This window comes from Sinohyriopsis cumingii, chromosome 16 (assembly GCF_028554795.1).
Source record: "Sinohyriopsis cumingii isolate HCF-2022 chromosome 16, ASM2855479v2, whole genome shotgun sequence".
In the NCBI taxonomy this organism is placed as follows: Eukaryota; Metazoa; Mollusca; class Bivalvia; order Unionida; family Unionidae; genus Sinohyriopsis; species Sinohyriopsis cumingii.
Window position 1 is genome coordinate 81,213,899 of NC_142976.1, and position 72,089 is coordinate 81,285,987.

Sequence of the window (72,089 nt, forward strand, 5' to 3'; positions counted from 1 at the left end):
TTTCGTATTATTTCAACGGCAGTAAATAGTCCAATGAATGCATTTGCGTCATTGTGGTACAGGTTCTCATTAATCGTATGTTGTAATCGTTTTATAAAAAAATACTCGCGGGCCAGGGTAAAACGCCCCCGTTTCGACTGTTCGTTAATAATCTCATAATCGGATAATATTTTTTCACTGTCGAGACCATCAGATAATTCAATTCCTTGATTTTTTAATTTTGAAATCTCAGTTAATATATTATTGATGTCTTCGATATTCATTATTCTTATAAAACATCTTATTTCTAATATCAAAAATTTTAATAAAATTATTGGGGCCATTTTTGACCCCGTTTTTTGTATGGACAGTACAATGCCGTAGATCTCCACTCGAGTGTTGTGGCAGATTGCAGGCATACATGGACAGTACAATGCCGTAGATCTCCACTCGAGTGTTGTGGCAGATTGCAGGCATACATGGACAGTACAATGCCGTAGATCTCCACTCGAGTGTTGTGGCAGATTGCAGGCATATACATATACTTAATTAAGGACATTCACATCTTGGAACCCCAAAGCATACATCTCCGGGAGGGAGGCCTAGGGTGACAAACGTCATCGTAGACCGCCCAGAAGATATGCTTGGGGGACATCACTACATGTACTTAATTAAGGATGAATATATTTATAATGAAATGATTGATGGATGATGGGGGAGGCACAAGACAGCACAAACATAAAACGGCGGGGCGGAACTCTACGGCCAATTCAACCAATCAAAAGCAACCCAATTAAATTAACCCGGTTGCATGATTGTAAACAAAAGACAACCACACGCCCGGGTCAAGAGCGTGGGTTAGTTTTGATTAGTTGAATTGGCTTTCGAAAGCCCCAGGCTTATAACGAGTCATCTTATATATAAAGTGACTAATACAGCGGCGTCAGTCACAAGGTGTGTGTTAATTTGAATTCCCTTGAATCGTTTGAATCCTTAAATACTTATTAATGGTGTTTCACGGCATTTAAATGAAACCAAATACTCAAATAAAACATTAAAAAAAAGAATACAGCTGTTAGATAATAGCGTGTATTTCATTAGTTTTCATCGTAAAATGATTAATAAATCGCAACATTAATTGGACTTCAAGCAACGCAACATTAATTAGACTTCAAGGGACGTAACTCTTGTCATGCGACGCTATCACAAAACGAGTTATCTCCCTTTGATGTTATATATGAAAATCGAATTCTATGACCCGTCTTTTTTGAGATCGCTGTTTGATATATTCGTTCTGCAACAAATTGTATTGAGGCGATACAAATGTCAAAATATTTTCCTGCCTCATTCATCGACTGAAATATTTTTTCCTCGTGAGTTGTTGTATCAAATGACTTTACGGGTTTTGCTTTCTTTGAGTATTTACCAGTTTGGCCTTTTTTACTATTTTCACTCTGAGAGATGGCTTGCAGATTACACAGTCTATTATTTTGATAATTAGAATCAATGTGATCAATAACGAGACTATCTTTGATCAATCCGTGGAAACATTCATAGATGATTCTGTGACAGAGATATTTTTTCCCTCCAGCAGTAAACATTAAATACCCGTGATTGTTTTTCCATCCAACCGGCTTCTTCAGTCTACGATTTCTAACAATACCGTCGCGAGATGCCTCGTAATTGACGAGCAGGGGATGCGGCTGAAATTCTTGGTCCATTTGTATAATAATACTACTTGTCTAATTTATTATTTGGTTTAATTATGAATCTTTCAACGTAGTCTTGGGGGGTTTTGATGACGAAGTCGGCGGTGGGGTTGATGACGGCGTTTTTAATTCGCTTGTCATAATAGCGTTTTAGTTCCCTGTATCGCTTTCCGCCACAATTGATACACAACTGTGATTTTCCTCTTACACCGACGTGGCAAACCAAGCACGGGAGGGGGCCAAGAGAACCATTACGAACGCTTTGTAAATGATACCCGCAGAATTCACCTCTACATGATTTATTGCACGGGGTTGTCGACCCAATCATCAACCATTTGCAGTGATTCATTATACTATATTCTTTCATTTAAATACTTGTTTTAATTATATGGATGAGTTCGAGAGATTGGCAGCAATTAAACCCCGGAAAAATATTAGGTTTAATCTCGATAGAGTCCTCAAGGACACACCAAAAGCGTTAATAAACGATAAAACCCTGTTGAGTAAAATACGCGATTGTATCAATGAATTCAAGCGTGATGGCGCATCTCACAGTTGGTCAACATTTCGAATTGATGGCATTGTTGATGCTACCATGAACGACAACCGCGCAGCAATGATAATATCACAACTTGACGGTAAAAGGTATTTCTTCAGAGTAAAATTCATTGTCCGGGTGGAATCAGGCGATTGGATCATGCGTGATAAATTTGAACCAGTTCTCAGCGACAAGAAAACAGTCACTGTCAGCCGCGACTCCAAGCCGGGGTTGTTAACCGGAATTGACAAACCATACTATGAACGAGCGTATCCTGAAACAGCAGTTGTTTATGGAATATACCCGTTAAATAAGAAACCTGATATCGGAAAACTGAAACCGATGAAACAGTCAACTGGGATAAATTGTGTAGCAGAACGAATAATAGAGCATTTTACAAATGCATGTCGAGGAAACAAATTGACTGATTTACGACGTAGCAAAATCAACCAGTGGGAACTAACCGTAAAAGAGCGTGGAGCAACCATCAGCGACATAGCGAGATTAGAAACATCGCTGAGATTTCCAATAACCGTTACAACGATAACCGGTGAAGTATTATACGAATCGAAGTATAAATCGAAGGGAGCCCCAATCAAAATTATTGATCATAACGAACACGCATGGACGCCCGTGATCACAATATTTCCACGGGATAGAACAGTAAAGTATATACCCGAAGAATTCCTGGGAGAACAATTCTCCAAGGACGGTTTTCTCGCGGAGAGGAAACTATTTGATGCTATTGCCTACTTGTGTAAAAACGACCCTGTATCAATGTGGTTACTTCGCAGCGCTGAAAACGATGCGGATACCTTTGATCAGTTTGTAAGACCAAACGGTGAATTATATCGCACTGAAGCATTTCACAACAGGATGAAAAAAACCGCCATAGAATTTGAGGAGCATGATGAACAACTGCTAACAAATTGTTTTACGATTCCATCGGTTGTAGCTCATGTTGCAGCAAGGAAAAATGCGTGGAGACCAACGCGCAGGGAATTTCTACCGGATGTACAATCCAGTTGTTTGGAATACTATCACGGTGGACTATGGAACACTGAATACAACCGCGACGCTATGATCTCGGTTGATATGGTTGCCTGTTATCCAGCGAGTTTTCTCGGGTATGGATCCGCCGCTGAGTACTTTAGACGATTTGGACACCCCAGTCATGAAATGACTCGTGTTGCTATTAATGGACCACTGCCTGATTTTGATTTAACCGGATTCGCTCGCATAGTATCATTTGAATTCGCGGCAGGACTCCATCGCTGTTGCTATATTTGGATCGGTAAACACATGGCTGAAAAGAGATGGCTGCCAATAGCGCTGCTACGGTATATGATTGATTGTAGCATGCTAGTTTCGTTGATTGTCAGTGACGCGATTATATCATACCGGGCACAGACTGAAGTCTGGTTACCAGAACCGGAGCGTCTAGATAGCATAATTGACGAGTCCAGAAAAAACATTGATGCCGACGAGGAATATATCATCGAATGGTCCAGGAGGATATTTAACCAACGAAACCGCGAGGCAAAAGATCTCGGTAGAAGAATAATTGGTAAGTTCACACAAGGTGGAAAAAACCACGACTACAAACGATATTGCTCACGGCTGATTATAGATGACGCAGAATATGATTTCGTAATCAAGGACACAGTGGCAAAAAATAGATACGTGAACTGCAAAACAGCTTTCTTGTCCAATGGAACGAGGTTGGGTACAGTTGTTACCTACAGCGATGGAGACAGCCCGGCGTATCCACATTTGAGGGCGTCTATGCTGGGATATGCCGCTATCAATTTATTCTCGATGATAAATAGATTCCCCGATACCGCGGTTAGAGTAGCCGTTGATTCGTTTTATGTTGACGTAGCGTATAAGGGAAACGTAGCCGAGTTTACTAGTCCGGACGAGAGTTGGGGTACATGGAGAATTAAAAATGAAATACGACGCGATTATTCCCCGTCAGCAGATGTCACCGTTGAGAACAACTACTTACGCGGTGATAAATTGTCAGAATGGTCTAATGCACCATCGTGTTCTGATCCAATTTGTAGACACAAGACGGTTTATTTAAGCGGCTGTGGCGGGTCAGGAAAGACGACTCGGGCAATTGAATTATTTCGAACGCGGGCAAGTATAATCGTGCTTACACCGACTCATAGACTAGCGCGAGAGATAAAACAACGAAATGTTGACGCCGTTACTTATCACAGCTTCTTTCGATACAGCGGCGGTGAGTGGACTCCTGATCGAATGGGTGAAAAATTTATTCCCGACATTATCATCTGGGATGAGATATGTACTGTTTCGTTAGATACTTTACAAATGTTTCTTGAGTGGTTGCTGCGCGCGAATACAGCGGTAATCATGTGTGGAGACCATGGCCAACCACCACCATTTGTCGGCGAGGGTCCACATGATTGGTTAAGGGGTTTTGTGGACTATTATGAAGAAACCGATACTGATTACCGAGCACTTGATGAACAACTGCGCGAGGTTAAGAAATTAATCAGATTACAGCCGGATAGAATTCAATGTGAAATAATTCGCGAGGTGATTCCGGAAACGCCGTTAAATGAATTCTGGGAAACATGGAGACCAAACGATTTGATTGTAGCGAGTAGAAAGATAGTCAGAGACACACTTCAGCGGAAGTTGTTTACGTTGCATAAGGAAAAGTTTCCAACGCGTCCAGTGCCGTTATGTTATAGACCCGCGGACACACGGCGGCAGAACATTGAAGTTGAAATTCCAGGCCGGACAGAAAAACAAATTCTCGTGCTGAATGATATCGTGCTCGTTGATATCAGCGTCGTCGAGGACGCGCTACGTGCTGATAAATCCCCGTGGACGCTAGGATACGCAACAACAATACATTCCTCGCAGGGACTAACCATCACGGACACAATTGTTTGGATAGTTGATAATCGCATCGAATGGTCGAATCTAGTCTATCTTGCAGTGTCCAGAGTACGAAGGATAAATCAGCTTCGAAGAATTGTTATTGACGAAGCCACCGACGAAGCCGGCGACAAAGTCACCATCGATGCAAGCGTCATTGATAGAAAACTCTCGGGTTACCGCCAACAGGATAAAAAAAAACAGCGGCGTTTTGATATTGATGCCGAATTAATAATCTCGCTACGACAACAACAGAATAATCACTGCGCGAGTTGCAATTGTATAATGAGTTGGCGTTATTCGGATAAAGACACTCGCCAATTTACCGTGGATAGGATCGATAACAGTCTCGGTCATGTCAAAAACAATGTGAGGTTGACCTGTCTTGAGTGTAATAGACGCAACGGCGCTAGTTAAGACCACGCGGGGGTAATTGAGTATCGTTAGGTATCACTTGTAGTTGCTCGCGTGTAAATCCGCGCTGAGGAGCAATTGAATCCAGTCTATAGATCGGTGGTCTACCAGTTGATCGTGTTATCGTTGATATGTTATGTGTGGTAACACTCCAAATAGGATCGGTAGCCCTTTTTTTACCGCCTTCAAGCTCTCCTGGTTCATATAGATATCTAACAGTGACATCGCCAAGAATCGGCTTAGAAACGCTATTTATTTTTAATTTTCCGGGTATATACTCGTATTTAATCGCGTCGCTGGGCTTCATGTTGATTACTCGGGTAATCTCGTTATTTAACGCTGCAATTACACCTGGCAACCTTTTAACCCATTCACGAGATCGTTTTTCTTGGATGAATTCCTTCGCGTATTGATATCCAAATAACCGTTCAGCGAGAGTCCGATTGAATCGTTCAACAATTGCCTGATCACGATGTAGCGCAGTATGACCTCGTCGTATCGCGACGCTATGATGTTTCAGCGTTGATAAAACAGCGCCGCGAAATTCACTACCAGGATCAACTTGTAATAGATTTGGCCAGCGCAGAGGACCTCTTCGATAAATCCGCTCAAACGCATCGGCTACTTCAGTTGCTGACTTTGTTTTCAATGGTTCCGCTTGTTTGTATCGACTCGCAACATCAACTACGGTTAGCGCGTATTTGTAACCGTTGTCATGCGGCAGAAATAGTATATCAGCCTGATGAACTTCATTAGGTACGCTGACATCAAAGCGCGAGAAGTTGATTTGTTTAGGCGGTGGTAGATAGATTTGCCATATAGCCTGTTTGGATAACCAATTAGCCGCAGTGGTCTTTGTTACCTTTGCAGCGCTTGCAAGCTTACCAATTGCGGCCTTCCCCTTCCAGTATCCTCTCGGAGAATAATAGATGGAATCCATCGTTTTTCTTGGATGATTGTTATTAATTACCAGCGCCAATCATTAATTTACCTTTCATAGCCGATTTTACCAACCATGAGGCCAATTTTTCTTTGACGGATTTATCAGGAATAGCATTTAGCGCGTGAATTAATTTTACATCCGCGATATGACGCTGTTGCAGATCGCTACTTTTGTAAGCAACATCATGAGCATGACACGCCTTATCAATAGCATTTATCGGATACTCACCTGGATTGGGCTGATCCTGAGCATCGAGTCTAATATCTAATCGTGTTCCGGGGCCACAGTAGTTATATCCTGGGAGGTGTTTTTCTCCTGGATACTTTGCCCACGGTGTTCCGGGGAGTTTTGCCAATTTGGCTGCGATGTCACCTCCTCGCTTTTTTTTAAAACATCTCCGGGTCTAATAGAAATAAATCTAAATTTCTTTGTACCGCATTGTACACACTTGCCAGTAAGGGCCGATCTGTTATTTCTTGTTGTAGCGGTTGTCATATCATTTGTGCCAGTACGCACTCTACACTTCACACAATATAGATCCATAATTTATGTATAGAGATATGAATATAATTGATTTTTCGGCGACTAAAACAAGAGAACCAGTTAAGCATGTTGCAGCGTTACCAAACTCGATCCGGATGATTATCATCGGACCATCTGGATCCGGCAAGACGCAATTGTTACTCAATTTAATAATGAGATGGATGAAGTGGGATAAGTTGTATTTGGTTGCTCCTAGCGTAGATGATCAACGATGCTACGAGGTGTTGAAAGATTTCAACGAGAATGCATCAGCGATCGCTAAAAAAAATGTTATTGAGTTTATTACGGATATCAATGATGCACCGGGTATTGATGATATTGATGGCGACGTTAACAATCTAGTCGTGTACGATGATGTTATGTTAGACAATCAAAAAAACCCAGCTAGGATATTTTCCAGAGGCAGGCATAAAAACACTGACGTGATATATGTCACTCAACGATACACTCAGATTCCAAAAGTAATCAGAGATAACTGCAATATTCTTGCTGTATTCAACGGCGTTGATACACACACGCTACGAAATATCTGGCAAACTTGGTGTGGCGGTGACATGGACTTTAATGGTTTTCGAAACTTTTTTAGTCATGCTCAGTCGACCCCACATGGATTTGTAACGATAAATTTACATGATCCTCGGACACGATATCGTATCGGACTTGACCAAATATTCGGTTAGTTGTAAATAATTTTCATTGTAAATAACCACTTAGCAGCAGAGGGGGCGATGACATCGACGCGGTCGTCGATGTGCTTACCGGACGCTGACGACACTGGGGATCGGCGCGCAGAAGGTGTTAATTAAACCAAATGACGTCACCATCGTGTAGGATGGACCGTCGTCGTTTTTTTTTTACCAGGCGCTGACGACACTAGATCGTTGAGTGCAGAAAGTATTAATTAAGCAAAATAACGATTGGACAAAATGTCCGATTCGCCCCCTCTGCTGCTAGCCCCCGTGCATAAGAATCAAACTTTAATCAATTACATAAGCAATGGTTATAATACAATACATTAGGAAGATACACTACTTCTTGGAATAAATCTTTCACCGAATTTCAAAACACAAATATATTTATAAAAATAGATGATCTGTTTTACTGATAGAATTAGTTCATCATAAGATCGAGTGAACAATTGAAGTCGTTGCCTTGCACAATTTCATAACCTGCTTATCTCTGGTTCACTCCAATTTCACTATAGCTGTTCTCCGTCCTTTTGCCTTTTCCCTTTCTTTTTCTCTCCCAGCCTTCCTACTGTCTCGCCTCCTTTCGGCCCTCAACCTTTAGTGGGTAGGTGGATATGTAAGCAAGTAGACACACAGATAGGTGGATACGTCAGTGCGTAGGTACATCTGAGGATATTTCTGGGAATACGTCTGAAGAGCTATTTTCCCCTTTGAAAACAAACAAAGAACAACCTAAATTTTCTGTCGGTTATTCTAATGGGAATAGAACATTACTCCCCTCTCGTTATCAGATCTTACTATCGGTATTGAAACAGATACCAAAGGATATTTAATCGGGCCAAGCATGGCATACCAAAACAAACCTAGTTTCATAAGATTAAGTTACTTCCTAATGGCTAATGCATCACTTCGCATTAACACGCTAGACTTAGAAGTTCCGCTCTCGTCTCAATTACACAAATGTATGAATGAAATTGCTTACCTGGCTTTACGTTATGTTCAGTGAATACACACATTCAAGTCTTTAGCATACATGAGATCACGCTGCATGGCTTAATAACGTTAAATTTCAGTCAGTATGTACTCAAGTCTTTATCATACTTGAAATTACCTGAGATCGGTGAATTCACACGAATTCTCGTAACTCATACTAACTAAAGTAATGCATGAAATTCTTATAACCTAATTCCTGTCCAAACAAGACGACAATTTCAAACAATTCGACAACCTTATATAAATAAGATTAATGTACGAATTCATATATATATATATATATATATATATATATATATATATATATATATATATATATATATATATATACAGTGAAGCCTCGTTAATCCGGACTCCGTTTATCCGGAAACCTCGCTATCCGGACATAATTCAACGGGAACGGAATTCCTAAAGGTTAATTTGCTCCGTTAATCAAGAAATTAGCGTTCCGGATCCGGAAATCAAAATTGGGGACCAAAGTGTAAAATTACATTAAAACTTGTCTCGACAATCCGGAAATAATCTGTCCAAAAATAAGAAAATTCGAAAAATCGTATGTGAAAATACAATCAGAAGAATAATACATAAAACACAGTAGTGAAGCCCTTGAGAATCTATGGCCACTATCAATGACTAAGTAGCGTGACCATATTGTAACCAGCGATTGTATAAACAGTGTCTAATTTAGCTAGTCGCCGACGGGGGTGTTAATAATTAAATAAACACACTGGGATCAAATCGTCCACGCTTTTTGACATAAGATATGGTAAATAAATTAAAAGTGTCATTAAGCCTCTTTGTTGTTTACCAATTGTACGTAACAATCACAGTTTATTGTTTGCTGTGCAAATACAGTTGACATTTTTAAGCTGTGGACAGTATAGGGTTTCAAAGAATCCAGGCAAACAAAGGTTACAGACTTCTTCAGGAAATTGACATAATAAATGTATGTACAGTACATACATGTACATGAACATAGTGTGATGTGTTCGATGTGTTAATTGTCTAAACTTCTGTTTACTGTATATGTACGTACAAGCACATGTTATACTAATGTGAAATAAACACAAATTAATAGATGTATTCATTAATTTATTTCAACCATTATTGAATATACAGTACATTACATTTAAAGCTAGCATATACATGTACACATATACGGTGTGATGATATCGTAAAATAAAAAATGTGCATGATTCAATTATCCGGAAAACTCGTTAATCCGGACATATTCGCTGGGAACGAATGTGTCCGGATTAACGAGGCTCCACTGTATGTATATATATATATATATATATATATATATATATATATATATATATATATATATATATATATATATATATATATATATATATATATATATATATATATAGACATATATATAAACTGAACACAGTTATACTTGTATCAAGAGAATTGATCTACGAATTTAACTAATAAATTCATGCAAATATTATCAAATGATTCAAGCATATCTTTATATTGGCATCAACGAATTTCATGAAATTGACGCAAATACCTTTTGTGCTAAGCGTTTCTCGCTTCTACCGCCAAAATTGTGTCCGTCGACCTTCCAGACATCCGGTCCCTTGGGCAATGTTTTACGAGAGGATTTCTTCCAAATTGACTCTCGGAGTACCCTGTACTTTACTCTTGCAGCAAAGCTTAGACTAATTAGATTTTTCGATGGGGACGGGGAGGGAAGGAATATTTACAGGTAGAAAATTTCGTATGGGAAACACGCCCCTATTTAGCGTAACCAATCAGGATGAAATATATTTTTAATCAGGCGCCAAAATTGGGATCAACTTGACCTTTCAGGTTTTCGACTAACGGTTTCTGGAAATTTTCCAATTTCGACAGTTCCATTACGAAATCGAAGTTAGAAGTGTCCCTAATAGTCCATCTCGCTGTTAAGTAAACGAATGCTTACTTCAAAAATTTCTACCACTACGACCAGTATTGCAATTTAACAAGCGCCTGTCTCCATAAGTCTAATTAATTGTTCTCTGGCCCAAACTAATGTGCTTTTCGTAGATCAACAGAAATTTGCACCCTCACAGCGGTATTGTGGCCTATATGATGCTGTAAGAGTTCTAATGATCCATTTTTCTTATGCATTATTAATAACTAATTGTAGAGGTGCTGTGGGTGGTGTGTTTGATTGGCGGATTAAAACTTCTTACAAGGTGTCCGCTTTATTCGGTTCTCGTTATCTAGGAGATGATCGCCCTAGGTGTTATTGCCAGGATCGAGTAAATATTAATAGCAAGTGTGAAACTTAGAGATGGAATAAATAGAGATCTCAGCAGACGTATATAACATAATGGTACGAGCCCCTGTACATTAAAAAGCGACAATTTAATCAATTACACAAACAACTGTGACAATACATTACATTAGAAATATACAATTCTTTTTTTAAATAAACCTTTCACCGAATTTCAGATACAAAATTCTATATAAATAGCCGATCTGTTTTAAATGATAGAATTGGTTCATCATATAATCGAATGAACAATCGAAGTCATAACCTGCTGATTTCCAGTCCACTCCATCTTCACTGTGGTTGTTCCTCTATGTCCATTCGCTTTTTCCCTTCTCCTACCTCCATACTGTCTCGCCTCCTTTCGGCCCTCGAACTTTGTGTGGGTAGGTGGATATTGAAGTACGTAGATACGTACGTAGATACGTAGATACTTGGATCAGTAGGCACGTGGATATGTCAGTGGAGCTACTTCTTTCAAAATGAACATAGAAGTGACCTAAATCTTCTGTCATATATCCTACTGGGAATAGATCATTACTCCCCTCTCGTTATGTATCATATCGTCCTATCGGAATTCAAACAGGCATCAAAGGCTATCTGGTCAAGCTACACATGGCAGACCATAAACAAACCTAGTTTCATAAGATTAATGTACTTCTTAAGGGCTAGTTAATCACTGACTCGTATTAACATCACACGAGGCATACCAGTTCCGTTCTCGTCTCAATTACACAAATGAATGAATGAAATTCATTAAATGACTTAACTACGTTATTTTCAGTAAATACCCACTCAAGTCTTTATCATACGTGATATCACACGGATTCTCGTAACTCATATAAACTAAAGTATTGCATGAAATTCTTAGATTCATATAACAATCAAGGCGACAAATTCAAACAATTCGTCAAACTTATATAACGAAGATCATTGTACGAATTCAGAGAGATTAACTCAACACAGCTTTACTCATATCAAGAGAATTGTTCTACGGATTTAAACAAATAAATTCATGCAAATATAAGCAAATAAATTCAAGCAAATCATTATATCGGTATCAACGAACTATATGAGATTGACGCAAATACCTTGTGCTTTCAAGCTTTGTTCGCTATTACCGCCAGAATTGTCCGTCGACTTTCCAGACATCCAGTCCCTTTGACAAATGTTTTGCAAGAGAATTTCTTCCAAAGTCAGTCTCTGAGTCTTTTATAGTTTAACTCTTGCAGTAAAAATGTAGACTGACTAGATTTTTCAATGGGGCAATATTAAAGACCAATAAATTTCGTCTGGGAACCACGTCCCTTATTTAGAGTAACCAATCAGGACTAAATAGATCTATGCCTTTTATAAATAGGCGCCAAAATTGCGGTCAGCCTGACTATTAGATTTCCAAACCTGACTTTGGTCAGTATCAAATCTGACATTTTCGATACAACGATCGAAGTTAACCCCTTCCTTCCAGTGTGTCTGACGATTAAATAATCGAAGGCTTAATTAAGAATCACTTCCTCTCACAATATAGACAGTAGAAATCATTGCAGTATAGAGATTTAACAAGCACTTCTCCCCATAAATCTAATTCATTGTTCTCAGGCCCAAGTTAATGTGCTCTTCATAGATCGACATAAATTTGCATCCTTACACTAATAACATTTGTTAACTGACACTCTAAAGATTACACAATAAATATTTAAACAGATTTTTTGAATCTAACTTTGTACAACTATCTTAACATGGTTGCATATCCGATATGAACAAATATCCTTATATTTTAAAATGTTTGGGATCAAAAGTTAACATTCAGTACATCATACAGGCTGACATTTTGCCTATAGTGAATCTATAAGGCACATTTCTTGCTGTGTGCACTTCAAATATACCAAAATATTATTTTCATCATGAATATGCCTATGTAAGGTAACATATTTCAATTTAGTACTTTGACAGAGTGCGGTATTGTAGCATCAGCTGATATCTGATTTCACTGAATCATTGAGCTTAATAACTGGTAACCAACGCTCATAAAAATACACTATAAATGTTCAAACAGATCATTTGAATTATGTTTGCACATTTGATCTTAACAAGTACATTGTATATGTCCCACATATGCAAATTTCCATCCTTGTTTACAAATTTTGGGGATCAGAATTTCACATTTAGTTGATGATATAGGATCTATTTGCACCTATAGTTGATATGTGTGGCCATATTTGGCTGTACTGACTTGTAATATCCAAAATTGTTATTTTCCTCATGAATAAGATTGCTTATAGTTTTATATTTTAATTTAGTACATTGTCACTTGACTTTCCTGTATGGTGGTATGTACTGATGTTTGCACCTATGATCCCTGACTGAATCTCTCTTTTTGGAGCAGTTTCCGAATCTCCTGGACTATGGAAATTCGATAGGTGGCAACCTCATTATTCTTGGAGATTTCAACTTTCACTTTGATTGTCCAGGAAACCCAAACGTATCAAAACTCAAAGATTCCATTCATGTTTTCAACCTCAAACAGTCAGTTAACCAACCCACCCATAAACATGGTCACATTTTAGACTGGATTTTTCATAGACCTGATGATAACATTATACGGTCCTCAATGGCATCCCAAGAACTTGCATCAGATCACCTCTGCATTATATGATATCTTGACATATCAGTCCCTAACCCTCCACCTTTATCTGCTATTAAGAGAAACCGCTGTATGATAAATAGAACCAAACTAACGCATGACATCCATGCAAACCAAACAACTTGCTTACCTCCTACAGCAGAACAGCTTGATAACTGCATGTGTTCATTGCTCGACAAACATGCCCCAGCTTCCAAGTGCAGAATATCAATTCAAAAGTGTTCTCCATGGTATAGCAGTGGTAGGGACCAGCTTCGCACTGCTAAAAGAGACCGCCGTAAAGCTGAGAGGCTTTGGCTTTCCACCAGACTCACTATTCATAAGCAAATATATGAAGCCGCTAAGAAGAATGTCACAGATATAGCCCATGCAGCGAAATCAGCCCACTACACTACTAAGATCATGGAAAGTTTCAGCTGCAAAGAGCTCTTCGAGATTACTAACTAATGTCAAGGAACAATCTACACCACTTCCAACTACCTTCTCTCCAGTCGACTTTCCGGACATGTTTGCATATTTCTTCCATGACAAAGTACAAACCATTAGAGACAAGCTTGACACCACAATTGCAACTGACTCATCGTCACCATACAGTTGGGATACAGAATTTGAGCGGCAACCAACAGCAGCATTTGAACCTATCTTTATGGATTTTGTACGTACAATCCTGATGAAGAGTGCACCAAAGTCATGTGAACTTGATTCAATTCCAACATCACTGCTGCTTGAGTGCTTATATCCAGTATTACCTTCACTAACGGATGTCATTAATACCTCTCTCTCTCATCAGGGGAATTCCCATCATTTTCAAAACTGCCATTGTAAAGCCTCTGCTGAAGAAACCAACACTAGACCATAACGATTTAAAGAACTACCGCCCAGTTTCTAATCTCCCATTTATATCAAAAATCTTAGAAAAGGTTGTTCTATCCCAGCTTATATCTCATCTGAATTCAAATCGTCTTTTTAGCAATGTACAATCTGCATATCGCCCTTGCTACAGTACTGAAACTACTCTTCTAAAAGTAGTTAATGACATTCTCTCTGCGTTGGATAGCGGAAAGATTACAGTCCTCACCCTCCTTGATTTGTCTGCAGCATTTGACACAATAGACCATGACATATTACTTCACCATCTCCAGCATGTATTTGGCATTCATGATACAGCCTTACTGTGGTTCAAGTCCTACTTGGTCAACAGGACACACAGTGTGTCTGTAAATGGAAACACACTCCAGCCCAGTTGATGTATGTTGTGGTGTTCCACATGGGTCTGTTCTTGTACCTGTTCTCTTCATTCTATACACTCAGCCGCTCTCAAGTGTCATAGATAATCATCCAGTGTCTCACCAATTGTACGCTGATGACACCCAAATACACAAATCTAGCCACCCAACTGAAGTTGATACTACCATCCAAGGTGTAGAGAGGTACATTTCTGATGTGAAATCATGGATGACATGTAACAAGCTGCAGATGAATGATGATAAAACTAAGGCCACTTTGATTACAGCACAAAGACTTTCTCATTCACATCCTATACCTCAAGCAATAAATATCAGAAACACCAACATTAAATTCACACAATCAGTACGAAACCTAGGCGTTACTCTGGACAGTACTCTCACATTGCACCAACATGTCATGAACATGTCTATGCAAGGCTGCATATCTTCAGCTGAGTCGTATCAGCTCCATTCGCAAATATCGTTCAGTTGATGCCACTAAAACACTTGTGTGTTCATCAGTACTTTCCAGACTGGACTGTTGTAACTCAATTCTGTCTGGTTCTTCTGAATATCTGCTCCAAAAACTTCAAAAAGTTCAAAACACAGCTGTTCGGATCATACTTAGAGTACCACGATCAGAGCACACTTCCCCGCTGCTCTGTACCCTATAATGGCTATCCATTCGATACAGAATCAAACACAAAATTTGTTCTCTATGCTACGTTTCATTGACGGACTCAAATCCAACATACCTATCCGACCTCACCCATGTGTACACACCAGCAAGATACTTACGCTCCTCTTCTGACAATCGTATACTCATTATTCCCTCTATGAAAACAAAAGTGATAGTGACAGCGTTCTTTTGCATACCAGGGCCCAGCAATGTGGAATGAATTGCCCACTGAACTTAGGCACAAAGACACAGTGATCACATTCAAGAGTGCTCTCAAAGCTCACTTATTTCGACTGCAAGAACAAACTTAAAGAATGTTTCCAACCTTAAATATTCTCAGCATGTTTATGTTTTCTAATTTCATGGTGTTTGTGTTTGTAATCGTATCATTATATGTTTTTTTTTTTATCTTATAGGTGTTGTTTAATGTTGTAAAGCGCTTAGAGCTTCTAAAGATTAGGCGCTATACAAAGTCCTCATTATTATTATTATTATTATTATTATCAAACCTCACCGTTCCAACATTGCATTAAACTTTATGATACATACTATACCTGATTAATTATTTATCCTGTAGATAGCTAAATATGCTTTTAGAAACCTTGTATATTTTAGGATGAATTTATCACTTTAATACATGCCCATTGCTTCACATTTCTGAGTGTCACTCTGTCAAGTTTACTAATTTTTCCCATGTTTGCAACCTGAATGTTATTTTGAAATAACCATATCTAACACATTTTAACTCTATTTACCTACATTTTACTGTTTTCTAGAATTAAATGAAACATGTTATATCTTTTCAGGTCTAGCCTGGTACCTGGAGCAAAGTGTTAGATTTGGATCAGTTTGGAAGCTCTCCAGTAGTATGGTGGTGACAGCAAGGTTTCATAAGGACATGTGCAGTGTATTGCCATAAGTGATAAAGATTAGTTCATATCACCACACTGATATACAGCACCTCAAAGACATGGCTTAGGTCTTCATGAGAGAGATCCACACCATTGATCAGTAAGGTATAGCCTCCCTGAAATCGTATTTTCCTATCACATTGTCGCCTTTTTGTACTTATCGACATGGAAATGGAATGCATTTTTGCTATAAAACATTTGAGTGCACTATTAGTTATACAAGCAACTGCCTAAATACCTGACAATAAATGTGGAACATAGCACCTGTCATTGTTTCTTTAGTGTGTGCACCTATATGCATATGGACAGGCATATTGCGGTTTGCTGCCAAAATCACTATGAGCTATGATGCTTCACTACCCCTGGGAAAAATGTTATCAGTTGTACAGACCCAAACTACCATTTGTTTTAAATACCATTCGCTGGTCACCTTTGCTGTCTAAAATTTATCAAACTGAATTTTATAACTTATATGGGAATTTAATTTTTCAACAAAATTTAGTTTTTAAATTTGAAATAAATTTTCCGACAGGCCTTATTGTTTATTACAATTAGGCTTTTACTGCATTGAAAAAATCATATAATTAAGGAAGATATAGCAAATGTAGTTTTGGTTTCTCAAGAACACTTGGACCACAACTTACACCCTGTGGAACACCAGCACTACACACGTTCTGACAGTTGTCTCATGTCTTATTTGCAAGAAAATTCCAAAAGACATCATGTACAAAGTTGAAATAGGTGAGGCATGCAAATATAAAAGCTTGACTAAAATTGGTCATACAATATTGGGCCTGTCAGGAATCAGGTCACAATTAATAGTTCCGGTTCAGTACCCACGAATGTAGTTCCAGCCTATGTTTAGAGCATTTGTTCCTGTCTCCTTTTGGTGGTGATACAAGAGGTAGACTTAGCCATTCTTGGTATGGATTTAAAGGCAATTGTTTATTCTTTAGAATATGAGCTTATGATGAGGTTGTCTGTGTGTGTGTTTCGGCGACAGCTTACAGTGAGTAATTAGGTCTTGGTGATGATCCGGAAGTGAAATCTGTGTTCCATTGCACGCTGGCTTGTTTAGAGTCCAGCCTTTCCAAAAAATGCAGGAGAACCTTTGACAAGAGCTTCACCGTGAAGTCATCTTTGAAGGTATTTTAGATTAACACATGATTTTTATTGATTGTCACACAGTGGAAAGTTCAGTACTGAGAAACAAATGTAGTACTGAGAAACAAATACAGAGAATGTATTGTAAAATTAATTGTGTTCTATGTTCATATGCTCTAACGGATCGACGGGTGGTCCAGCGGAAGAAGCTTTTTTTAAAAAAATTCTTGTGGCCAACTCTGGAATGAATGATCCTTTGTCTTTAACAAAAAATGTGAAATAAAATAACTGCTCCACCTGTTAGGCTACATACACATTGTAGAAATTGTATCATTTTTATTCATGGATTATTTCTGCTAGTTAGTCCAAACTGGATTAGTCTTGTATATAATGATCCTGACTCGGAGAAAAAGAAAAAGTTATTTACTCAAAACTGTCCCGTGGTTTAATGTTTAGAGCTTTTACCACGGATGTAGGAGGTCGGAGGTTCGAACCCCAACCTAGTCATACTAACGACTTTTTTAAAAAAAATGGTACTAACAGCTGCCTCGCCAGGCGCTCAGCATTAAGAGGTTAGTGTTATGACTGGTCGGCCTAGTGGCATAATAATGTGACTGGGTGGGACATCATGCTACATGTCTGTGACATGATGCCCCAGTGCTAGACATCACTATAAACTGCCACACTGCAGACATCGTAGCGATATGACTTTAAAATTGATAAAGCTACGATAAATCCACAAATCACATTCACATAGACACACACACAAACACACACACACACACACATTAGATACCATATTCACTTATTTTGGACAAGGTCAGCCACTAGATACAATGCTCACTGATTTTGTACAAGGTCAGCTACTAGATACATGTTCACTGATTTTGGACAAGGTCAGCCACTAGATACAATGCTCACTGATTTTGTACAAGGTCAGTCACTAGATGCAATGTTCACTGATTTTGGACAAGGTCAGCCACTAGATACAATGTTCACTGACTTTGGACAAGGTTAGCCACTAGATACAATATTTCATGACCCACATCATATAGTGAAGAACAAGAAGAAAAAAAAACAGAACAAAATAAATTAATGACTAACAAATAATGTAAATAAATATACATAACAAATTCTAAAATACAAGACAATGGTGTCAGCTTAATCTGAGATGCTGGCTGAAATTAACAGAAACAAGAATACTTTGTACCTTGAGTTATGTTGGTAACCAAATTACTGCATTGTTAGTCCAATAATATTGTTTGAGAAGTCCCTCATAAAGTCCATAACAGTAAATACGTTGCTGTGTGTATAAACACTTTATAAACGTCATCAGTGACAGTAATTTATGGAATTGTTTTTGTTTGCTGTTTTTTTTCTTCTTCTTTTAAATCTCTGCCACACATTTTCTAACCCGGTCCTTAACTTAATGCACAGATATAACATTACTTGAATCAGTTGTTCCTAAGCCTTTGTTGACGACATGTCAAATGATGTCGGAACAGATTTTCATTTATTTCATTACAAACGGACTTGGACACAGACGATAATTTGAAAAATTAATATATTTTTCAATGAGCTGAAAAAGAAAGAAGTAAAGAGTGTACGAGTACGATGCAGTAAAGAGTGTACAAGTACGGTGCAGTATTATCAACGGGCGCGAGATGTAACCCATGTGATCGTGGGGAAAACAGTTTGAATTTTTGATATACTGAACGTATAAAAATAGTAATTCATTATCGAACATAAATTGTTTTACACGATAAAAAGAAATTATCGCATTGTAGGTTAAGAAGAAAGCGTACTTTCTGACTAACTATACAAAGATGCTATCACTCCTCTAAGATTATGTCATCAGATGATGAGAGTGATTTTATGGAAACGTTTGAGAGAGAGAGAGAGAGAGAGAGAGAGAGAGAGAAGGGGGAGGGGTAGTGCCGCATTACCAAATAGGCAGAATAGGCACCGGCTTCGGGTCTCCGCGACAACGGATCAAAATAATATTGATAAAACGTATAAGGAGATAATTTGCGGGGGGGGGGGGGCCAGATTTCGACTGCTTAAGTGCCTCCACATGATTTAATCCGGCACTGAGGTGCGGTGGGGTGGAGAGATATATCAAACGTGTGGGAAATATATTAAGAGTTTGTTGTTGTTGTTGTTGTTGCTGTTATTGTGAAGTTTAACGCCATTTTTCAGCACAAGATAGGCTATAATTGACGGCCAGTATAACTGGATGAGGAAGAACCCTTGAAAACCCCGGGAAGAACCATCGATCTACGAGACGTTACTGGCAAGTTTTCTCACGTACCCATGTTAGATAAATCCGAGACTCGAACCCACACGGACAGAGGTGAGATGGCCGTCATGACCGATGTGTGTGATTTTTATTACAGGTGGGTTTCCTTGATCTTTTACATGCAACGTATCTGTGTTAAGGTTCTCTTGAAGTGCCTATGCAACTATTACTATTTGTATCATGCATGTGTATTTAATTTACTCATGACCTCTCTCTCTCTCTCTCTCTCTCTCTCTCTCAGATCAATTTCTTTTGTAATATGTTAAAGTTCAACGTGTCAGGTTCAAGTATGTAAAAATAAAATTGACATGTAATACTTATTGGAGAATACGATTCCTAAGATTCATTTAAAGAAAAACAACCACTTTTTCATGCCAAGCCAGACCTTTGGTTTTCTTAAATGTCTTGAAAACAGACATTTATGTTTTTTTGTAAAGTCTGCATAAAATTGTGTGGCATAAAGTACACACACACGTATACGGGGGCGACATATATATATATATATATATATATATATATATATATATATATATATATATATATATATATAAGCTAAACTGTCATGTATATAGACTTTACTGATCCATGTAATATCAATATCATGGTTCTTTAGCGGGAGAAATGGTTAATGTAAGCTTTTGTGCCTTTCATAACTGATGAAAATCTATCATCAGTAAATGTTTGACTTCATTCAGAGAGTAGAATCAGACAAAGCACCACCCGGCAGTAATCGCTTCATCTACTTTGGTTCACGAGTGTTAATACTATTGGCAGCCAGTGCACCTAGAAGTGCCAGTACAACGCCGAATCTAAATTATATATTAAGAAAAGAATATAAGTTAAAATATTTACTGTGCAGCGTACATACGATATATTAACAGAGCCTTGTCTTGATGTATAATTATTAAATTGGCAATTACCGTTTAAAAAGCAAGAAATTAACTACTATCTTGTCCCTTATATCCATGTGACGGCATACACACAGGCTATGTAAATGTCATTTGATATATACTAAAATCTGTTGTAAGTAATTCGGGTAAGGGGTCGAAAAAAGATAAAAATTAATGGTTGCTATATAATATTGTTTAGCATAGTTGTGATAGTAACTGTCACATAAATCGTTTATCACTAACACCAGTAGTCGGTAACAGGTAATAATCTACAAACCACAAGGTGTACGAAACAGCTCAAAATATTCACCAGCCTTCATGACAATTAAGTCGTGAGTAAAGTAATAGGGCTATTAAAGGAGGCGAGTTTCCGTGTTCATTCAGGATAGACCTCTCCGAAATTTAAAAATCGAGTTTCTATACACTTTTTGTTGTGATAAAAGCTGGAGACCGGACATAGATATGACATACTAATACAGGTAAATGTAAAAGCTGAAAACCAGACATAGATATGATATAATATACTAATACAGGTAAATGTAAAAGCTGAAAACCAGACATAGATATGACATACTAATGCAGGTAAATTTAAAAGCTGGAAACCAGACATAGATATATAGAATCTATGTTGGGGTTTGGACCGAGACAAGGAAATCTCAGTCAAGGGTTTATATTATTTGTCTCACCACGAGGTTTGCCCAAGTTGGGAGACATATAATATAAACCCGCGACTGGGATGTCTTTGTCTCGGTCCAAACCCCAACGTAGATTATTTTCCTCACCCAATATTTTCCTTTAAAGTAAAAAGATTTTTGCACTAATGTTCACGTGCAATGTTTACATGCGGTGCATGAATATAAATATGTTAATGAGAGATGTGGTGTGACAGTTGCGTCCGAAGTACACAGCTTATACGCGTGAGCAAAGAAAAATAACAATATTAAACGTTGCATAATAATGAGGTATTATCACATTTAATATATGGATGTTATATGAAATTGACAATAAATAATTAATATTTATTACAAGAAACTGTTTTATTTTCATCAGTTCCAATTTTGAAAAGTTATATTGTAAATAATAAAACGATATTGGCTACTCAGCTCTACTGTAGTTATACTTAGTACAATCTGTAACGAAGAGTAACATCTTTCTTTAGATTATTCATGGGTAATTAGAGTTCTGGGTCACTATCGTATATAACTAGTCTTTTCTTTGGAGGAGGCGAAACTGTGTGTGACATACTTGTGTTGTCACTAATATTGATTGTAAAATTACCCCCGTGTACAAAAGACCCTCCAAAAACGTTCTCTAGCGGATAACCATGTGCTAAACTTTCAAGTTCACGGATTCTTTGAACATTTATTTTTTTGTCCTGGAAATATGGCAAGTGCTACAGTGAAATTTGCTTATGGATTAATGTGCTGACGGATAAATGATTCCTACTGGCTGATAAGTGTATTATTTGTCATTAAATATTGTAGGTATATTTTTTATTCAACCGGGGACGCAGATTTACAAATGTATTGAGCTAGGCCTACATGTAGGATAAAATTGACCATGCTGTGTGGAACGAACAAGCATAATACCAAAAAGCTCGACATCATATACGTTTGTCTTTGTCTCTTTCGAATTGTTTTTGTTTGGTGTGTTCTCAAAGATGGATTTAACTTAAGTTACTATGTTTTTGTTATATATTTGTTGTTGTTGTTGTTGTTGTTGTTTGATTTTAGTACAACAACGTCAGGCACAGCAGACGACAACAAGGGTTTCTTTTTTTAAAAGTAGTTCTGAGCGAGTGGACACCTTGACTGAGACGATTGGTCTGAGATGACTAGACTGAGACAAGAAAAGTAAGGTTAGCAAAACAAGTAGATTACTCTGTCGCATGGGTGAGAAATAACATAACAATACAGGTAATTGTAAAAGCTGAAACCCAGACATAGATATGACATACTAATACAGGTAAATGTAAAAGCTGAAAGCCAGACATAGATATGACATACTAATACAGGTAAATGTAAAAGCTTACTCAATACTGAACATTTAGGAAATTATAGTAACACTCCTCCTTAATTAACATATACAATATATCAATTCATTTATCAAATCATTATAACATTTTCATATAATACCTTATCTTTCATGCTACTGAGATACAACATTTCTAACCAAATCCAGTGACATTCTTTACTTAGTCTGTTCATTTCTCCATATACATTGTCGATTTGCATGTAAGAAAAATCACATAAAGAGTGATTATTTGTTTTAAAATGCACTGAAATATTAGATGAGAAATGAGGATCCATACAATGTATTCTATGAAAGTGGTGATCATTCATTCTCTTAGAAACTTGTTGAAGTTCTTTGTCCTACATACCGCATGTTACATTTTTACAGGTTTCCAAATAAAATACATCAGCTGATATACAGACAGCCAGTTTTATAAAGTACAGACAATTATTTCTTGTTGAATCTACTGTAAATATTGTAATATTTGGACTTTGAGAGCACATAAGTCTTTTACATTTAGATGATGAGAAACATATTTGTATATTTTCTGTTGGTTTAGTGTTGATAAAAATGTTTGTGCAAATTCCTAGTTCTTCTATAAGCATGAATTGGCTTGTTTTTGTAAAGTACTATGATCCGTTTTTATTTGATGAGTTGAGGAGATTCGATATTTATTAGTTACAAGACCTATATTAGGTATATTTCTCCCCTGCCCGTCTTCCTCCTCCCTCTCCGATTTCCTAATCTGGTCCTCAGAGAAAGTCTTAATGCATATTTATAACAGTATTTCAAAATTTCACTCCCCAAACCTAATGTCTGTTAATCTAAATGTATCGGGCCCAGTGCCAGATTAAGGCCTTCCAGGGCACTAAGCACTGAAAACAGTATGCCTCCTCCCCTCCTTCTACAAAATGTGAAACTAAAAATAGACAATATTAAAATCTAAAAGTTGGGTTAAATACCAGCGTTGGCATCATTTTAAATCAAAATACTCAGACATACAGATTGAAATGGTCATATATAATTCATTCAGTTTTATAATCAACAATTAATTTGAATTTTGCCCCTGTTTGTCTAGTACCCTAAGCACGTGCTTGGTGTGCTTTATGGGTAATCATGCACAGATAGGAACAGATATTAATTTACCTGATTTCAAACAGACAGACATACGGTCTAATGGGACAAATAACACCTACTTTGCTCTTTAAATATGAACATCCTTTTGCATTAGTTACACAATCTTGTCCCTTTTTGTATGAAATTTATTCCCCATCATTCAACCAAACGTTACCATCTGGCACAAAGAAGTACTAATGTTGGCATGAATGGAACTATTAGATCTGGAGAATATGACAGTCAAAACAGGCGGAACAATTATTACTGAGACAATAGAAAATATCAGTTATGGCCACTAAAACGATGATTGTAACGATAATGAAGACGACTAATGACAAAAACGATAATAATGATAACTTATTATGTTTGATATATTTTTAGGCATGTCGGTAGATACCCATTTACGACTATCTCTGAGAGACTGGGCATGACAATAAGAAACAATATGCAGTTTTCTACAAGAAAACGCCCAAAGCTGTGACTTGAGGGGTGGGGTTGTAATGTTGCAGTCTCCAGAAACGGCCCTGGTGGGACATCAGCCTCCCCTCCCCGTCCCCATTTACCGAAATAATGTTCCAAACCCCTCTGGGTCGGAGCCAGGAAACGAGGAAAGAGAATTCCGCCACAAAATGTTCAGTCCGGTGCCGACTTGTCCCAAGAAGGAAGAGGAAAAAATTCAGCCTAAATTCTGTTTGAACACCGGTTCATCCCAAGAGCTAGTGGCAAGGACAGTAAGTTTTTAATCAGATAATGAGGAGCGGACAGACATGGATCAGTGTGACTTTTACCTACATAAAGCATCCAACATTCAGCTACGGAATAAATTGAAATTAATTCGGGCAAAAATAATTTGGACACGCTGCTAAATGTGCCAAGAGGAACAATTTGACGATCAAATATTTGCCTCTCGAAAAAAAAAATGAAATCTCGTTACAATTTTTAACCTGATCATATTTTAATAATAACTTTTGGTTTGCACGACTGGGTTTTCAAGTTGGGATAAATGGTTTAAAATTAAATATTTGAATTTTAAATTTTGAATCGAAACCTTTTCTGCTTTTTTTTAATTCACTGATATATTGCCAGTCGGCAATAGATTTACTCTTATATCCCTCTTGTAAGTCACATGATATAGTTATGACATTGTTGAAGGACATATATTTTAACAGATATTCAGGATTTTATATCCTCATAATCGACTGATCATGTTCCAACCTAGAACAGTGTTCAACTTGAAATCTGTCTTAAGGACTATGCTTCGAAAAAGGTCGTCTTGAGAGAAGAAAAAAATGGGGGTGGGGATGCTTTACTACGTACATAGTTTAGAATTAAACACAATGTTTAAAACCCACTGGAAGTCTTTCCTAAATGAATTTTTATATGCATAAACTAGAACATTGCATCTGGTGACAAAGCTCCACTCATAAAGTTCAGTCCAGGTCTAATGAACATTTTAATCTTATAAACTGAAACATAAAAAATGCTTAACATATAGACATGCATATTATGCATAAACATCGTCAACATAATTACTCAAAAGGTGTTCAGCAGTTAAATTCTTATCTTGTATTTGGCTAAGATGTTTTATAATCATATCGCAGAATCATGTTGTATGACCGAACTAATGAAAGCGGTTTCATCGATTACTTTTTCCTTACTCGCACAGCGTGTTGCAGTTAGTCTGGAAAATATGTAACTTGCGTATCATCTTACAGTTAGGTCATGCAACTCCTGCATCCTGTTAAAGTTAGGTCAGAAACTGCTCAGGACTGCATTGTTGTATTTTGTGTTTGTTTGTAATGTAGCTGTTATGTATATTTAATTTTTACTGTGTGTATTAAGTTTTGTCCATGGTTGCGAGTTGTAAAGAGAATGATTACATAATTAATTTTATCCATGATTTAAAGTTGTAAACAACGTGTTTATGAGGCAAGAGTTCGAAGTCAGCCATGTTTGCAGCTGTATTACGTTAAAGGTCAATTGAAAATATGTATAAATAGGGATCTGATAAACAAGTAATTAATTCCTGTTTTAGATCAGTCTGTCAGATATAATTCGAGAGCAGTTATTTATTTATAATATTCACTGGATTTACTAAAGTGCTCATTGACTATTGGACTAACACATTATTTTTGGATTATTGTAAACTCATTCGAAGACATTGTGGATTTCATCATTGTGGTACATCAGAGCATTGAAGACTATTGTCATTCATTCAAACTTTATATATTTCTGGACTTGTGACATAACATTTAGGATATAACATTTTGGATTATTTGGGATTTAAGTGTCTCTTGAATTTTCATGTTGATTTTATTGTTAGTTTCACTTCTTTCTGTGACATGTTTTAAGACCTAGAACCTTAACAGTAGCTTATAAATGCATACACTTTGTTTAAAGAATTCAATCTGCACTCGTTTATACGTCAAATACATTTGCAAACCACACAGATCCAGATCCACAGTCGTATAATGCGCCAGTTCGTCTGTGTCTGTGCATGTTGTTAGGAGTAATCAGTAGAACAAGCAACATGGACTCTGATCTACCGGCGCATTATGCGACAGCAGATCATGGTCCATGCATTTTGCAATTGAATTCGACTCTTAACCGAGCAATGCCAGTGAATAAGTAAATGCTTCCAGTTACATTTTATGTGAGTTGAGCATACACATGTCGTAGGTAATTTTTATCTAGCTCGTGCTTAGAACTAGAGAAAAGAGTACTAAATAGCATGATATGTAACACTTTATTTGTAGTAGATGACGCGCATAAATAGGTCAGAAATCGCTCAGCACTTTATTCACTCGTTGTTTCTCACAAAATGAACTTGTGCGTTAACCCAGATCAACGTTACACACCAATGACGAAATCACGAATACTCATGTACGTTAGAAACACGTATTCGTTTCGTATCTATTTCATTTGTATGTACTTATTTTTAACGAAAAAAACTATGCGCCCGAAAATGTGTATTCTACTTTGTTTAGCTATCATGGAATTAAATAATCATAAAGTTTCTTATTATCTTTGTTTAACCGTTTAATATCGTTATCATGAAACGAAAGCAAACAATTGGTCAGCTATTTCTTAAAGAATGTGTGATTCGTTTTATAGATATAATCATGTATATAACTCGAGCATGACACGTTGATCATTGTTTCCAAAAGGAAGAATAGACTATTTGATTTAAATGGGGGTGGGGTGTTCTCCTTTTCGAAATACTTCAAACACAGATATGTTCAGTGTTGCAGCCGTTTGTAATTAATGGACGAGTCAACGTGAGACATTAGAGTAACATATCATATTAGATAGATGGATACTGCGAGGTGACTAACAAGTTATTACACAAGTTAAAAATCATAGTAAGTGTCACATCTACGTGGAATAAGTCCAGGTGCTTCCATCGCAAAGTGCATAATCGTGCATTAAACAGCCCTAAGTGCACAATATAACTGCGGATGAATGACTAGTTGCATTGAACAAAAATATGTGATCTAAGAGTGTGTATTACCTTACAACTTTGCAGTATTTACTGACTTATGAAACATAAGCTACGTCAAATAGAGTATGTATAACACTGTAAAGAATCAGGAAGATCCAATGTAAGGAAATGCGTTAAAACGTAGGACGACATCTTGCGTCTAAATAAAAGAGAAGAATAAACATGGATATATGGTTTGATTTAATTAAGTAAACTTACATGATAACTATTAAAGATTAAAAGTCAAATAAGAGTTTAAGACCGAGTGACGCAGGTACACCCCATGAATAAAGGGATGCCTATATATTAAAATGTTGTTTGAAGAAATCTGGTGAAATGATGTAACATTTCACGCAGACATGGCGTTCAGACGTGAAAACAAGTACGCTTGTCTGAATATGGGAAGCAAGGAAGTGTGTGGGTAACAATGTGTTGGTGAGCATGTGTTGAATCTGATAATGATATTGCAAAATTTCAGTGTTAATTTAATTGCAACAACATGGGTGAGAAAAATATCTATGTTGGTGTTTGTACCAAGACAAGGAAATCACAGTCGCAGGGTTACATTGTTTGTTTAACCACTCCATAGAACCTCGTAAAAAGACAAATAGTGTAACCCTTCGACCGGGATTTCCTTGTCTCGGTGCAAACTCCAACATAAATTTTATTAATCTACGCGGACTTTAAAGTGCTCGGCGTTCCAGTGCAAGACCCTGCCAACAGTCCAGACAAGAGACAGACGCCAAACAACTGCTCACCAGGTCCCCTGTCGCTGTTGTTATATAATCACATGCAGTGATGTAGTAGTCGAAAGGATAGTTTTATACCGTTGTAACGAGGCTCTAGTCACTTTAATTCAGAGCATACAGTGTGAGCAATAAGAGATCACATGGAGGACTCCACAGTCTGCCGGAGATGATGTTGATTGAAGACGATAAACATGCTTTTAAGCACACCAATGGCTGCCACTTCATCGTGAAGAGACTTGCCTGAAATACCACTGCCATAGTATCGGAAAACCCGAAGGAGTATCCCTTCAAGCACACAATCTTCAGAAAAAATTAAGGTGCCTGTTGTAATTCATGATCTACGTGGTTAATATGACCACATGATTATGGAGGCCTTTGAAACAGCACTAACGTAAAAAGTTCCAAACAACACGGAGAAGTATATGAATTGACATTAGCACCGTGGCAAGAAGCTGACGTTAATCATTTGCTTTCGAAAGGGTGTCATGAAGCACATTGCGACTATCGGATGGCTCTTGAGGCAGTACTCTCTAAAGAAAATTAACTGAGCGAGTTCCATCGCGGTCTAGTGAGCAAAATATAAGGTAATTTTAATGAAAGTGTCAAGCTCATTCCAAAGCCCGAGATAAAAGAAGCGATACGTGGTTCACTCGGCAACATCTTCGTGTACACAAAACACTGAACCAAGGTTTATAAGACATTGAAATTCGACCATAGCCAATTTAGGGCCCTGTTCATAGAGCTTAACGCTGATACCATGACCAAGGCAACAAAGACGTTTGAACAAATATTTTTTTCAAGCTGATGAACCACTGAGCATTTTGGGAAGGTCCTGGCGTGAGAAAGACAAGATGCATCGCTTGTTTGGCGAGCAAGCGTTTCAGTTGTGGAAAATCTTCGACAACAACCACGTCATTGATAGTTAAAAAAAAATATCAGCAAAACGTTGAAACGCACACGCTACACGGGGAAAACAACCATTAGCCTCAGCAAACTCCTCAAGTACACTTTTACAGCCAGGTATGGAGACTAGGTCTACCGCATAAACAAAAAGATCCCAAATCCGCTTAAAATGTAACAAATATATAAAACAGTATGTCTCGTCTCTGATAAAATCGCGACGCGGTCATATGGCCATTACAAGAACGAATTCGCTGAGTCGTGCGAAGGGTTGGGACAACTGATGGTGGTAACTGAGTATCTTCAGTACAGTCTGTAATTCTCCGCAAAAGAAGTTTATGTGAAAAGCATCACTGCCCAAAAGATGTCATATTGGTAACTGTCATGGGATGTCGAGACTATCAGTCATGGTGAACACCTTGAGCGACAACGCTGAGTTGTTATCATGGTGATGGCTGCCTTTTAGTTCTCCCAGTACCGCACCATGTTAATGGAGGCCAGGCGCTGTTCTGCCGCTGCTTGCACTGATGTTGCATGCGTAGACCGAATAGAGGTAGCACGAATGGCATCAATAGGTGTTTTGATTACGAGAAAATTCCCAACCGAGGTCAAATTGTATCAAGTTGGGCCACTGTAGTGGTCCCCACTTTTAGATACGTGCCTCTGTGCTGGCTACATTTGAAGCATCCTTTGTAATCAGGGACTCAACCTACTAACAAGGCTTGTAACATTAACAACAGTCAGTGCATACTTGAATGTGTATCACCTGACTATGTCGTGCGATATAAACAAGAGGTCTGCCTGTTACACCTAGTTAGGAATTTAATAAATTATTTCAACATGGAACATTTTGTGTAGTGCCGGTTGGTAAATCTCCCACAGAGCCTGCTTCTTGAACCACACCAAGGCAACATTTTGTGAGCGGCTTCTGCCAGATGTTTAGTATCTGATACACCGATACTTCGAAATTTAAGCAACCAAGGTCGGCCAGGATTTTGTTAAACATGCTTACTGAATACCCGACTTCCAGGACGCATATTGCTGTAACGTGATAAAGGAGTTTTCTGATGTCTTGGCATAAGGCGTTGTAAACATAATTTTCTCGTGTACACTTGCTTGCGGCACGCAATACTATTCCATATGAAAAGGCTGGGCCTGTTTGTGATTGTGGCTGATGAAAACCGCAGTTTCTGTTGCGTTTTTCGTTTCTCAGGGTCGGCTGCATGTGCCATCGTAGGAGTTCCGACTTTGATCTATAGAACATGTTCCAGTGGTTTCTGTGATTGTGTGCTGTTTCTGTCGTCTAATGGTCCTACTTCGTACCGACGTTTTTCTTGGTTTCATCATATCAACACATTTGAAATCGGAGGCAACTCAACCTCGGTTTTTCAACTTAATGGCACTTCCTGCTCCGCGTTCTGCATTTGTGCAGATATCGCTAGCTTTAATATCACGCTTTTATAGAGGAGCTGTAATGTCATTGTACCCAAACATCCAAAATACACAAGACTTTCTCCCAAGAAAGATCCTAGAGGATGAAATTTCCCATAAGGTTGAGGACGAACTGAGGCGCACTCTGTACAAACAGTACGGCATGTGGTAAACGCTTTTGATGCCGCTGATGCCTGTGGGCGCAAGTGTGGCTGTTAGTGTTCTGTTGGCAGCAACTGTTTCCACCTCCTCCATCACATTTGCCCTTGAAATCAAATACTTGGGCTAAAGGCTTGTTTTCATAGGCGGAAATTTCGTTAACCCCACGGCTCTTTCTGAACGTTGAAGAGCACATAAAGTCCACGCACTCACCAAGAAAGAACTCAACACGATAAACAACCATATTTACAAGGCGCTCCACGACGATGCCGTCTGAAAGGAAGAGTTTCAGCTCATTTATGATGAAAATGACAAAGATTTGGTCATGAAAAACGAAATACGAATTGAATCATAGGCATTGATGAAGTGGCACAACATTAAAGCTGATAGCCAAGAGGAAAGCACAAACCTGCGTTCAAATTCTTCCTGGAAATTCCGCTTAGTTGTGAGCTTGAGCTGAGTTTTGTCTGCGGAAACGACTGGAACAGCGGAAGTGACTGAACAATAGGGTTGCCAAAATAACCGGGGGGGGGGGGGGACGACAATTTTTGCCTCTCATGCTCTGCCCTATAACATGGAACGAAACACGATATCTATTCTCAGCGCGTTACGAGCATATAATGCATTGTTTTTAGGTTGACGTGTGGTAACCCCCCCCCAACCCCCCAACCCCCAAATCAACAGCCCATAAATTGAAAAAGAAGCAACAAAATTACCTACTTTTTCCTTGAACTTTGTGAAACTGTCTTTGGTACTTTATCACTCTAGAGTAAATCCACAGCGTACTCAACATGTATTTTCCATCGCTTTAATTAGTGCTGCGTTATAAACAACGTCATCTCCATGTGTTATGCCAATCTTTGAGTGTGGTTTTATTCTCAGTAGTATGTCGTGTCCGTACCATGTTTATTTGTCACCAAAACCTCAGTCCAACAATCATTAACATTATACTTGAAATACTTTTGGAGGTAATGACTTGTCAATATCAAAGCAACCCGTTCATATTTATTTTACTGATGCTAAATAGGGTACGCCTCTAAATAATAACATTTTACCGATGAAAGGCGAACCAAATGTGCTGCAGATGCCTCGCATACCTCATGGTTAGAGTTAGTGATAGAAGTCAAATATACACGAGGAAAGGGAGATAATTTCAGTTGCTCTTCTGCGACTGAAAAGTTGGTGTTCCCCCTTAACCTGTAGTCCATATTACTGACAGTAAAGTAATGTTAAAATTAAATACATGAATAAAGTAAACCACGATATTATTATTTGAAACTAAACCAGAAGCCTGGGGAAAAAACATGGAGATTTCTCTTTTTGTAATTTAGTTTTAAGTAGTAGGAAAAGTGGATTTTTTACAAAACTTGAACATAAGCTGGGGGTTTTGTTCGTTCATACTGTTACAAATAAAATACATTTGTGTCATTCTTGAAAATCCTTGACAATTTATGTATTGAGGCATGTACTGGCCATGCGCAACATTTGTCACGATGAAGACAATGGCCAATTGTTTATGGTTTTCGATAACAATATAATACAATTTTTGTCTCCATTTTCAAACATTATGATGATTCCCAGATTTAACAGTCTGGAATATTTCATATTCTGTGTTCATATGTCTTTCGGTACACTCCATCTATCTCTCTGTCACTCTGTCTGTCTCTCTGTCTATCTATCTATCTATGTATATATCTATCTATCTATCTATATATATATCTATATATATATATATATATATATATATATATATATATATATATATATATATATATATATATATATATGCCTATCTATCTCTCTCTATCTACCTATCTGTTTGTCTATCTATCTATCTATCTATCTATCTATCTATCTATCTATCTATCTATCTATATATATATATATATATATATATATATATATATATATATATATATATATATACCTATCTATCACCTTCCATCTTCTAGACATAAATACGTTAATTTAATTTTCTATACTTTACTAATTAATAAATCTTGAGTTGAAATCTTTAACCACTTTCTTTGTATCGTTGCAAAGGGTTCAAGGAAAATCTACAAATTTTATAGCATAGTCTGATATTCCCTTTATGTTTCTTTTGTGAAAGAAAGTAGGTGGAAACCCATCCCCAAAAATACACTGAATAATTGTGATGAATGTGATGTGACAAGACATTAACTGACACTGATACACTAATGGAAAATGATTGTTACCTGCATTGCGAGGAGATCTAACAAGTTTACTCTTGTGCTAGTAATAAATGAAACTATATTGAAAGAATACGAAGCTTCCTGATTGCTGACAGTGATTTATCAATAATTACGACTACACACATTACAATGCATACAAACTAATATGCAGAGTCTTCGGTCTCACTATGTGGGGACTTGCACAACAAGCCACACTATGTAAGTAAATTATGCGCCCATCTGTATGTATACAATCAGTGACAACAGTACCAGGTTAAACATGTGATAAACATCGGGCCTTGCAGTGTTTCTGTATCTCGTCTCTTCCATGGGACATCACTCTGTCATCTTATATTTTTATATGTTCATATATTAAACATAAAAAGAAAAATGTTGAGATGGTAATAAAACTGACCGCTGTGTCCAGTGTTACTCTTTAGCCAAATCATATTCACCTGTAAATGACAGGAGCCTCTGCTATTAATATGGAAATTTTGTCACGTCAGAACGGTATATAGGTAATTATGTACTTCATACCTTTATGATCATAGATTTCACTCCAGGTTCCATAAAGAGGGAGAGAACAGTGATGACCCATAGGATAAATCATCTGCGCTATTACAGGAGTTTCCTCTTCAACTCTAACTCCCTGGAGACGTGTATCAGCAAACTGAGTAGTTCACTGAAACACAACCATTAGTGTCACAGGGTTGGGGGTGGGGGTTGGGGGTGGGGGTTGGGGGTTATCAGGATGAGCGAAGATTTTGAAGTCCTGCCTCTGAAATGGGAAAAGAACTTCGCCGTCCAGTTAAGACTAAAGACGTCTGCCACCCTTGCATTTTGGTCTGGAGCTGGAAGGACATAAAGCAATAGCTTCTTGTTCTACCACGTTGCAAACAAGTCTACTACAAGTCGGTCTGGCTTCCGCTCCCTTAGCCTCTAAAATGATAACGGGGATGATATAATAGCAGCTCATTTAAGGTAGTTAGTGGTCCCCATCATCCAGGACTTCGCCTATTAGCTAATGCATATTGTTCTCAGACATGTCATACTAAAGGACCTCTCACGCTGTTGGGAGACAATGACTCATCTAGGGTTAATCCCCAACCAAGATAAGTCAGTTCTGACCCATTCTCATAATTTGAGGATAAATTTCCTTACCAGTCAAAGGACGGTTAGTGTTACACTTAAAATATAATATACTTTACACCTCGCACGTAAAGTACATAAATAGAAATCTACTTTGATGGTTTCAAATGCGAATGTTGTAACGGTAAAATGCATTAAAATCAATCCAGACGCATAGTCCATGATATAAAAGCCATTCAGCCACCGCATCCAGTCAAAGTTAAGTTGTTCAAATTTGAACAGTTTTCCTACATAATCGAGACAAGAGGAGCACACAATTTGAATAGACTCATAAATAAGCAATTTCCCACTACTGGTCCGTGTTTTCACAAATATTTTTCACTCAAATACACTTGTATTGGCTTCTCTCTGGTACATAGTCATACTTTCGATGTGAAACTTACAAAGCATCCTTTGGAAGTCAGTTGCCTCCACCTTTTTCGGCCGATGTACAATACACTGATGTTACGCACTATTAGTTAGTTGGCATTATATACTAAGTGGAGCAACTCATGAGATCCAATAGATGCCGCTAGGATAAAGCTATAAAATATCTGCTCGATCTGCCAAGGTGTAGATAGAGTTAACATATCTGAACGTTTGTTAGCGAATATGCAGTTTCCTCAGCAATATATTTTGAGCCAAACATGTCTTATTTCATTTCAACCACTAAAATTAGATCAAATTTTGGCTTTGGTCAAAGCATTAATAAATGCCCATACCCAAATATTTATTGCACACATAAGTCTATTCGTCCCATTTATATGAGAATTAGCTAGGAAATTTCCATATGAATAGAACTTAATTACTGTGTATATGTAGTTTTGATGTTATTATACCTCCGTCATGATCTGAACCCAACATTACCTATCACCACTTGCTTAATCACGCTAATCGATTTACGAATCAGCGAGCGAAAGTAGACCTTTCTTTAGCCATTGTTTATATCCCCCGTTTTTATTTTTTTGACACGCTGACTGTCGCGATAATGAATTGGTTATCATAAATATGTAAAATTTGTGCAACAGTTACTCAACTTTTGATTGATAATGGTAACGGACCTGAAATGGGACGAAAAAGTAGAGGGAAATATAAATATTTACGCTAGTTTTTTTTTTTTTTACAGTGGCGTACTAAGGATAAAAATGGCGCCCGTGACGAAGACGATGTCTCTATGTTGTTTTGGCACCCCAAAATCTCTGGCGCCCGAGGAAACAGCTCAGCACTCATTTGTAATGCTTTATGATAACGTTACGTGTAAAACCGTGTACTTGTGTTTTCTGTACTTGAGATTTTGTAATCTGGTCATTAAAGTAATTAGATCAAAGCTTTTTTTGTTATTCAGAAAAACATAACACGGTGTAAAAGGCTACATTTTTTTAATAAATTGGATTTATATAATTAATTAAGTATATCTCCACAACAATACTAAAATTTTGGATGCACAAGTTTCTGTGTTCATTCTCACATCATGGAAAAACTCAGCCACCTGAAATGGACTTTAATTGACGCCATTTAGTTGAAACGTGGAGTAGGTGTAAGCAAACTATGCAGTTTTACCTAGATGTTGCATTGCAGATAAAGAAGACAAGGAAAACTTCAGTACTTTCCTATACATTATTGGTCAGGATGGTAGATACATTTACAACACACTTACATTTGAGGCCAATAAAGTCAATATTTTTAAAATCCACTTCTAAAGAAGTTGAGTACTTGTGCAATCCTAAGCTGATTATTGCGGTAAAAAGGTGCAAATTCATACAAGAATGTAACTAAACAAAATTTTACAGCCACGAACTGCAAATGTGAAAATCGACAGGATGAAAGCCTTCAAGATAAAACTGTCTATGGGACTAATTCTGAAAAGTACCAGAAATGCATTTTGCGAGATCAGCTGACACTACAAAAACAGATTCAAAATAAGCAAAATGAAGCAGAAATCTGAAGTTTATGGTGTGAAAATGAAGAAAAAAGAAAAGGAAAGCGCACACCCAAAGAAAGCAGAAAAAACAAACATGAAATCAGACTCTAGATTAGTCAACTATGGTAAATGTGGAAATGAGGTAACCTATGTGTCCAGCCATTGGAAAGCCTTGCTACAGGTGTAGAAAACAGCATCATTTTCTGATATGATGCAAGACGAAATAGGTTCATGGTATGCAAGAGCACTTAAGTGAACAGGAATAAAATCTTTTGTAGGAACTGTGACAAAGGCAAACACCGAAATCAATGACGAAGAAGTCTACATACATTACTAACTTTTCAAGGCAACGATGAAACATTTAAGACTGATGCTGGCTTGCTTAACATCATTCGAAATCACATTTTGGAGACAATACATATGGACAACTTTGAAGTAAAACGAACCGCACCTGTCTCACAAGCAACTCTGGTGAGAAACTAATTGTCGTAGGCAAATGCAAACTGAACTACACGAATTATGAACTTGATTGTTATGATCACAACAAGAAACGAATCACATATTCTTGGGTTCAGCGCATCTAAAGATTTGCACTTAATACAAGTAGTTAGCAATACTAGTAAGAATAAAGACACTCCTATCGTCAAAAACTTCCCAGTGTTTTAAAAGGTCATGGATACCTGAAACAAACGTACATCGCAATCGACAAAAAGTGTGCAAACTGACATTGATCCATCAAGGAAGGTTCCTGCAGCTTTGCGAGAACCAGTTAAAGCAACTTTGCAAGAGATGGAACTAACAAATGTAATACGGAAAGTACATGAACCAGCAGAATGGGTCATTTCATTAGTAATTGTTGAAGAAAAATAATCGGTAAGAAACTGCGAATTTGTCGAGATCCAAGAAATTTGAATCAAAATACCAAACGAGAGAATTATCAACTTCCTACAAGGACGATTGGAGCTAGGTTTTTCTCCCAACTAGATGCCAATTGTAGTTATTGACAAATACCCTGGATGAGAACAACCAGCTATTGACAACATTTAACCCCCGTTTGGTAGATATTGCTGGTCGAGAATGCCTTTTTCGTATTAAATCCGCTCAAGATGTTTTCCAAAAACACATAATGAAATCGTTAGGTATTAAACCTTACCCAGAAGACGTGAAAGCAATCACAAAAATATATTAATTGCAGATACAAACCTAGAAGCAATATGAATGGAAATAAATGTGACAATAAAATATCCAAATTACGAGAAGTGATTCAAGTTGGATGGACAAGCGATAAACATCTCGTGCCCTTCGAAATCAGAAATGTCTGAAACTGCAAAGTTGGGCTTTCAGAAATGGACGGATTAGTTCTAAAAGGAGAGAATATTTTAATATCAGATAACCTTCAGAAAGAAATTCTAACTTAATTACACAAATGTCACATGGGTATTGAGAGGACAAAGCAAAGAATAAAAGCCATTATGTATTGGCCTGGCATGAATGCACGACTTGCAGACGATTATTGAACTGTTCTACTTGCCAGGAAAAAGAAAGTCAAACAGAAAAAGAACCATTCTTGTCTACATAAGCCATTGCATGGTGGAAAATGGTCAAACAGATTTAAATTTATGTGGAATAATTACAGCTATGCATTGGTAGTAGACTACTGCTGTGGATGTTTTGAAGTTGCCAAATTAGAAAATACAAGAGCAAGCACTGTAGTCACACACACAAAGTCAATTTTTGCAAGACGTGGAATACCACAAGAAGCAAGGAGTGATAATGGCCCACAGTTATGTTGTTGTTGTTGTAGGGATTAACGCCAATTTACAGCACAAGATACGCGATACATGGCGGCCAGTATAACTGGTGGAGGAAGAACCCTGGAAAACCCCGGGAGGAACCACCGAACCAGGAGAAGCTACTGGCAAGCTTGATCACATACCCGTGTTAGCCGAGCCTGAGACTCGAACCCACACAGACAGAGGTGAGATGGCAGTGATCCGGAACGGTGAGCGCTTTAGACCATTTGGTAACTCGCCCTCACCTCACAGTTCTCCTCAAGCGAATATGGTCAGTTTGCAAAAATCTGGAGATTCAAGCACACTACTTTAAGTCCCAAGTATCCATAGACTAATGGCTTTGCATCAAAAAAGCACATTCAAACTGTCAAAGGAATTCTCAAAAAGGCAAATAGAGATGGCAAAGATCAACATTTATCTATATTGGAGTATATAAATGCACCAATTGATGATGAAAAATCTCCAGCACAAATACTGATGAAGCGAAGACTTCGATAAATCTTGTCTACAGCCAAACACACAGCTACGTCTGAAACTTATACATCAAAGAAACCTAAAACGGAAAGCGAGTAAAGAGAAATATAAATAAAAGAAACAGGTAGAACAGCTAAAAGCTTCAAAACCTGATTTCTGGAGACAAAGTAGGACTCAGAAGGCAATATTTTGGGGAACCAACTATAGGCATTAGACAAAGTAGCACTCTAAGGTCGTCTAATGCGCAGACTCAGGATGGTGCTACATACAGGAGAAACCAAATAAATCTGTTACAAAAAGAGACAATACCAGATATATACGATACATATGACTACACTTACAAGGAGGTCGCCGAACTGAAGTTATGAATGAGCCAAACCATCAGGATAGATTCGAACAAGGAGTGGACATCTAATAAAATGTGAATTAAATAATTTTCCTGAATGAAGTTGCGTCTTGTGAATATTAGAAGCTAGAAGTTATAAAGGGCATAATGCTACTTATGTTATATTACATCAGCTTATGGAATGAAAACATCTGGATGGAAGAAAAAAATAGAACTATAGATTTTAGTGGCAATGTCGATCTATCACCATGTATTTGCTTTCATGAGTGCAAGGATGATTGGGAATGTTATAAGGCTAACTCACATTTTATGTACATTTAGCATAACTTTTCTGACTCAACCAAGAGCTATTTGAAATACATATTCATGTGTGAAATAAAACTTTGTCAAGTTTGAATACGTTTACAAAATTCATAAAAGAAACAAAAAGAGAACTGACCATGTATTTTTTTTAATTATAAAAAAACCCACAAAACACCAAAACACATAGCTCGTATTTTGCGGAGTTGTGGTAATATATCGTTGAACATTCTGTTGTTAGAAATCATCTGACAAGTAAAGGTCACATAATTTTCAGCTCGAGGCTCCACACTCAGTTGTTACCTTATATGCCTTATGATAACATTAGCGTGAGAAACTTACGAGCTTGTGGTTTCTATTTTAGAGTTGCTTTCTAGCCATTGAAGTTATTTGATGAAAGCTTTTTTTGTGTTAGCTTAAAATAGCACTATTGATCTATTGAAATAAAACAGGAAGGTAATTATTATACGAACTTGAAAAATTCTCTGCTGCAGTATAATTTATGCTAATTGGTAATAGGACAATTTGATGAATATTACAAATGATTGTTAAATAAACCTATTACTGAAATTAAAACAATTATTTGCCAAATACCGAATGTTTGCTGGAGGTTGACACGTCACATGACGTGATTCGGTAGGTGGAGCGATCTCACGTTAGGTGAATATCTACTTTAACGTTCATAGTATTGTAAAGTCTACTGCAGGTTGAAACAAGAACGTGGCAGAGGTTCGTGGCGTGTTTCTAGCATTCGTCTGGTTATAATTGTAAGAGAGATATTTGTATTTTCTTTTGTTTTGCTGGGATATGTTTTTGTTCCTACTGACATCGTGTGATCAGTAAATGACGATTACCTTCAGCTGACACATTAACTGTTAGTAGGTGTACGAACCAGTTCGAAATACTTAACAGCCTCCAAAACTCCATATAACTAGCCTACAAGACAAAATACCAGCCATGAATATAACTAAGAGCCCATTGGTATTTCTGATTGTTCTGGTTTTTATTCAGCTTTTTGGTGCAGGACATGGAAATATAAAGATCGGTGCTTTTAATATGAAAGTATTTGGAGTTTCGAAAGCCAACAATCCGGAAGTTATGAACCTGTTAATAAAGGTAAAACTTAAAAGACATAATATACTCTCTCTCTCTCTCTCTCTCTCTCTCTCTCTCTCTCTCTCTCTCTTATATATATATATATATATATATATATATATATATATATATATATATATATATATATATATATATATATATATATATATATATATATATATATATATGTGTGTGTGTGTGTGTGTGTGTGTGTGTGTGTGTGTGTGTGTGTGTGTGTTCTGTACGCATGGTGATAATAATTATGTCGATGATCTGTACTCCCATCTTCCGGTCTTGAGTTAAATCTGGTTTCATATGAATAAATCGTGGCTAAACGAACAAAATGTAACTAAAGTATAAAATATAGTGTAATTTGCACCACACGCAGTGCATGTATGTATCTATGTATGTATCGCTTGTACGTATTAAAATGCGGATCTCGATCTCTCGTACACACACTCCATTTTTATCCATTTACAACTTTAATTCTGCAGCCAAACTAACGTTTCTCTTTTTCAAATCCACCCCACCCATGTTCTATCCCGACACTCATCCGCACATCAAACTCAAGTTCTCAGCGTGACGCCGTTTTTAGTAAATATATGACTATTTGATAATTACACGTATATGCTTACTCTTCAAACATCATGTTTAAGTTTCAGTTCTCTTTCAAACTGTATAAGTCGCAATCCATATAAGTGTGGTTACAACATTTTAATGTTGTATTTAATTAGATTATGAAAATAAAACATTTTAATGTTGTATTTAATTAGCCTATGAAAATAAAACATTTTAATGTTGTATTTAATTAGCCTATGAAAATAAAACATTTTCCTTGAAGGAACATTTATGTCACACAATATAAATAACCTATCGGAAAATGTCAAACTTTACAAGTTCTGATGTTTTTCAAAACCGATCACGTCTATGTAGACATTATACTTTACAAGTTCTGATGTTTTTCAAAACCGGTCACGTCTATGTAGACATTACTTATCTGGACCCCGTGAAGTTGACAATAGGGGATGTTGGGCCCATTGTAGGACGCGCTGGCTGTATATATGTCACTGTACAGATGTATTAAAGAGGTGGATATGCGTCAGAGAGAGAGAGAGAGAGAGAGAGAGAGAGTTACTGTATTATAATTACAGGAAATTCTTGTTTTATAGATCATCCTCCGATATAACATAATTTTGCTCCAAGAGATCAGAGATTCCACTGACAGAGCGATACAACGACTACTACAAGAAGTAAACAGGTATCCCTTTTTAAGTTAAAAAATGTATTTCATGTTGTTTCCCTTTTACCCTGTTTGATCCCTGTGCCCATTTATCTCTTCATTCAAACATTTATTTACTGATTTAATTCATCGATTCCATTAATCGCTCTGTTCCTTTCCTCTCTCCTTTCTTTATCCAATAAGTTTTGCTCCCTTTCTCCTAACTTTTCTTTCTTGTTTATTACTTTTTAGTATAAACATATTCGAATATCTTTCGTTAAAAATTACATTCCTACACTAATTCTATATTATATAGAATTATATAGAGTTTCAAACGAGCAAACCTTTACCTGAAAGGCAGGTAATTAACTATATGATCTAAGCAGTCCAATTTAGTCTTTGAGACATGTGAATACAGGCAAGTTTGTGTTTTCATATGAAAATTCCAATAAAACGTTCGTCACATCCGTCCGTCCATTTCTAAATCCATCCCTCCGCCATTACATCTTGTGTAAGAAATTACTTTCGCAGCACTTACTGAATGGATTCAGGTCAATTTCATTATGCTAGAATATTTTTCCATTAAAGACATAACCTTTATCAAATTAATGAGGTAAGAAATATGTTAATAATGACGATGGCGATAACTATGGTGATGAATACGGAGACGATAACGTTGATGGTGACTTTTCACTAATTTTCAGACGGGCTGGTAAACGTCCATTTACGATGAAGCTCTCTGAAAAGTTGGGCAGGACAACCAGCAAGGAGCAATACGCATTCTTCTACAGGTAAATATAAACAATCATATGATACATTAGTCTCACGGACGAGTGAGTATAACGATTTTTCAAGAAGGTGATTAGCAAAAATATAAAAACAATGTATTAAGCATAAAGCGAATTCTCTGATTCAGACATGTTCATCCACCATTATGATTATGAAAGGCAACATTTGCAACAACATATTCACACTGACAATTCGCATTTTGCTGTTCAAATGGGTAAAGTTCTAGCAACCGCGTAGACAAGACGCGCCGAATGACGACGTTGATGATAATAAATATAAACAAACTCGTCATTCTATTTCCACAGAACTACTTCAGGGATCTCCTTAAGGAGCAGCTACGTGTACAATGATAACGCCAATGACAACTTCGAGAGGGAACCCTTCGTCGTTCATTTTGAATCCACTACGACGGGTTTGTATATAACATGCATAATCTGTTTAAAATCTGTACGACAGTACTAGTTAATTACGGTTATCTCAAATACGTTTATATGACATATATACCGTTTTATTGCACTGCAACTCCATATAGTAAAAGGCATCTTTTATAATGGAAGACGCGATTAATTCGCCTACAAAGCTTTAACGATTTCAAAAAGAAATTAAGTTTGATTTTGTTAGTTTAACGTCATTTTTCAGCACATGCAAATAAAAAATGAAAAGAAAGAAAAGAAACGTATTAACTGGTTTACAATGCCATGCAAACCACGGAGAAACTTTGCCATTTGAGACAATAAGAGTATTAAGACTAGGAGAAAATGGAATAAAATAAAACCAGCAAATCCGTATAATTACGAATGTCTAGAAGAAAACTTGAAAATTACTCTTCTGAGTAACTTTTCCTAACGCGATTTACGTGTTTCACGGTATTGGTCCCACTCGGTATTGTTTCAAGTAAGTTCGGAAAATAACTTGTAAATTGATACTGTTTAGGTCAAATTGTCCAGATGAAGGCCGACAGTCTGTCTGAAAAGAGGGGAGAAAAGAAAAATAAAACAGAATTCAAACTATGTAGATGAGCTTCTTCATATACAAAATCAGATGACAAGATAAATATTTGTCAAAAAGTAGTGAACGATTTCCTATTTGTATCCCAAGAAATAATCAGATTAAGTTATAGAACTATGCAAATAAGACCCCATGTTAGTGCTTTTTAAAACGCAAATTAAAAAAAAACACAATGTTTTATAACTGATCTGATTCAATTGTTCTTCATAAAAAAAACGATTGCATTATGATAGTTTAAGTTTGGGATCTGTTATCACATCAAATATTATGTACCGATATATTTTGTGTTTCAGTTTGTTCTGACATTTAGAATAATATGAAGCGTCAACATTTAATTTTCTTTTCTTTAACGAATTTCATTATCTCTGGGTAAGATTTCATACTGTTCTCAAGTTATAGATTTTATCAAATTTCTACAGACGGATTTAGCAGCAGGGATAAATGAGATTATGGTATGACCCTACTTAAAATGCGAGTCACACCGTGTCTGTCAACAGCTTCAGAGGTGTTTCGTATATGGTCCTTTGACATCAGCTTATTTTCATGTTCTTCTAAACAACCACAAACCAATCTTAAACAAATCATGCACACCTTTCAACTTTGTACAAACGATGCTGATCCTCCATCCAATATGGCCGAGATTACTAAAATATAATTACATTCAATGACTTCTTTTCAACAGAATATGGCACAGTTTGAGCCCCCTTCCCAACAAAAAGATATTAAATTGAAAATTTGGCATGATAACTTTTCAATTTTGTGATAAATTATACCAAACTGCCATTGATATGATGACCATTACTAATATATTAACGGAATCTTTTTGAAAATCAGCACAAAAGAATTTGATCAATTTAGTTAAACAGCATTTTAGCAAGACGGTCTCTCAGTTTATTCATGTGACGTTTATTCGCTAACCTGAATAACCGTCGCAACTGAAAAATGTTCAAACTTGTTGAGGACTGTTTCTCAAGAGATGCTTAACCGGACTGATCAACCAACTTTTTCCGTGTAGTTTGTCAGCCATCTTACATGACCACCCTTAAAAACATTGTTTTCAAGCGCTAAGTCGAATTAAAACAAATCTGAAATATAGCATCCATACATTAAGACATTTAAAATTTGTGAGATTTAGGGTAGTTTGCTGTTTAATACACCCACAGTTATCAATACTAAAAAAGAAAATGCTAAAATGTTGACTGGGGCTGAGGGTGCCCGAGTGGTCAGTCAGTCACGCTTGCCTTTGCCGATTACTGCCATCTCACCTCTGTCCGTATGGGTTCGAGTCTCGGGCTCGGCCACCGTGAGTATATGAGAAAGATTGGCAGAACCTTCCCTTGGGTCGATGGTTTTTACCAGGGTTTCCCGGGTTCTTCATCCACTAGTTATTCTGTCTGCAATGCATAGCCTAACTTGCCCTGAGAAACGGTGTTAAACCTCAAAAGAACCAAAAGAAATCATAATCTGATCTCATTTGTCACGGAGCAATTTTTGGTATGACGACCTTTGAGTTTTACGTAATTGATGCTGAATTTCCATCAGTTAGGACCACCGTTACCAGACAATGTTATGGATTGATGCACATATGAAATTTTACGAATGATGTTGGTCCGCCAGCAAATATGACTGCTCTTACTGACATTAAAATCCTTTTAATGACTTCCTTCTACAAATCCATCAAACATGTTGATCAAGTTTGGCGTAGCCATCCTGACATAAAGGTCTTTATAAACAACTTGCATGTATTATCAAATGTTGTCGCTGTTTCAGAAACTTTCCAAAATCCATATACTGACAAGATAATGTAAAATTCCGTTAGTTTCTCCCTTTTTTTTAAAGAGAGGGCTTGTTAGCTCTTGCTGTTGGACAGCGGATAATTAATTGTTGTAGTCCGATGAAACGTGTTCAACAAATAAAACGTGCATTCAACATTCAAATTAATATTGCTGGGTGTGAAGTGGTTTGAGTTTTTGATTTACTGGAACACCAACATATGAAAGACTGTATAATGCATGGGCAATATGTGTTGAGTGACTTGTCAGACACACGTTATAGCAGACGATACAGGCTGATCTAGACAGAATTCAAGACTGGTACCTTCGGCTGGTCGTATCTTATGAGTGTTATTATTGTTCTTAACTTCAACGCTGTGACAAGATATGATGTCTTTGTTCAATACCTGATTTGTTGAGATACCATTGCCTCTATGTTAAGTAAATCCGAACCGTATTCTGTCCTTTTAAAATATGCCATTGAAATAGAGACTTTACTTAAAAGCACGAGGCAGGTGTATTGATCTTGAAGTGTAGAATTAGATAATATTCGGTAACAGAGAGAGAGATAGAGAGATCCATCTTTCAACTAACGTTAGAGAGTATAGCAAGTAATACAAAATAAACCATTTTAAGCAATGCTTGACGCTGTCATAATATCTCATCACCAGCAGTCAACTACCAATCGTTCCCAATGCTTACAAACGCTAATTTATGTTTACGTTGTTAACTTGACTGACTCTCGGTACACAGATAAATTCACATATATTTAGAAGACTGAAAATAATATTATTCAAAAAACAAAATCTATTCCTTCTCAATTTAATCAATCAGTACCTAAAACAGCAATTATAGTGAGTCCATTTAAAGACAGAAAATCGGCCCTAGTTCTTGTTTTCTAACGAACTATATCAGATATACACATTGCGAGCCATCATGCTATCGTTACGGTATATACTGATTGTATAATATATTCCTTGCTTGCAGTGAACTTCCGTTCGCTGTTGTGGTAAAACAAACAAGCAAACAAAAGCAAACATGGAATATAATTTACATGTATTGACTTTCATACCAGTAATGAAATAAAAAAAGTATAACTTGTTTGAACTCTGTATTGTTCTGAAACTTTCAGACGTAAAGCGTTTCGCGCTAGTAGGTATCCATGTGAAACCAGAAGATGCCGTGAATGAAATTATTGCCCTAAGTGATGTCATAAAGGAAGTGACGTCACATTTGAAAGAGACAAACATTATCATAATGGGTGACCTAAATGCAGATTGTTCTTACGTGTCCAAGTCAGCTTGGACGAGAATACCTCTACGCCAAGACCCGAAAGTCACGTGGCCTGTAGGTGAAAACATCGATACCACCACAGGTTCAACGGATTGTGCGTACGATAGGTAAGTCACGTGATCTGGGTGAAGTTTGAATATTAGTATATGCCAAAAGCTGCCAGCAGTGTGTGACATCATTAACTTCTGTTATTTAATGAATATAATAAATTTGGTACCTCATAAACAAATGTAACGTCATTTATATTACAGCAAGAAAAACGTTAATCAGTAACATCATTAAATGATCTTTAAATTATGTCACAATGTTATTTTCTCCTTTTATTACTTGTTATATCGATAATATGAGATACGAATATGAAACAATAAATTAATTACTTTGTGTAAAAAGATAAATTCATTGATGCAACTCTGTCAATAAGAGATACAATATTTCCCCATCAAGAGTGAGTATTTAGTCATACATAAACCGGGCACTCTGAATACTCTCTCTAATTCTTGGGGATAAATATCTTTTTGATGGGTAATTGTTCATCCTACATTATTTACACATAATGGTAGATCATTTTTCTTACCTCATAGTAATGTTCAGCGAAAGGCTTGGCATACATTCGTACATTTTAAACTTAAAATTGTGACGTTCATAATGCTGCAAATAAAGAACGCCCTTGAGCATTATACATTTTCAGGAAGTTCAAAAACATCGCATTAAATCTCCTCTCACCAGACGTGAACAAATGTGAGAAGCACACAAATGTTTTGTTCAGTATACATGGGGAACCTGTCTAATCTGGACATTCGTGTGACAGGGTTCCCCAGCATGTCTCATACTGAACATTTGGCTCACTATACATTTCTGGCATTTTAAGCAAGTTTCAGTTTCATTCAGATTTATCTCCCCTGGAAACAGGTGTTTGGTCAAGTTCCTCAACAACAACATTGATAAGAATAGCAATTTATTATAGATTAGAAAATCAGGCAGCGGAAAAATAATTTATATTGTCTATATAATTAGTAATACACGTACAAACTTCATTGATTTTGTCCATAACATAGTTGATACATCAACTAATTGTAATTTCAATAAAATGATCTTTTCATTACATTTGAACATTAGACGTTTGACCCTAAATTTTAGATGGCGGAAAATGATTGCAAGGGACGTAACTATGAAAACTGATGACATGATATGACATCATGTAAAAAATAATATAATAGTTTGTTTGTTATGATGACTAATCAGACGAGCTACTGTGTTCAGTTCCAACACAAGTTTATATTCAACAGGTTCATCATTTCCGGAACCAAGATACGAAACAGCATTGTCGAAGGAAGTGTCCAAGTTTTCCATTTTGACACAGAGTACAAACTCAGCTATACAGAGGTATTGAAATATCATTTCTTATCACTGAAATGTTGAAATATTAACAAGACAGATAATGAATGTAGAAATCTCTAGTTTAACTGATTGTCACATACTTTTCTAAATCAACTTTATTAGTTCATACCCCGACTTTCCTTCTTTTAATTAATGTCACGCTGCACGCCAGAGATGTTAATCCTCACTGCATAACAATGAACAGACGAACAAATAATCTATCTTTCATTATTTGAAAACAAGAGACGGAAATTTACCTTCAGAAAAAAAGCCTTACAGTTTCATGAAGCATATTTGTCGTTCATATCGAGACAAATGGAAGTTATAATGTTTAATAATCAATGTTTAAATATTTTTTAAATTTTATGTCTATAACACAAAAAGTTCTAATCACGGACGCTGAAGTTCCAAGGTGACGGTTGACATTTTAGATTGCGATTTGAATTGGTCGTTGTGTCTTTAAGGTGAAGGAAACCTGGAAGAAACAATCTTCCTTGAATGAACGACCTGTTATTTATTTATTTATTTATTTATTTATCATTTTAATCGCCAAATATCATCACAATGAACATTAAGTACACAAAAACTTGCTACTTAAAATTCCTGTAGCATGCATCAGGGAGAATATATAATATCATACTTTAGTATAGCAGAACCTAAGAGAGACATCCAACTGCAGATCTGTAAATCGAGCTAGATGTAACAACACCATCCAAAACGCACATTTTATTGGTCTTTTTTGGGCTTTAGTTGTAGGCTTGGCGAGTGTTAAGGCGATGTGAACATCTGAGACAAGGAGGGAAACGTGGCGCTTTGCTGTCCGATCTAGGGTAGCTGTTAAATGTATCCCTATTAAAAAAATCTTTAATCCAACTGTATTGAGCTGCCACGTAACCAGGCTTTACGCATCACAAGATCTGTTCGAACGCTTCCATTTTGATTTCGCTTAATGTTACACTTGATCTTAGCATGTAGCATTCAAAGAGAGCTACCTTTCATATTATCAATTCACATTTAGAATGTTAGACCATGGAGTGCCGATCTTCGTGGTATGTGTTTAGGCTTTAATAGACAATAACAAGAAAGGAGTGAAGACAAAAATAGCTTTGTACAATTTAACAAATAATTTATTTCTCTAGAAAAACAAGGCAAAAAAAGATAAAATGAACTTAGGTTTTAGAAATCAAATCCAACAATAATCCAAGAATTAAAAAGTACTAGTCCTAGTGATATAATGTTCTAATGAATTTAAGTTCGAGTCCCAATGAAAATCTAAAATGGAAGGCGATCAGTATGCTATAACCATTATAGTGGCGATGTGTCTACAGTTCGTTGTTGTACCACATACAATAATCCAGTGTTTGAATTTAGAATAAAACTTAAAAAAATAGCTTTGTCCAAGAATTCTGTATGAGCCCTAAAATATCCCAGGGAAGAGAATAAACAATTCCATAACATAAAATTTTAACTCAACTGGTCACAACAAAACACATATCAGCGTCCAAGGTAAAAAGCCCAAACTAACTAAATTCTCTACAGACAAAGGTTATACACTAACCTGAAACGCAAAACAGATTCCCGGATGAGGGTCAACCATCCGGTAAGACCAGAATTTCGAGAACATCATGGACGCTATTTACGTCTAAAGTCACTTAGTCCCAGTCATCCTCGTTTTCACTCTTATCAATTACATATTAAGAATGAATAAAAAAGATGTTTACTTGATTCTCAATCAAGGCCATGAACTAGGTCAGCTTTTAGATACAAAGTTCTATTATAGGTGTTTATGACTAAAGAGTCAAGTCAAACTAATTTCTGGAAAATGTCAAAATCCAGTAAACAAAATGACATTATTATAACATTTAATGAAAATAAAAAATTAAAACTTTCAAAAACAAACATACATAATATATAGACCTCCATATCTAAACCAATCAACAAACTCCTGTCTATTGTGATATACGAGAATAAAGAGAAACATATGTATATGGTATGGAAAGATTGTCCACCAGCGTTTAAAGTGCTTTCTTATGGTATTTCTTTGTTATAATGTGTGTTTTTCTCTTAGGCACTGGACGTGAGTGACCATTATCCAATCGAATTAGAGCTGATTTGATCCAGTTCGTCCGCTAGGAAGTATGCGCCACCTATACACACAGCAGCCTTTTTGACCTGTATCACCACAATGCACTTATACTCTGTCGCAGAAATTTCGGATGACGCCCAAACTCTTTATTGGCATACTCGCCCCGTGGAAGTTGGAAAGACGAGAAATAATTTTTCACAATTACGTTTATAACAATATAGAACAGAATGTACTTTATTTTTTGCTAGTCCATCAATTTGTGGACTTTCCAAGAGAAATAATTTAATTTATTGGAGTGAATTATCAAAATTAGTTTTTCCACTCCAGTCAGTAGAGATGGCTAACATTAGGATTATGACAAATGAATTTCATCCGCAGTATTGTCATTTGCTTGGTCATGTGGTGACCATGTCGACCTGTCACACGGGTGCATCAGGTTAAAATCCCACAATGTACTGTATTTTTTTTTTCAGTTGGAGTTTTATGTTCCTTTTAGCTTGCATTCGGCCAGAGATTTATGTTACTGCTCGTATGTTCTGTGCTAATACACATAAAACACGGCAGAATATAAACGGCAAACAGCTGCTATAATTGTAAGAAATCTGCTTCTTCAGTCTATTATGCACTTTCATTATAGGATTCACGGTACTAATTCAGTTCCCCTAGTAAACCTATGCAATCGCCATGACATTAAAAATTCAGTAGCTTAAAATTTTTGAGTGCTCATGATCAAACCTTCATTTATCAGTATAGATAAAACCTGGATGTCAGCTTCTGTGTCGAGGAAAGGATACGAGCCGCGGCATTTTCTGTACCTGTATGTGTTTTAAACACGTGCTTTCAATTCCGCACCAAAGAGTCAGGTGCTAATTTTAGTGATGAGTGTTCCAGACTCGAGACTGTTAAAGGACTGAAATTCCATCAATAAAACAATGTCTCTATTTTTTTTCCACTTACAACTAGGATAAGCTTTCAAAAGATTTTTTTCCCTACATTACTAACCAATCCTGGTCAGCCAAACCCATATATACTCTTATTTTATGTTCACTCATTTCCAGGCTGATTCCCATTTTTCCATATCATTAGTACGGCGTGTCCTATAGCACAACTCACACAGGTCCTATAGCACAACTCACACAGGTCATGTAGGCGCTCTGAGTAATTTTTTGCAGCTACAGGTGTAATTGTGAAGAATTTGATCTCACATACCTTTAAATGGCATTTATTAACTTTATTTCATTCATTGTCCATCAAAATTCCATTGAAGATTATTGTATAAATTCGTCAAGAAATGCTAAACGACAAATTCAATGATAACATTTTTAGACGCCGTCACCCAAGCGCGTTGATCCCGTTTAAATCGGTTTCTGTCGCACAATATGATGTAACAAGGAAAGCGCCTGCTGTTAAGTTGTACAAGAAAAATAAACAGAGACACGACAATGTAAATTATAACAAAGCCTGGGAAAATACAGGCAGGAAAGACAAAAAACGAAGAAGAAAAAAACGGCACACAAGTCCAATAAATTGGGGGTAATTATGTAACTTTAAATATATCTTTATGGATGGTATGTTGTGTCTTATATTTCAATTCGTACATAATACATATTTTTCCATGCACATATCTTCCTTCATACACATAAACAACAGTAGAAAAGTGGTTGACAACAATTCGGATTTATTTTACTTAAATTTTACACTGCTAAATTATAATTTTGAAGCAATGTCATATATACAAGTTAAATAAGACGTACTTACAAAAATTGTATGTTACTCTTCTATCCCATTCATAGTTGAACATCCTTACAAGAAATGAATGAAAATGCACGCGACTTCTTTTTCGCGTGATTGTACCTTGATTCCCCCTCCACTAGTAATAGTTAAATCCAATATCAACTTTCTTCACCCAGTTGAATGCCGAACTGCCGTTGTAAAAGTCCATAGCGATCGATAATTTTCGCTTAAAATTTGTTTTTGACAGTTATTGCACAGATCACACAAAAATTACTGTTGAATGAAGGTTGTTTGAACTATGTTACGATTATATTTTCAAACTAAATTAATTTTTGAATTTATATCAGTAAATGCGCAGACATGACCCGTATGACTTTTACAATAGCTAATACATTTGAGCGTAAAGTTAAAATGGAATGTGCTTGTTCAAAGTGAATAATGGATATATTTCCTCGCCTGAGTGAAAAACTCCAGTATTTTCACCCACTCGATGAAATCAATCCATTTACTCCAGTTAAGCAAATATCTTTTTGTATCCATCCAAAATTCACGATACGTAAAGGATGTCATGATATACTCCTATTTCCCAAGTTTATTTTCTTACCGGTAAACTGATACTTGGTGATGACATCATTAGAAAAACAAGTTTAGAAGTATCCCATCCATTAAACATAAACCGAAACATAATGTTCTGTCCTTGAAAAAATAATTAAGTTTAGCTTCACAAGAATGAATATAAATGACGTATATATCAAATATTAAATAAATAAAAAGACTGCTTCTTTATGACGAATCGTTAGCTCGATGACTTCAATTGAACTGTTACTTAGGGTAAACTTTTCATAGCGGGTACAATACTAAATTATCGTCTACATTGATAATACATGCATTTTGAGCGATATATAGAGGATCTTAATGGGTCATGATTTAATATTGAATTTATGAAACAAGTTGAATAATGTCCGGGTTTTTTTTGCGAGCCTTGGCTCGCAAAAGCTGGATATTATTCAACTCGTTTCATAAATTGAATGTTAAATCATTACTCATTTAAGATTCTTTTTATCACATAGTTTTTTTTTTAGTGAAAATTATTTAGATAGAAAGTATGAATAATTTCGTTCATTCTGACAGACGTTGTTCCTTTCATTTGTTGTGCGTAAAAAATAGTTCCAAAAAGTTGAACTAGTATTTACGTTTAAAAGTAGATTAAACATTTTTTTTACAAACTTTACGTCCAAGAACAAGCGTCTTTTCAAATCAACATAAAATTTTACACAGACAAAATCATTTTTCAACACAGAATGTCCTATGCTCGTGATGTGGCATTGTTTGATGAAGTACCCGTTAAACTGCAGTAGACTAACCGGACCTAACATGTCACTTTCACAACTCAGCATTACACTGTTGCAATATTCATGTGAAGGAAGGTTTACTGGATGCATACACTCCCATATTTACTGAAATGTATTTGTGACCGGATATTCGCAGTACTTGACTTGGAATGGTAGACAACAGAATATATAAACAAATTTCATTTTGAGTCGGAATTATTAGCAGCAGGGAAGTTGTACAGACCTTCCGTTCCAGACAAAATAAACCTTCCTACGCGAACTTTCTCCGTAGAAGCCTCAGATTTCACTTTTACGGCCTTCTACGGAAGCTAATTTTCATGCATTTCAGACCGGATGCATCGGTTGGTCGCCCCGGTGTGTTAGTAAATATAGCATTCGAGACAGGAAAAATAAATGAAGAAGAAAGTTTTTTGTGTTAATTTTTTTGTTGCAACGCGGGGCTGCTTTGGCCAATTTTACGTCGCATTAAAATGATATACTTGAAAATAATATGAGTCGGAAAACTAGCACAGTTGGAGAGCCTCATTCTGCCAGATTAGCGCGAGAACAATTAGCGGCACTAAAGAAATTTATTCCAGCAAAAGAATTATTTAAGAAAAATGTTCGTGAGCACGAAGATACACAATACGGAATTACCGAGATATCGTCGAAATGGCTAAGGCCAGTCACTGAAACCGTCGAGAGAGTCGCATATGGTGACAAAAAAGACGATAAGGAACTCAGGAAGCGCGGAATTGTTCCCATAGTAAAAGATATTGAGGAACATACTCGAGTAGTGCCGGGTCAGCTTGAGCAAATTCACCAAGGACAAGCACAAGAACGAGTACGAGCACAAACAAAAAATCTACAAGAAAAATTGAGGAAAGCGCAAATACGAGCACAAGTACGAGCACAAACACAAGCGCTACAAGAACAATTGCAGCAAGCACAAGCACAAGCACAATTGCCTCAAGAACAGCCACAGCAAGAAGAAGAAGAAGAAGAAGAAGAAAAGAGCGATAGAGAACCTTGGGAAATAATAAAAGATAAGTTTACTGATGACGGTTGGAATACAATGGAAAAACAATTCAAGATATCTGGTAATAATATTGATGAACTTGGTGCATTTGCTGAAGATTCTTTTAGCGTCAGAGCGAAATTTTTAACGAAGGATGGATTAAGAAAAATTAAATCGCGAGATCTTTGGTATAGAAATATATACCGAGCTAGAGCTAATATACCCAAGATAACTGGGGGTGACCCGATTTATTATCAATTTCATAAATCTGCACAGGATAGATTTTTATATAATATAAGTCGACCTCGGGGGAAAGGAAAACCTAAATCTTCGGCGACACAATCTTTGAAAACAGAGAAAATACCCCAAATAAAATCCGCCGATGAACCTCCTGCATCTTTTTCCGCAGAGCCGAAAGCCAGAATTACGGGAACTTTTCCTCACGAACATTTCGAAGAAAGTTCCATCGATTATTTCAACAAAGACGAGGATAATTTAATCAACATTGCCAGATTTGGCTTCGATGAAAGAGGCAAATACTTGAAATCCGGGCGTGCTGATAAATTTACTAAAGAAAATTGGGCTCCCACGGTATATTTTGCTTCAAAGAAACAATCCGTTAATCTTGATGACCCGGGTTACCAAAATTTTATGGGAAAAATAATACAAAAAGAAGAAGAAGAAAAAGGAGAGGAAGATATATTGTCAGGGTGGGGAAGTAGTCTAGAACCAAAAACAGGAAGGGGATATACCATTTGCCCTGACAGCGTTGTCAACGATGTATCTCGCCTCGAAATATTAATCGGGGGAAAACGAGCCGGAAATAATTCTCATGAAATAATCAACGAGGCCTCAGATATTTGTCAGCGATTATTCCGCGGTGGTGTCATCGACTCTTACATTTACAAGGAGCTCATTGATGAACTCGTCGATTAAAACAACACAATTGAAATAACATGATTGTTCACAAACATCAGCGCAGACCTAGACAGGTCCGCATAGTTAACTCTCGATTGCCTGCATACAAATACATTCACGGCAATGGACTCGGTGACATCGTCAAAAGCCTCGTTACGCGAGTAGTCCCTAAAATCGGACCCACAGTTAAGCAATTCGCGTCAAAAGCAATAGGAAAGATTGGCGAGACTGTCATCTCTGGTATTGGTAATTTGGCCAGCAAAGGCTTCGATTTTGTCAGAGGTAGAATATCAAATTTAACGCGTAAAAAAAAGCAGCCTGTCAAATTACCTAGCACCAGTGAAATGCCCCCCGAAATCAGTAAAGCTATAAACGACGCAGCAAATAAAAAAATAAATGACCTAGCACAGGAAGTTGCTAACACAAATCTAGCACAGGAAGTTGCAAATACAAGTTTCATTTCAGGTAGCGGTCTTCGTTTTAGATGAAATTCTTATTAATAAATGTTCGCACAAGTGTCAAACGAAGTGTTCGACATGGACGAGCCTGTAGGTAGAGACACATCCGTGCGAGATTTCCAGTATTTTTCGTACGACACAGTAACACCAAATTCGATTGGTCGCATTGAAATTCAAGTTCACGATACAACGAGATATTTTCTTCCATCTGAGGCGTACATCGAATTTGTTGGTAAAATTAAGAAGACGGACAATACTGATTATGACGCTAATTTTAAAATCGGATTAGTCAACAACGGCATCATGGCTTTATTCAAGAGTGCCACTTACATGATCGATGGAAGAGAAATCGAGTCGATTACAAACAACGTTGATATAGCAACGACGATTATAGGCCTAGCTAGATACTCGGATGATTTTACTAGATCGGCTGGTCCTAGTATGATGTTTGCCAAGGATAACTCTGATCACGCTGATAATGTCCCGCATAACATCGGTGTGCCGAGAAATGCCGCTAATAATGCTGACGCCACAAACGTTGGTGTAATGCTCGGCGCTAATAACAATTACAACCTCGGATTTGCCACGCGAAGACTTATGTTAATTGGCGATGAGCTAAATTTCTCCTGTGCAATTCCGCTATCTCACATTTTTGGATTTTGCAGGCATTTCAGAAAAGTTATTTACGGAGCAAAACACACGATAAATTTTATTCGAGACGACGAAGGTAATAACAGAGCCATCTGGCGAGCAGCGGGTGTTGCAGCTGATCAAGGTAAAGTATTACTAACTAAATTTACCTTGTGGATGCCAGCGATCGTTCCGTCGATGCTTGAGGAGGAAAAATTATTATCATTTATGAATCAAGGTGGTAAGTCTGTTATGTCCTGGCTGACAACCATGACCGACTCTATCGATGTTAATATTAACGGAATATTTACCTGGCGAATTGCGTCACAGCAAGGTGTCTCGGCACCTAGACATATCTTCGTGGTTCTTCAAAACGCAAATAGATATGATCAAACTCACAGTCACATGATATTCGACAAATTCGCAGCAACAAACGTATCACTGAGAATAAACGGCCAACAAGAACCATCCGAGGAAATATCGATTGATTTTGCCAACTATTCGACGGCCCGCGCGTATCATCGCTTGCTAAGTTTCATGGGTCGCGATCAAAATATCGATACAGGATTGCAAATATCACAGTTAGATTTCAATAAACTTTATCCTATCTATTACTTTTCCCTGGAACATCTCGATTTGGTAAAACAATCCGTTGTCGATATTCATTTCAAAGCCAGAATTAACACAGCCGGAGCAGCAAGGGCAATCGCGGTGATTCTCAGTGATAGGACAATGATATTGGAAGGAATCAGCGGCAGAATGAGAGTCATCGACGCTCCTGTCGAGAAAATGTAACAAAATCTGATTTCTAAATTTAGATTAAACGATTATTAATATGCCATACGAACACGTCAGCGTAACTCTGACCCCGGGTCAGATGAAAAAGCTCCAATCAGCGATATCAAAGCGATGCGGTTTGAAATTAACCTTGAAAAACGATCAAATTCAGGGTGGTCCTAACAAACTATCGCTAACTAAAAATCAACGTGAACGTTTCACCAAAGCCAAATCAGCGAATTCCGGCGTTCATGTGAATCTTAGTATAGGTGCCATCAGAGACATGGTCAAAACGGGCGGAATTTTCCCTTTCCTAGCTGCTATTCCTGGATTATTATCCGGGGCTCTTCCGGCAATTGCAAAAGCGATAGGATTAGGTGCGGCCGGAGCTGTAGGCGACAAACTAATACACAAAGTAATGGGAGGGCGATATGGTAAAAAAAAGGGAAGCGGCCTCTATCTAAGACGCCCCCCGTACGGATCCGGCCTAAGATTAGCACGGCCTATTCAAATTTAGATTTATTCAACGAAGCAAAGAATAAAAAAATAAAATTTTTCAGAGGCGTATTTATGCGGGATCAACTACCAGAAAAACCAAACCCCACCGAGACAGGAATAATAAATCTCGATTCAAATACCGGTCCTGGCACACACTGGGTCGCCTACGCGATTAATCCTCGCGAAGTTGTTTACTTTGACTCGTACGGACTAGCTCCACCAAAAGAATTTATCGATTACGTGTCAAAGTTAAATATTCCGATTTGGTATTCGACACTTCCAACGCAGACGTTAATGGATCCACCGATATGCGGTCCTGAATCAATTAATGTCCTTGATGCAATTTCAAAATCATCCGGTCCGTATCATAAAATCGTATTTGAATATGCCATAGATAAATATCATGGTTGATATTTACGGTAGATTTATCTACAGGAAGAAGGAAGCAGAAGTGACTGACGTCGATCTATCAAAATTCGCAACCAGGGATGATATTAACAATCTTCTATCGCTGTCAGAAGTAGATCCTGGCGAAGTTGCTATTTTTCAGAGCCGCGAAGGAAGATTACAAACCAGCAACGTGAAAATAACAGATATAATCAAGCGAGACGAATATAACGATCGCATTAATCAATTTACTAGCCTGTCAGATTCGGTATCAAAATCCATCGCTGATATCGCCGATATTATAGCGAAGTTACCCCTGAAGGCTAATATCGCGGATGTGGAAAAAAAGGACAACGAGTTATCAGCAACGTTGCTTCTGAAGGCCGATAAAACATTATACGACGATCTTCCGGACAGAGTGACAAAAAGACTTAACAGGCTAAATAACGATCTTAAAAAACTCGACGATACCTTAACTAAATTTAGTAAAAAAATCGAGGAAGATATAAAAACATCTGTCGATATCTCCACCACTGCAAACGAACTAGCAAAGAAAAAAGTCGACCAAGCATCGCACAATGATCTCAACGAGAGAGTAAGAAAAATCAACGAGGATATTACTAATATTCTCGCCGATATTACCGAAATAAATATCGTAATGAGTCAGAAAAGCGATAAAACATCACACGACAATCTCAGCGAGAAAACGAAAAAAATCAACGAGGATATTACTAAAATTAACGATGAAATTTCCAAGATACACCAAATCACAAATGAAAAAGTCGATAAGACATTACACGGCGATCTCAGCGAAAGTGTGAGAAAAATCAACGAGGATATTACCAAAATCAACGATGAAATTTCCAAGACGCGTGATTTGGCGCCTCAAAAGGTTGATGTATCGTCGTATGACGGAGAAATTCGAGATTTAAATGCGAAACTTCTCGACGCAACTACAAAAATTCGAGATTTTAACACAAAAATATCGTCAATGAATCTTGGGAGATCAGCGCGTATTTCGATACCAGCGGAGGTAGAAACAGAAAATATTCCTTGCCATGTACCATTTGTGGTAAAAATACAAGATGTTAGATGGACACCTGAGAATAACACATTTAGCTTTACCTCGCCAATTACTGGCGTATATCGAGTGTATGTTATCACCTTTATGACAAAATTCAATGTAACAATAGACGATGATTTTGGTCTTTGTGAATATTATCCTGGGTTTTTTGTTATTACTATATTTAAAAATACAACAAAAACTTTTAGGCTAGAACCACAAACTAGAACCATGATGATAGCCGATTGTCAAGTAATTTTCGAATATTTATCCGGAATACACGCAGTTGGTTAGATAAACTAACTAATAAAATGACTGCATCGGACTACCGATACAATCAGGCGCGTTTATGGCAGGATTCGTTAAAAAAGCTCCTCGACGAGTATCAGGTAAAAATAAAAAAATATCAGCGTAGATTAGTTGCCATCGATGTTGCTGTGTACGCGGTAAGTGCAATAATCGCCGGTGCGGGAATAATCTTATCCGCGGTAACAACAATCGCGCCGATCATAGCAACGATAATAATCTCGTCGACAACGACAATCGCCGGTGTTCTCAATATTATCGCAAAAAAAATATCATCATGCACGAATGAAAAATTGTCCCTATATAAGAGTAAACTATCCCAGGTCAACGAGGCGTATTCGAAATTATCATCGTTGCTTTCTGAGAGTCTCAACGATGGCGTTATATCCGATCTAGAATTTTCAGCAATGATAAATATCTACTCCGAGATTGAAGAAATGAATATCAATAATGTCGGAACTAACTCAAATCGTGACAAACACGACACCGCCGATAACAACGCTGATATCGGCAAGCTCAACCAGGCCAGAATTTAGTATCGATTTTCCAATACCAATTAGCGTCAAGGAAATTGCGCTGTCACAGTTACGCGTCTATAATAGCTGGCCCAATGTTAGATCGAAATCATTCGGTAGATTATCATCGAATAATTCGCTTGTTTTTGCCAATAAAAACCGTCCCGATGGAACTCCCGATTGGATCGTCGTTGGCATACCAACAGGCAGTTACGAAATTGAGCAAATCGACAAGGAACTTACCAGTAGAATATCGAATATAACCGGCGATGCTAATCCAGGAATAAAAATATTAGCACACGAACCAACGCTGTCATCGATAATCGAAGTAAAATCGCCATATATCGTCGATATTTACCAGTCATCGATTAGGACAGTTCTAGGTTGGCCCGAAATCGCACCTCTGGCAAAACCAGAAAAACCAGATTTTATTATTCCAGGTTGGCACGAAGAAGCTCCTCCAGAGCTACCGGAGCCAAAAAAATCAGATTTTACCACCGACGAAGGATGGTACGGAGATATCAAACACAAGCCTCTGATCCACAGCGCCATCAACCTCATGAATAACCACAAATTTAACCTGGTGGTGTTCGCTTTTACTTTTAGGGACGAAAGAATTCTCTCGTGGTTGCCTCTTCCTAAAATTCCCCCCGGTGTGAAAATCTTCGACGCTACCAACATTAACAGGACAATATTCCCCATAGACGGTATCTTGGTAAGAAAAACCCTCGACGAATTTATTCAAGAACATAAATTACAATTAAATTTATTGCGGGAATCCTTTCATGAATGCATCTTAAATAAATCAGGTTCATGTAGCGAAATTATCGAACGCGTGAAGATTTTAAATCAACTCGCGAATGATGTTGAATATTATCACGGTATGTTCATTCGGGCGATAATCGACGATATATCAATTGCCGATTATGTTCTTCCTATTAGCAAATTCGAGTTGATCAGAAATTCAGGAGAAAAACAAAAATTCATGAGAGTATTTGGATTAACCGAGGAAACGCTACCAAATTTCAAATTTCCCGATTATGATGTTGATAAAATGAGAAAATCCGTCGTTGATACCATCGATGATTTATTTCCGAAATTACATGCCGCGTGGACTAAAAAAATACAATCAGAATCGATTCTCAAACATAATAATGATCCTGCCGGGCAAGGGCGGCATATCTCGCCAGGTATCGTTAACATAACGGAGGTTATCGCGATTTATCTTCACGCAGACGTCGTTGAAAACAGCTACAACGTGGATTCGTCTGTGTCAGAGCAGGCACAGCAGGGATTTATCTTATATTCGTTTTCACCTAGCGCATCTCCGGGTTATTTGATAATAAAAGAGCCAGTAAATCCGTTTTATCTGCGATGTCACAATCGATTATTGTCGAGAATAAATTTCAAACTAACAGATCAAAATGGACATTTGCTTGATATACGCGGAGAAACACTGAGTATCAATTTACTGGTGAGATCGTGAAAATCGAAGATTTTTAAATCTCTCCACGGGAAAAAAACAGGCCAAAAAAATAAATAAAAACCAGCAGATTTTTCAAAATTAGTAGATTTTTTTAGTTTTGATGGGGTAAATACCCGTCAAATTGTGCAATTTATATAATTTCGTGAATCTGCTGGGGTAAATACCCGTCAAATTGCGCAATTTATATAATTTTGTAAATTTGATGGGGTAAATGGTAGTCAGAAACAAGAAAATTGTACAATTTCAGTAAATAAATTGTTTCGGTAAATAATAAAAAAAAATAATAAAAATCAGGGAAATTAAGAAATTTGTGTAATTTAGTAAATTTGATGGGGTAAATACCCGTTAAATTGTGCAATTTATATAATTTCGTGAATCTGCTGGGGTAAATACCCGTTAAATTGTGCAATTTATATAATTTCGTGAATCTGCTGGGGTAAATGGTAGTCAGAAATAAGAAAATTATACAATTTCAATAAAATAATAAAAAAATAATAAAATTTGTTTTTTTTTTTGTGATAAAATCTTCAGAATCTTCAAGAATCAGGAAATCGAAGATTCTGAATATTCCTTGACTCTACTTTCATCGACCAGCTTTTTCAACTGCCTGACGCGCGAGCTTGTAATTTTTCTTGACTCATACTCGTCGGACAAACTCGATCTAACTTTTTCTACCAGCGTCGATAATTTAACGAAATCCTCAATTTGACCATCGCTGACAGTCGCAAGTGATTGATACATCGCAATCTGGATTTTCTTTATGAATTTATATTCTGACGGTAGCGTGTATCTGTATTCGAGCTTTCCCTGAACAATTGTCTCAAATTCGGACCGGATTTTACCTGCGTCCAAATCCGAAGATAAATTTATATTTTTCTTTTTTAAATCCTCGATGGCCTGGATGATGTTATTTATATTTTCTTCGTTCATTATATAATTTTTGAAATATTCAATTAATTTTCAAAAATCTTCGACTTCACTTTCTGAGTCTGAAATTATCTGAATATAAGAAAATTTGATCCACGCGCTAAATTCATATGAAAATGCTGCGTTAGTTATTTTTTCTGCCACTCGCCACACTGAGGTCGAGTGAACACCGAAATGTTTTGCGGCGGCATTCATCGATGTAAATGCAAGTTCCTCGCCTGTTTCTTGATTTATCGATTTTACCGCCTTGGCATATTTCGGAAATCTACCAACGTTACTACTGCGAAGTAAATTTTCACTCGGAGTTACCGCGTGAAGATTGGTTATCTTAATGTTGAGTTTATTTCCGTCAATATGGTCAATGACCAAATTATTCTTGATGAGTCCATGGAAACATTCGAATACGAATCTGTGAAGAATATAATTTATCCCACTAAAATTATACGATAGATAACCCGAATTACCAACTCTACCAACATTTTTCTTTGTTCTGGTATTTCTGACAACACCATCGGACGACGCTTCATATCCACTGATCGTTGGGTGAGATTTAAACTCGCATGTCATTGTTGTTTCTGGAATAGCTGATTTCAGATTCATATATGATAATCTATTTGTCTAAATCGTTATTTGCCTTGAATCGATTAATATAATCTTCTTCGCATGTTATAACCGACGAGGATCTTTTTTCATAATATCGCCGCAATTCCCGATAATTCTTTCCTCCACAAGCCAAACACAACCGAGTTTTTCCTCGCGTGCCAACTTGACAAACTAAGCAACGTTGTGGTCCTTTACTGCCACGCCGAATCGCATGTGTGTGAGCGCCACAATAATCGCCTCTGCAGGATTTGTCACAAAATTTTGTTGAGCCGATTAGCATCCATTTGCAATGCATTATTATAATTTAAACATTTGTCTAAAATATAATCAATGGATGCATTTGATCTTGATGAGGCAGAATATATTATACCTGAGGTTGACCGAGCCAAGAAAGAATTCTTCGATGATGGAGCGGTTCATACTTGGTCGACTTGGAAAACAAATTCCGTTGATGCTACGATGAATCTGGAGCGTGCTAAGAAAATAATCGAGCATATAAAAACCGAGCATTCCGAGGAGCGATTTATCTTTGGAATAAAATTTATCGCACAAATGCCCGATGATACTTGGATTATTCGCGATAAACGAGATCCAGTGCGTGGCGGTAAGAAAAATGTTGTCCTCGATAAAAACTCTAAGCATGGATTATTACTGGGAATCGACGGCCCTTATTACGCTAGGGCATATCCATCCAGTGCAGTCGTTTATGGAATTTATCGGCTAAATAACAACCCCGACGTGAAAAATCTACCTGCGATGAAAGAATCACCGATGATAAACTGCGTGGCCGAGCGTGTTATCGAGCATATGAAAAACGCTCGACGTGGATCTGGTCTGACCCAGTTGAGGCTGGATAAAATTAACGCGTGGGCAAAGACCGTCGCTGATGGTGCATCTGTGGATGATGTGGCTGCGTTGAGCAAAAAACTTAAGTTTCCTATCACAGTGAAAACGCTATCGGGAGAAATATTATACTCGTCGCCGTATAGATCTCGAGGAGCGCCAATCGAGATTGTCGATCACAATTCCCATGCGTGGTCGCAGTCGGTAATGATATTTCCGCGGGATCGTGTGGTTAAATTTTATCCCACAGATAATAAATCTGAGGAAAATTCTACGGAATTTTCTGCGAAGGACAATTCCGATGCCATGTTTAGATTTATCAAAAAATTAAGCGCGTCTGATCCAATATCGACATGGTTATTCTCGAGCGAGGAAAGATACGATCAATTTATTTTACCATGCGGTGATATTTACCGGGATGAAATATTACACGAGTCGATGAAAAAACTCGCGGTAAAATATTCGTCAAATCCCGATCAGTTACTAACGAATTGTTTTACGGTTCCGTCTGTGGCCGCTCATGCCGCTAGAGAGAAAAACTCGTGGAAGCCTACGAGGAACGAATTCCTCGCTGATATTCAACTTAGCTGTATCGAATACGGCCATGGTGGATTGTGGAATACCAAGTACGATTTCGAAGATATGATCTCCGTTGACATGAGCGCGTGTTATCCTGGAAGTTTTCTTGGATATGGCGATTGTGCAGATTATTTTGCTAAATTCGGCCATCCTACCAGCGAAATGACAAGAGTAGCGATTAACGGACCGTTGCCTGATTTTGCCATGACCGGATTCGCCTGTGTTACTTCGTTCGAGTTTGCTGAAAATTTACATAAAATTTGTTATATTTGGTTCGGTAGACATTTCTCTCAGCGCCGTTGGGTTCCTACGGTGTTGTTGAGATATATGCTGGATTCATCGATGTTAGTATCGTTGACAGTGAGCGAGGCGATCATATCGTATAGGAAACAAACTAAGGTGTGGTTACCGACGGATTGTGACAACGCGAAAGATATCGGAAGAAAAGTAATTGGAAAATTTACTCAAGGCGGATCCGTTGATCATAAACACCTGCACGCTAGGTTGTTTATCAACGACGCCGAGATGGATTTTATAATCGCCGATACGGTATCGCGAGGAATATTTTGCAACAGAGAGAATATTATCATTGACGGAGCAAAGTTAGGTACCGTAATTAGCTACCTTGACGGAGAATCGGTGCAATATACGCATTTACGGTCGTCGATGCTCGCTTATGTTAGCATAAATTTGCTGTCGATGATAAATAAATTTTCTGATATCGCGGTAAGAGTCGCAACGGATTCGTTTTATATCGATAAAAAATACCAATACAGGCTGGAAAATTTAATCACCGATGGTAGTTCATGGGGAACTTGGAGGATAAAAAACGAGGATATCCTAGATTATTGCGAAGACGCTGATGTTGAAGATTGCGATACATTTCATCGAGATAAATTTGAAGAATCTTCGGCAGCCGCATCTGCATTTGACCCAATTTCACGCAGTAAATTCGTTTACCTAAATGGTCCTGGTGGTAGCGGTAAAACAACGCGAGCGATAAATTTATTTGCAAACTCCGACATGATTGTGTTGACTCCGACTCACAGATTAGCGCGAGAAATAAAGCAGCGCGGAGTTAATTCTTGCAAGTATCACAGTTATTTCAAGTACAGTGGTGGATCATGGGATTCGGCTCGTATGGGAAACAAATATATCAACAAGATTATAATATTCGATGAAATTTGCACGGTGAATCTAGATATTTTAAAATCGATCTTGGCTTGGCTGGAAGGGAAAAATACCGCTGTGATAATGTGCGGCGATCACGGCCAGCCTGATCCTATCGATGGTGAATCGCCTCACGAATGGCTCAGAAACTTCGTTGATTATGATGAGGAAATCGACGCTGATTATAGATCGACTGATATTTTACTAACCGAATTCAAAAAATTGATTCGATTACAACCGAATAAGATTCAGTGTGATGTCATGAGGAAAATAATCGACGAGACTCCGATGAGCGATTTTCTAAATTTGTGGCGTCCCGATCATTTGATCGTTGCTAGTAGGAAAGTTGTTCGTGATATTATCCAGGAAATGTTATTCAAGCTGCATTGTAAGAAATTTCCAACGCTGCAGGTACCGTTATGCTATAGGCCCGCTAATACTAGGAAACAAAATATTAATATTATTTTGCCATGCGGAGAGGAAAAGATTTTGGTCCTAAATGATATTATCTTTGTTGATATTAATCTCGTTAATGACGCGATAAATGCAGAAAAATCGCCATGGAAACTAGGCTACGCAACAACGATACACTCATCGCAGGGATTGACCGTAGATGGCCAAGTTTGGATCGTCGATGATAGAATATCTTGGTCAAATTTGGTATATTTGGAAGTGTCGAGAGTAAGAAAATTATCTCAGCTAGGACGAATTCGAGTAAATTACATCAGTGACGCTGGCGGTAGTTGAGTATCTTCGGGGACTATTTGTAATTCTTCCTTGGTAAATCCGCGTTGTGGCGCTAACGAATCTAGGATATAAATAGCTGGTCTTCCTGACGATCTTGTTACGGCGGATATTTTATGTGTTGTAACGCTCCAGGTTGGGTCGGTTGCTCTTTTTCTGCCTCCTTCAGCCTCGCCTTCTTTATATAAATATCTGACCGTGACACTACCTAGCACAGGCTGAATTGTGGAATCTCGCTTTAGGGGTATATTCGATTTTGTAATTGCAATTGCGGGTTTCATTGCTATTGTTCGAGTCGTCTCATTATTTAACGCGTTAATTACCTTAGGCAATCTTGATACCCAATCGTGAGATCGATTATCTTGAATAAACTCGCGCGCGTATTGGTATCCGAATAATCGTTCTGCGAGCGTTTTGTTGAATCTTTCGACGATAGCTTGACTGTGATGAACACCTACAATACCGCGACGGATTTTAACATTATTCTTTTTCATCAGTGAAGTAACCGCACCAAGAAATTCTCGACCCGGATCAACCTGGAGAAGATTCGGCCAGGTCAACGGGGATCGTGAATAAATTTCGCTAAACGCCTTAGCGATCTCCGTTGCTGTTTTATTCGATAACGGCTCTGCTTCTTTATACCTGCTGGCGATATCAACGACTGTCAAAACGTATTTGTATGTGACGCCGTCAACGGTATCGTGAGGAAGAAACATAAGATCCGCCTGATGAACTTCATTAGGGACGCTGACGGTAAAACTCGCGTATGGTATTTTCTTAGGCGGAGGAAGATATATTTGCCAGATTGCCTGTTTTGATAACCACGATTCAGCGACAGATTGTTTTACTTTAGCGGCCTTGGCGAGTTTGGCGATCGCTGATTTTCCTCGCCAGAATCCACGCGGAGAATAATATATCTGCTCCATTATTATTTACCAGCACCGAATACTAATTTACCTTTCATCGCGCCCTTTACCAGCCAAGTTGCCAATTTCTCTTTGAAATTTTTGTCTGGAATTGCGTTTAGTGCATGAATTAGCCTGATATCAGCGAGATGTCTCTGTTGTAAATCTCCGCTACGATACGCAAGACCGTGATCATAGCAAGCTTTATCGATAGCGTTTACCGGATCTTCACCTTGCTTTGGTTGGTCATTATCGTCGAGTCTGATATCGAGCCTCGTTCCGGGTCCACAATAATTGTATCCTGGCAGATGCTTTTCTCCGGGATATTTTGCCCAGGGAGTTCCGGGTAGATTTGACAAGGAGGCGGCAATATCTCCTCCGGTTCTAGTTTTTTTTTACAAATCTGAACTTGCGTGTCTTGCAAACTTCGCATTCTCCTGCAATTGCGTTTCTGTTATTGCGTGTAACGATTTCAGTCGGATTTATCGTTGCTGTGAGAGTGCGACACTTAACACAATATAAATCCATGTATTCTAGTAACATGAATGTAATTGATTTTTCGGCCACGAAACGACGCGAGCAGATAAAACATAACGCGGTATTACCGAATTCGATAAGAATGATAATTATTGGCCCATCCGGATCTGGAAAGACGCAGTTGTTGCTAAATTTGATTATGCGATGGCTAAAATGGGACAAATTGTACTTGATTGCACCATCCGTTGACGATCAGCAATGTTATCAAGTGCTAAAAGAATTTAGCGATAATACCGACGAAGGCACAATCGAATTTATTACAGACATCAATGAAGCTCCATCCGTGGAAAATTTGGACGGCGATGTTAATAATCTTGTTGTTTTCGATGACGTTATGCTGGACAAACAGACCAACCCGGCTAGAATATTCTCGCGTGGCAGACACAAGAACACCGATGTTATTTACGTGACACAGAGATATACGCAGATTCCAAAGGTGATTAGGGACAATTGTAATATTTTATCGGTGTTCAATGGCGTGGACACACACACGCTGAGAAATATTCATCAGACTTGGTGTAACGGCGACATGGACATAAACAAATTTAAAAATTTCTTTAGCCGCGCTCAGGCAACACCGCATGGGTTCATCACGATCAATCTTCACGATCCACGCAGTCGGTATCGAATTGGTCTCGATCAAATTTATTCATGAAAAAGCAGCCCCGCGTTGCAACAAAAAAATTAACACAAAAATCTTATCCCGAAGAATTCTTCTTCATTTATTTTTCCTGTCCTTAACGCTATATTTACTAACATACCGGCGCGACCAACCGATGCATCCGGTCTGAAATGCATGAAAATTAGCTTCCGTAGAAGGCTTTATTTCTGCTTTCTGAGGCTTCTACGGAGAAAGTTCGCGTAGGAAGGTTTATTTTGTCTGGAACGGAAGGTCTGTACAACTTCCCTTCTGCTGAATTATTTCATATGTTTACCGCGGAAATATGCAGTGGTTGGATAAACTTCTAACAGTTTGGAGACCGGTTTATGTCCACATTCTTCTGTGAACATAGATGAGTGTATTTACTTCTGTAAGTTAACATTTAAATCACGCTTGTATATAGGGTGGATTCCATGCTCCAGGTTTACCGACCCCCATCCCATCCACCCCCACCCTATACAGTACACCCGCTATGATCTGAGCAATACACAGAGTTATGATTGTTGTTGTTCTTGTTGTTGTTGTTCTTGTCTTGGGGTTTTTAGCCACTGTTCCTGTTACGATAGATGACATAACAAACCCCTGTGGTGGTAAATAGACTATATTCAGACAGACGAGATTATTTTCCCCCAATTCCTTTCCTGGCTTGAATCGAAAAATGGCAGCCGAAATGTTCGTTGAAAACAAATTCCAGAAGGCAAGGTTAAAAACGTTTTCCCACGATCGTAGGCAATCAGTAAAAAGAATACTGCACAATAATTTCATGGGCTTTTTTGGGCCAATCAGATTCACATATTGTGATATGTTCACACGTTATATTATAAAAAATATGAAACTGAACACACTATAGGCAAAGTGTACCGACTATGGGGGCGCTCACCAATTAATATGTACTTTAGAGAGAGTGACGTATGTAAGGTGAAGTAGTTCGCATTTAAAACGTGCATAATGGAGAGAATGTTGGCATACCTATTTGCTACAGTAATGTAATGTGGATGATATTTCTTTGGATATTGTACTTTTGGAAATTTTACATGATTTAAGCACATGCTAACTAAAATGACTGCTCCCTTATGTTAAAAATCAGCCTGAATTAGTCTAAAGTACACTATACATAGCAGCTATTAAAATAGGGAAAATGAATTTTGCCAGACTAGATAATACCAGCTTCAGAAAGTGCAATGAATGAATTACCAAATATATAAAATGTAAAAAAAGTTATCGGCTCTATTTTTTTATACAATTTACCTCTTAAGTTCAGGAAGTGAAAATGACCAGCAGCAAAGGGGGCGAATCCCACAACTTTTAGAAGCCTCCAAACGCCGAAATAAGCCCTTTAAAAAACCGCGTTGATGCTTCGTTGTAAACGTAATTGTCGCCGTTTTGTTGTCGTCGTCGTCAGAAGGGGCGTCGCCTACAACTTCCAAACGCCGAAATAAAACCGCGAGGGCGCTTCGTTGTAAACACAATTGTCGCCGTTGTTGCTGCGTGTTGTTGTCGTCGCCCCCTCTGCTGCTCTCTAGCTGAAAATCGTATCTAACCCAACTCGATACCGTGTTCGAGGATCATGTAAGTTTATCGTTACAAACCCATGTGGTTTTGCCTGAGCACGACTAAAGAAATGTTTAAATTTATTTATATCCATATCGCCGCTGCACCAAGTCTGATGTATATTTCGTAACGTGTGTGTGTCAACGCCGTTGAACAGCGCAAGAATGTTACAGTTTTCCCTGATCACTTTCGGGATTTGTGTATATCGTTGAGTTACATAAATCACATCCACGTTTTCATGTCTGCCGCGTGAGAATATCCTGGCAGGATTTGATTGTTTGTCCAACATGACATCGTCGTACACGACTAAATTGTTAATTCTCCCATCAATATCATCGATACTTGGTGATTCATCAATACTAGCAATAAATTCAACAACATCATCATCGTCGTTTAATGATTTTGCACTTTCATTAAAATCTTTTAACACGCTGTAGCATCGCTGATCGTCCACAGATGGAGCTACCAAATACAACTTATCCCACTTCATCCACTTCATTATTAAATTAAGTAACAACTGCGTCTTACCACTCCCAGATGGACCTATAATTATCATTCGAATTGTATTTGGTAGCACCGAGTTATGCTTAACTGGTTCTCGTTTCCTTGTAGCAGAAAAGTCGGTGATCTCCATTAGATATATTATAAAAGAATATGAATTTATATTGTGTGAAATGTAGAGCACGTACCCCAACTGCAGACATAACAACCACTACAACAAAAAATAACAGATCTGCGCTTACAGGCAAGTGTGATCGATATGGTACAAAGAAGATATTTATATGAACCAGGTGAACTTGAAGGCGGTAAAAAAAGAGCGACTGATCCTATCTGGAGTATTTCCACACACAATATATCTAACATAACTAGATCCACTGGTAGACCAGCAATCTACAGGCTGGATTCAACTGCTCCTCAACGTGGATTCACACGTGAGCAATTACAAGTAATTCCCGAGGACACACAATTACCGCCCAAATCACTTAACTAGCGCCTCTACGCCGGTTGCACTCGAGACAGGTCAGCATCACATTTTGTCGAGTATGACCAAGACGATTATCTTTTCTATCTACGGTGAATTGTCTTGGATTATTACTCAGATACTGCCACAACATAACACAATTACAGCTTGCACAATGATTATTCTGCTGTTGTTTTAGTGTCATGATAAATTCAACATCAAGGTCGAAATCGCGATTATTTTTTTTGTCACTCTGTTTGTAACCGGCTAATTTTTTTTCTTATTATGTCGCTGTTGTTTTCATTATTAATTTCATCAGCCATTGACTCATCCAAGACAATTCTTCGCAGTTGAGATATTCTTCTGACTCTGGACACAGATAAGTAAACTAAATTTGACCATTCGATTCGATCATCAACGATCCAGACAGTTGTATCACTGATAGTCAGTCCTTGAGATGAATGTATCGTCATTGCGTATCCTAGCGTCCACGGGGATTTGTTCATGCGCAGTGCATCTTTGACAACATTGACATCAACTAGCACAATATCATTCAATACTAAATTCTGTTTCCCTGACTGTCCTGGTATATCATCATCTATATTCTGTAACCGCGTATCAGCTGGTCTATAACACAGCGGCGTTGGCAACATTGGAAATTTCTCCCGCTGTAATTGAAATAACTGTTGTTGAAGTGTGTCTCTGACTATTTTTCTACTTGCCACTATCAAATCGTCTGGTTTCCATGTTTTCCAAAAGTCGCTCATTGAAGTTTCAGGAATCATTTCGCGCATGATTTCACATTGAATTTTATTCGGTTGTAATCTAATTAATGTTTTAAATTCCTTCAGCGTTGCATCAAGTGCTCTATGATCATCAGACACTTCTTCATAATAATCAACAAAATCTTTTAACCACAAATGCGGAGATGGACCAACAAAAGGTGGTGGCTGACCGTGATCGCAGCACATTATCACAGCTGTATTTTTTGTTAGCAGCCAATCCAGGAACAATTTTAATATATCTAACGACACTGTGTCTATTTCATCCCAAATTATTTTCCCAGGAATATATTTTGTTCCCATTCGATCTGAAGTCCATACACCAGCGCTGTATTTGAAAAAGCCGTGATAAGTGCAAGAATTAACTCCTCGTTGTTTCATCTCCCTGGCAAGTCTGTGTGTAGGTGTTAGCACAATCATATCTGAATTTCGAAATAATTAAATCGCTCGAGTTGTCTTACCAGACCCACCCGGTCCGTTCAAATAAACGGTTTTGTGTCTAATGATTGGATCATTTACAGATGGTGCGTTCGACATTTCTGATAATTCTGATTTGCAATAATTATCTCTGATAGCAACATCAGCGGATTCACAATATCCATGTAACATTTCCTTTTTTATTCTCCACGAGCTCCATGATTCATCATTGCTTGTAAAACGAGCCAGTGATTCTGAATATCTTTTATTGATATAAAATGAATCCGTTGCAACTCTTAACTGCAGTGTTGGGAAATCGATTTATCATTGATAGCAAATTTATAGAAACATACGCCAGCATCGAAGATTTTAAATGTGTGTATTGAGGTGATTCTCAATTAATATAACTTACAATTGTGCCTAACTTTTTCCCGTCGGACACGAGCGCGTCCTCCCGATTACAAAATATATTTCTCGCAGCGGCATCAGCAATTATAAAATTTAATTCAGCGTCATCGATAATCAATCGTGAGTGATGTAGTTTATGATCATATGCACCACCTTGAGTAAATTTACCGATTATTCTTCTCCCGAGATCCTTTGCTGTTTTTTCACTATTGCTAAGTTTAATCTTAAGAACTTTAGGAGCCTCAGCGACAATAACATCCATGGGAGTATTTGGACTCTCTCGTGCATATTCTTCAATGACTTCATCGAGACTGATACGCTCCGGTGTTGGTAACCAAACTAAAGTCTGCGGTCAATATGATATGATTGCTTCACTGACCGTCAACGATACCAGTATTCGGCTGTCAAGCATATATCGCAATAGCACTATTGGTGCCCAACGCTTTTCACTAAAGTGTCTGCCAAACCAAACATAACAGCACGGATGAAGCTCTT

At 37.5% G+C, this 72,089-nt stretch overlaps 1 protein-coding gene and 1 long non-coding RNA gene across 2 annotated transcripts; one reads left to right on the top strand and one right to left on the bottom strand.

Moving 5' to 3' along the window:
- Positions 1-8,003: 8,003 nt before the first annotated feature.
- LOC149780883 (uncharacterized) lies at positions 8,004-31,434 on the bottom strand. Its single transcript, XR_016414915.1, has 2 exons — positions 31,313-31,434; positions 8,004-8,436 (listed from the first exon to the last, which is right to left on the bottom strand). It is a non-coding gene; the product is annotated as an uncharacterized LOC149780883 (long non-coding RNA).
- A 7,953-nt stretch (positions 31,435-39,387) lies between these two features.
- Positions 39,388-50,326, top strand: LOC149780884 (deoxyribonuclease gamma-like). Its single transcript, XM_089937986.1, has 7 exons — positions 39,388-39,862; positions 41,011-41,099; positions 41,765-41,851; positions 42,155-42,261; positions 45,762-46,029; positions 47,209-47,305; positions 49,368-50,326. Exons 1-7 carry the CDS (start codon positions 39,704-39,706, stop codon positions 49,413-49,415), a joined length of 855 nt encoding a protein of 284 aa, XP_089794112.1. The 5' UTR covers positions 39,388-39,703; the 3' UTR covers positions 49,416-50,326.
- The last annotated feature ends 21,763 nt before the right edge of the window (positions 50,327-72,089 follow it).

Bases quoted from the DNA above. Each gene is read 5' to 3' on its own strand.
- LOC149780884 (XM_089937986.1), top strand. From the start codon at position 39,704: ATGAATATAACTAAGAGCCCATTGGTATTTCTGATTGTTCTGGTTTTT. The intron at 41,852-42,154 runs GTAAATATAAAC...CTATTTCCACAG, and splicing joins CAATACGCATTCTTCTACAG to AACTACTTCAGGGATCTCCT. The intron at 47,306-49,367 runs GTATTGAAATAT...TTTTTCTCTTAG, and splicing joins ACAAACTCAGCTATACAGAG to GCACTGGACGTGAGTGACCA.